Source organism: Mus caroli, unplaced genomic scaffold (assembly GCF_978045245.1).
Source record: "Mus caroli unplaced genomic scaffold, Mus_caroli_1 scaffold_5, whole genome shotgun sequence".
In the NCBI taxonomy this organism is placed as follows: Eukaryota; Metazoa; Chordata; class Mammalia; order Rodentia; family Muridae; genus Mus; species Mus caroli.
Genome location: NW_028227260.1, coordinates 66,061,137 through 66,130,551, shown reverse-complemented (window position 1 = coordinate 66,130,551; position 69,415 = coordinate 66,061,137). Strand labels below are relative to the sequence as shown.

The 69,415-nt window shown below is 44.8% G+C and overlaps 4 protein-coding genes across 4 annotated transcripts; all 4 read left to right on the top strand.

Moving 5' to 3' along the window:
• Positions 1-9,254: 9,254 nt before the first annotated feature.
• Positions 9,255-13,398, top strand: LOC110287463 (doublesex- and mab-3-related transcription factor C1-like). The gene is made up of 6 exons (XM_085837642.1): positions 9,255-9,401; positions 9,705-9,763; positions 10,153-10,289; positions 11,487-11,553; positions 11,721-11,955; positions 12,948-13,398. The coding sequence occupies exons 1-6, from the start codon at positions 9,338-9,340 to the stop codon at positions 12,962-12,964; spliced, it is 579 nt and encodes a 192-aa protein (XP_085693768.1). The 5' UTR covers positions 9,255-9,337; the 3' UTR covers positions 12,965-13,398.
• A 6,934-nt stretch (positions 13,399-20,332) lies between these two features.
• On the top strand, positions 20,333-22,979 carry LOC147004627 (uncharacterized). Its single transcript, XM_085837641.1, has 6 exons — positions 20,333-20,502; positions 20,646-20,797; positions 21,119-21,177; positions 21,499-21,635; positions 22,604-22,667; positions 22,854-22,979. The coding sequence occupies exons 1-6, from the start codon at positions 20,333-20,335 to the stop codon at positions 22,977-22,979; spliced, it is 708 nt and encodes a 235-aa protein (XP_085693767.1).
• A 20,338-nt stretch (positions 22,980-43,317) lies between these two features.
• Positions 43,318-48,593, top strand: LOC147004626 (doublesex- and mab-3-related transcription factor C1-like). Its single transcript, XM_085837640.1, has 7 exons — positions 43,318-43,381; positions 44,435-44,588; positions 44,892-44,950; positions 45,336-45,472; positions 46,590-46,656; positions 46,819-47,053; positions 48,045-48,593. The coding sequence occupies exons 2-7, from the start codon at positions 44,525-44,527 to the stop codon at positions 48,059-48,061; spliced, it is 579 nt and encodes a 192-aa protein (XP_085693766.1). The 5' UTR covers positions 43,318-43,381; positions 44,435-44,524; the 3' UTR covers positions 48,062-48,593.
• Positions 48,594-62,282: 13,689 nt separating this feature from the next.
• LOC147004625 (doublesex- and mab-3-related transcription factor C1-like) lies at positions 62,283-67,695 on the top strand. Its single transcript, XM_085837639.1, has 7 exons — positions 62,283-62,346; positions 63,406-63,559; positions 63,863-63,921; positions 64,308-64,444; positions 65,692-65,758; positions 65,921-66,155; positions 67,147-67,695. Exons 2-7 carry the CDS (start codon positions 63,496-63,498, stop codon positions 67,161-67,163), a joined length of 579 nt encoding a protein of 192 aa, XP_085693765.1. The 5' UTR covers positions 62,283-62,346; positions 63,406-63,495; the 3' UTR covers positions 67,164-67,695.
• The last annotated feature ends 1,720 nt before the right edge of the window (positions 67,696-69,415 follow it).

Below are 69,415 nucleotides of genomic sequence, written 5' to 3'. Positions count from 1 at the left end.
CAAGTGTTCTTAAATGCTGAATGATCTCTCTAGTCCCTGTCTTCTTTTAGTCTTCTGTCTTCTAGTCTTCTCTGTTGTTTATGGAATGTCGTGTGGACACCTCTTCCTGTGCCATTGACCATAGGGCAAAGAGTATAGGCAGCAAAGGTGGATGGAGGAGACTGGATATTCCTTTTTTTCTCAGCCTCGCTACACTTGTTTGAGATCTTGATGGCTGAGGAAGGCTATGGTAGCTGGAGCTTCTTACATTTAAGTAAGGTAAACAGTGTTTGTAGATATGCCCAGGGGGACATCCTTTCATAGCCTATTTCCCTCAAGTCATCCTTAACCCTTTCTACTATGTTCCTATAGACCATTGAAATATTGCCTTGGTTTCTTTTTCCTGTTGCTGTGCTGCAATATCCTGATCAAAGAAACTCAGGGGAGGAAGGATTTATTTCACCTCCAAGCTCAAGGATACAGGAGTTAAACAGCAGCAGGAGCCTGGAACAGTTGACCACAGCACATCCATTTTTAGGGAGCATAGATGGGTGGCTCTTGCTTATTTACTTTTCTCTCTTTATATAGCCCAGGGTGTTAGCCAGGGAAAGGTGCTGCCCACAGTTGGCAGAACATTTCATCTCTATTAACACAATCAAGATAATTCCTCAGAGGCATGCTCAGAAGCCATTTCTCAGGGAATTCTAGATTCTGTCCAGTTGATAACATTAGCCACCACCGCAGGAATCTATAATAATTCACTCACAATATCAGAGACCTCCCAAGTCATTCACCTGCCAATGGCTCCACCGCTGATGGCAGCTGCCCTGAAGACCAAGCCTTTCAAGTCATGAGATTTTGGCAGACATTTAAAAGGTCCAATCTATAACATTTCTTTATTACATGTTTGAATTGGTATGTTAATGCTTGTGTCACAGGGGCAAGTAATAGTTTTACTAAACAGAATTTAGCTCATGTTGATAGAGGTTCTCTTTCAGCATCAGACATAAATTAAACTTTGTAAAGTCCCGGGCCAGTCAGTGGTTCCCAACTTTCCTAATACTGTGGCCCCTTAATGCAGTTCCTCAAGTTGTGGTGTCCCCAGCCACTGGTACATGATACCGAAGGCCCGGAGGACTCCTAAAGGTGGAAGGAACTATGTTCTAATGTCAGTTAATGATGATAACATAAGTGGTCGCACCAGCAGTGCCAGCACTAGAAACGTGCCAGGAACACAAAGGCAAGCCAACTGAAAGCCAAACCTTTCCCTTCTTTCTATCAGGGCAGCTTGCAGATGGAGCTGCCCACATTCAAGGTGGGCCTTCCTATAAAAATAATGCTATTCAAGAAACTCCCTCACAGGCTTATATCATGGGTGATTATATATCTTGTCGGGTTGATAATACACACATATAAAAGCACAATATGCTACACACACACACACACACACACACACACACACACACACACCACACACTTACACAATATAAAACTATATATAGCACCACTCCCTATTCCCATAGTCGTTTGTTAATATTAACAATTAGTTTAACCACCACTCTCTATTCCCATAGTCTTTTGTTAATATCAACAATTAGTTTTAGTGGTGCTCCAATTAATTGTTTCATGGAGACTTGAAATACCATGGCCTGTTTTATTTCATGTGTATTCATGTATTTCTTTCATGTAGGTCCACAAGAGGCAGACGAAGCTATCAGATCTAATGGAACTGGAGTTTGAGACATTGGCTAGATGCACGTGAGTGCTAATAATTGAACCTGAGTTCTCTAGGAAAGCAGTTAATGCCTCCTTAATGGTTAGGGATCTTCTCTTTCTCCCTCCTCTCTCCCTCTCACTCCCCTCCCCCCTCTCTATACATATATACATCTCTATCTCTATCTCTATCTCTATCTCTATCTCTATCTCTATCTCTATCTCTATCTCTCTCCCCCCCAACCCTCTTACTCTCTCCTATTGTCTCTTGAGAGTTCCTTTTCATATTTTTGTAGGAAAGTTTTGCCCATGATACTTTTCCTCATTTTTCCTTTATTTAGCAACCACTTTAACCCCAAATCATTTTTAAACTCAAAATCGAATGTGATATATGCTACTTCATTACTTTGCTGACACCTAGAGTAACCTTTGCACATATTATTAGGAATGGCACCTTGGGGGTGCTGGAGGTGTGTGGCACATCATATTCTATGCTCCTGCATGAATGAGGGTGCATTTGAGTTGCTCCTCCAAGCAGAGCTCTATGTATTAGGTTCACAGATAGCTACACACTGGTACACAGTTCGGTGTTAGGTCCCAGAACAGTTGACCTCCAAGGACTAGGAGGAAGGTACACAACCACCTGTGGAGGTGAGAGAATGCTAGCCCTTAGCTAGAAGAAAACCAATGTCTAGTGACAGAATCCACCCATGCCAGCTCCTGCCCCCCCTATGGATCCTGGCACACGTCTCTTAACTGAAGACCTAAGTTCACTGGACTCTCTGTGTGTCTTCCCTGGACACCCAGCTAGTCCCTCCCTCAGTGTGGGTGTGTGCTGGAGCTGGACTTCAGACATTCTGAGGAGAAAAGTTCCAGGCAACCCAGGGCCTGTGAAAGGGACCTGGGTAGTCGCTGTCTCTCAGTGTACAGTCTCAAACGAGGATAGCTTGCATTCTAATAGGAAAAAGGGCGTTTTCCTGCTGTATACTTTATTGGTAAGTTTTTTGAAATAACTGACAAAAACGACTTGAGGGTGTAACAATTTATTTTGGGGTGAGGGTTTGAAGGAATATATTCCATCATGCCTGGCACTAGGACTGGCACTGAAGTGGGTCCGTAGCTCTGGCCAGGGTATAGAGAAAAGAGAGTACCTTTCTGCTGACTTTGTCCCTACTCCCGTTGTTTTAAATGTCTGTCACCACAGACCTTGTGGTGGGACCACCCAGGTTCTGGACAGATAATGTAACCTAAGTAATGCCTCTCTGGAAGCATCCTCACAGACACATTCATGCATGAGCTGTTAACATCCTAGGACTTCTTAATGTAATCAAGTTGGTGGGAAATATTAACTATTGTATCAGGTGAAGGACAGCTGCCACAACTTGTGCTTTGGTATAAATGCCTTTGTGTAGAAAAGAGAACGTCAAGCTAACCGTGTTGAATCTGAGAACATTAAGGGCAAAACTGCAGGAATGACAGGCACTCAGACCTCGAGGACTTTCACAACTGAAAAGCGAGATCTGAGATGTTCAAGCCTTTTGGGGCATAATCACATGAAAAATATGAATAGCTCTTGGGGAAAGAGTTATTCTTCACAATGAGAGCACAATAAATGATAACTACTTATAAAATACTAGAAAACACTACAGGAAAATGTACTGCCTACTGTATACACACAAACAGTTGCTGTCACCTCTTTCTGGAAAGGACACATTTTTAAAGGACCAGAGAGATTGTGTATTTCAACCCCGGAGTTGTAGCTCATACAAGATAAGCACTGTAACGCAGAACCCAATCCACATCACTGTTGATTTCATTGAAGCACAAAGTATTTCTCCATGAAGCTTGCAAGCCAGGAACTCACTAAGTATCTTAAGTAGGCCTGGAATTTGCCGTCTCTTGAGCAGATGACCAAAAATTGATCGTTTACCATTAAGCCAGCTTATGTGTTGTCTTGTTTGTTGTTGTCAAAATCAACTTTTTTGTTGTTGTTATAGACCATTATGGACTTTTACTCAGAATTTGTTTGTTTGTTTGTTTGTTTGTTTGTTTGTTCGTTTGTTTTTCGAGATAGGGTTATTCTATATAGCCCTGACTGTCCTGGAATGCACTTTTTAGACAGGCTGGCCTGGAACTCAGAAATTGGCCTGCCTCTGTCTCTGTCTTCCAAGTGCTGGCATTAAAAGCACGTGCCACACCCAGCAACACAGTATTTGTAGTGTACCAAAAATGTTTTTGTGTGGATACCAGAGCAGAATCTTCAGAGCCTAAATTTTGATAAAATCCAAGAAGAGATTGTTCATATGTAGCCGTGGCTTTTCTACTTGGCTCACTTTCCATTCTTGGTCTGAATTTCTTCTCGAACAGACTTACTTAACTGGAGACATGAAGAAAAAAAAGTTAGCTGATTATCTTGAACTAAACTGATGCTTAATTGTAGCATTATGGAAGAAATATAGGATTAAGAAATAATCAAAGACCTGCTGCTACTGTCCACATGGAGCAAAATTCTTTTCAACATTATGGAGGATCCCATGAAAAACAACAAATAGGGAGTAGGGTAAAATTGGCCTCTGAAAATATAACAGGGCAGGTAAGAGAATTTAAATATGGACTGTCTGGCAACCTAGATTCTACTTGAGTTTAACAGACTTTCTTGGTGAGATCACAATATTGTGTTTGCCTAGGAATGGGATACAGGCCATAGAAGATACATGCCAAGACATTTGAAGGCAAGTCCTTGAAAGTCTGAAAAGGCAAGGTGAGGCTTCAACTCCTGTAAGAACCCAGACAGACAAAGCAATGCATGTACATGATTTAGATAAAGGAGTGGTCACTGTATTTGCCATCAGCTGTGTCTTCTCAGGCTAAAGAAGATGAAGGGGACAGACTGTTGTTCTTATTGTAAAGCAGTACATGACCATTCTTAATGAAGTGTGCTTGGAAATCACCTGGGAAATAAGGTGAGAACAGGCATACATGAAAGCAGATTTGCCCGAGGTATTAAGGCAGCAGAAGGTGGGTAACTCCTGTCCTTTCCCTTCCACTGGATCACTAAGGACGTCCCCAACCAACAAACACCACCACCATCAGTAGAGAGAACAGAGCCTCCCAATGTCAAATTCTGCATCTCAGGCCTGGTCTTCTCATCTGAGAGTACAAATATGGAGCTCAACACTGTGTAGTAAAGAACACTGGGAGCTTGCCATGGGGCTCCTGTCTATAATCCCAGCACACAGAAGGCTGAGGCATGAAGACAGCTGAGATTAAACTACAGCCTGGGCATCACAGTGCATTGAAGACCATCCAGAGTTACATAGTAAGACCATTTTTCAATTCAATGCTTATGGGCTAGAGAGATGGCTAGGCAGCTAAGAGCACAGGCTGCTGTTCTGGACGATCTGGGCTTGGTTCCCAACACAGGCAAGGCTACTACTAACCATCTACAACAAATTGAATCCCAGAGGGTCCAACAAGCTCTATGGGCTTCTGAGGGAACTGCACACATGTAGTGCACAGACACATATGCATTTAAACCACCTAGACACATCAAACAAATCAGTCAATCTTGAAATAAATTTGAAAACATGGCAAAAGAAAAGGAAAAATCAGAAACCTAAGAACCTACAAGCGTCAGTCTGAAGTTAGGCACTAATCCAGGATCATTGCTCTACAGAAATGAAACATCAGGTTCTGTATAGGGCCTGTGTAACAACTATTCATACGTGCATGATATCAAACCAAACAGAGGAAAGTGGTGTGTGTGTGTGTGTGTGTGTGTTTATGTGTATGCACACTCCCCTGTGTGCACATTTCTGATGGAGCCAGAGTTGGACTTTCAGTCCATCACTCTATCCCTCTACACCCACCCCCCCACCTTTTTTGTTTTGTTTCGTTTTGTTTTCTCTGTGTAGCGCAGGCTGTCCTGTAACTCACTATGTAGGCAAGACTGGCCTAGAATTCAGAAATCTGCATGCCTCTGCCTTCCCAATGCTGGGATTAAAGGGATGAGCCAGCACTGCCTGGCCATCTCCAAGTTTCTTGAGGCACCCTATTTCCCAAATCTTGGATCTCAATGATTTTCTTAAAGGGCAAAAAGCCCCAGGGACCCTCATTTTTCGCTTCCACATTGTTGAGATTACACGACTCTGCTTACACAACAGGCAGTTTTATACGTGCTCTGGGATTCTGACTCTGGTCCTCGGGGTTATTATGTACAGCCTGAGATATTGCTGACTTTCTCTTGCAGACAGGGTTTCTCTGTGCAGCCCTGGCTGTCCTGGAACTCTCTCTGTAGAGCATGCAGGCAGCTTCAAACTCGGGGCTCCAACTGCCTCTGTCTACCCAGTACTGGGATGAGAGACAAGTGATAGCAAGGCGCTGGCCTTAGCCCTGACCTGCTGCACTTTGGAGAGGTCAAACAGGGCTTGGCAAGTAGGTGCCCTGAAACTGCTGGCACCACAAAAATGGCGGAAACCCACGTAAAGGCCACTAGAGAGCGCAATCTTGGTTTTCCTCTAGTGGGAATCACTGGGTGCTTACAGGGAAGAACAGGGGTCACTGGGGGGTCAGTATGGGTCACAGAGGTGCCACAGGTGGCGACTGAGGTTGTATGAGGGGAGCAAGCTCATTGGTCTAGAAACAGGTGCAGGGGAGAGAAAAGGCAGCCCTGGCAGCTCCTTGGCGGGAAACTGAGGTGGCAGCGGGAGGAAGTGCATCTTCCCTCACCACTCAACTTCTTGATTCTCAGCCGCTGGACACTGAGGTAACTATATTAGAATAATATTGGCATCAAAAATAAGATCTGCACGTTCCCTGTCCTGATTCCCGCCTCACCCTACCCCACTCCACCCCTTTCTCTGAGCACCCAATTCCTTCATCCTTCATCCTCCTCAAGCAGGTCTACAGGCGCAAGGCCAGGGATGCAGCTTAGCGTGCAAACACCTAGCTTACCTTACCCCTTCACTGGGGCTCAGGCTCCAAGGCTTGGCAAGTAGATAGCCTGAAAATGCTGGCACCACAAAAACTGTGGCAACCCACGTAAAGACCACTAGAGAGCGCAATCTTGGATTTGCTCTCGCAGGTGTCACCGGGTGATTACAGGGAAGAACAGGGGTCACTGGGGGTTAGGATGGGTCACACATGAGCCACAAGGTTGCCATGGAAGTTGTATGAGTGGAGCAAGCTCATTGGTCTAGAAACAGGTGCAGGGTAGAGAAAAGGCAGCCCTGGCAGCTCCTTGGCTGCAAACTGAGGTGGCAGCGGGAGGAAGTGCATCTTCCCTCACCACTCAACTTCTTCATTCTCAGCCGCTGGACACTGAGGTAACTATATTAGAATAATATTGGCATCAAAAATAAGATCTGCACGTTCCCTGTCCTGATTCCCGCCTCACCCTATCCCACCCTACCCCCTATCTCTGGGCACCCAATTCCTTCACCCTTCAGCCTCCTCAAGCAGGTCTACAGTGGTGAGGCCAGAGATGCAGCTTAGCCCCGGACTGCCTAGCCTACCCTGCCCCCTCACTGGGGCTTGTGCTCCAAGGGTTGCCAGCTGAGTGACCATGAGGGAGGCTATTCCTATTTTTGGCTCAGATGGGGCAGAAAGGGATGTCTGGCTTTCCTGAGGAGAACCTGTGCTCTTTGAACTGTCATAGGACTACAGACACAAGGAGGGACTACCAAGAAAGAGGAGAAGTCATGTGCTCAGGTGCCATTAGTGAAGTGTGGGGAACCATCTAAAAGATTGACCAGAGGCTGTGGAACTTGTTTTCATAACACCAAAGAGAATACATTTTAAAGTTTATTTTTATTGTTATTTTACATGCATTGTAGTTTTGCCTGCCTGTATGAGTGATGGCTTCAGAAACTTTGGAAGTTCAGATAAATACAGTTGTGAGCCAACATATAGTTGCTGGGGACTGAACCCAGGTGTTCTGGAAGAGCAGACAGAGCTCTTAACAGTTGAGCCACCTCTCCAGACAAGAGAGAGAGACAGAGAGAGAGAGAGAGAGAGAGAGAGAGAGAGAGAGAGAGAGAGAGAGAGAGAGAGACAGAGACAGAGACAGAGACAGAGACAGAGACAGACAGACAGAGACAGAGAGACAGAGAGACAGAGATACAGAGAGACAGAGACAGAAACAGAGGGGAGTCTTTAGACCTGAAAAAAAGTGCTTATAGGGCTTGTTGACGAGGAGCTATCTCCTAGCAATCTCCTGGCTAGAACAAGGAGGGCATAGCACTTGCACTGAGAAAAACAGCCTGCTGAGGAGGAGCTATCTCCTAGATATCTCCTCGTGACTTGAACAGGGCATAGCATTTATCCTGAGACAAACAGCCCCCAGAGGAGGCTCTATCTCCTAGATATCGCCCCCTGGCTCAAACAGGGCATAGCTTTTCACCGGAGGCCAAAAATCCTTTTTCAGTTGGAGAAGTTGCTGAAATGAGGACAATGTAGGATGCAGGAAATACCTAAATGTAAGTGGTCCAAGATTCTAGAGTAGTGTAGTCTTTATTATTATTATTATTATTATTATTATTATTATTATTATTAATATTGTTAGTATTGTCTTTGATGTGGTTATTATGGGTTACTGGCTGTGCCAGAGCTATGAGCTGGTGTGCACCTCACCACTCTCCTGCCTCAGCTTCCCAGGCACTGGTATTTCTGGCATGGATTGGCCAAGCTTCTTCGGAGAAGGCAGCATGGTGTGTGGAGGAGCAAGTGGTTAGCAGTTCCCCAGGGGATCAACGGAATTATTAAGATTAAGCCTGGGCTTGAGTATAAAAGTTAATGCAGCTAGAATGGGGATTTATGGTTTCTCCTGAAGCTAGCGACTAAGTTCATTCACTTCCACTGGGGCAGTCTGTGAATACAGGACATTAGGGCGCCAGGTAGAAATTCACACAGAAAGCAGGACTAGCCTTGGGCATTGCCAGAGCACAGGATGATGCAAGAGAGCTGAGTGTGGCGATTGCTGAGGGAGATACAGGGACACCTGTCTGCTCCCCACCGGAGGCTTGATGTGAGCAAGTGAGTGAGTGAGTGAGTGAAAGAGCAGGTGATGGTGAGTAGGGACAGTCAGGATCAGGCTGTACTGTTGTGGGGCTTTGGAGAGCAGCTCCTTAGGAGAAGGCAGTGTTCCAGAGAAGTGATTCTGTCAGTGCACCGGAAGGACAACAGGAGGCTTGTAGGCACTAGAGATAGAGGTGTCTGGCGGTAGGGTAAGTACACTGGGGGAAGGAATTCCAGTGGCCATTTTGGTCACCGCCCCTAACTCTACAACCATGGCATTTGAAACCTGAAGACAGATATGATCTGTTTCTCCTGGCATTCTCACTCCCCTTGAATAGAGGGTATGGAACCAGATGAGCAAAGACAAGTATGGGGTTGGGGGCAAACTTGGTCACAGGGTACCTGTACTTTGCTCTGAAAGTGCCACACCCATGGGAGAATCATAAACAATTGGGGTGAAGCACATTCCTGCCAAGATCTTCCTACCAGAGCCACCTTCTCATATGTGTGACTAACATGAGTCCTTCAATCTCCTCTGTTAGGGAATCTGGTAGAGCCTTGTGCACTGTAAGTTTTGGGAGAAGAGCAGGGAAAACCAAGAAAGAGGTGTCAGGCTTGAGGTCTAAGAAGAATGACTGATGCCTCCAGCACTCCTCTGAGTGCCCAGCAGTGTCCCCCCAGTTCAGCTGTCATGGGTGAGTGTGTCTGGACAGGTAGGTGTGGTCTCAATTCTAGTGTGGTAAGCCCAAGGGTTTCTGTCACCATTAGGACCACAGAATCTCCACTTGAACTTTGGCAAACCTTCCTCCCCATTAACCTGTCCATGGTATAAGAGGTCCCATCATCGAGAAGTATCTCCTGTTTACAGAAAACAGAATGTTTTGTGTGAGGTATTGAAAAGAGATTGACAGGGACATGAGGCCTCAAATGGGAGCTGTGCTTTCAGCAGAGTCTGGTGGGAAGGGAGTTTCAGCCAAGCTCTGCATGGTCTCTTACAGATCAGCACCTGTATCCTCTTTACCAGCCTGAAGTCCTGCTTCACACAGGTCAACAACAGGTAAGGAAAATTAGTTGCTACACGGAGAGGTGCCAAGCCATCAGTCATTTTCTGGAGAGTTTTAACTGTGTCCCCAACTCTGAGATTCTACCAACAATCATGTCTGGTACTTGCATTGAAGGCATGGGAAAGGCTTCACTTCTATTTGGGCCTCAGTAACACCAAATGCAGAAAAGAACAACAAGAAAAATAACCCCCAAATAGAAAAACAAACAGCAGCAACAACCAACCAACCAAACAAACAAACAAAAAAACAAAGCAGTGAGATTGTGGTCACCAAGTTTTAGAGAGGTCTGTGGAGGTTCATGGCTTTCATGACCTTAATACATTTCCAAATTTCTGTCTGGGTTGTCAGATCTGATGTTTTACAGGGATGTCTGTCCTTTCAGGGAATCTTCCAAGTGCCTCTGATGCTGAGCTTGCCAATAACAGTCATCAATATGTCCTGTATTCCGGTGACTCTGAACCTTCAAATGACCCCTTCTTTCCCATGGAATCCCAGCCAGCCCATGACTATTCCCTGCCTGTGAGTATAAATAAAGAAAGAAGGAAAGAAAGAAGGAAAGAAAGAAAGAAAGAAAGAAAGAAAAGAAAGAAAGAAAGAAAGAAAGAAAGAAAGAAAGAAAGAAAGAAAGAAAGAAAGAAAGAAAGACAATGGAGCCTGCTGTGGCTTATGGCCTATGTGTCAACACATGTTCCTGGTGCTATAGAAGTCTGGGCAGCAGCAAGAAAAAGGAAGAATACTGGAAGGGGACAGGGAGTTAAAGCAGGGGGAGGGAAAGAAAGAATGATGGAAAAAATGAGTGATGGAAGGAAAAAATGAAGGAAGAAAGGAAAAGACAGGAGAGGAGAGGAGAGGAGAGGAGAGGAGAGGAGAGGAGAGGAGAGGAGAGGAGAGGAGAGGAGAGGAGAGGAGAGGAGAGGAGAGGAGAGGAGAGGAGAGGAGAGGAGAGGAGAGGAGAGGAGAGGAGAGGAGAGGAGAGGAGAGGAGAGGAACGGTAAATCATGGTGGAACAACAGAGTAGCATTGCCGCCTAACTTGCAAGGACATAGTCCTCCGACATTTACTATTTCCTGTGTGACACACTTGGTGATATCTTTCTGCGGTATTCACTCACTGTGTGAATGTGTGGAAAATAGTCTGCCCAGGAGCTTTAAAGAGGACAAGCACAGTGCATAGACCACACAGTTGGCTTTCAAACACATTGAGACTATTGATCCAGGCTGAGGGGAATGGGCATGGGGAAAGGTTCTGCTGAGATCTGGAGGCACAACCGGAAGGGTCACAGAGGCCCAGGGAACTGTTCCAGGCCAGCTGAGAATGTGTCTACTGCCACATGAGCTTCGCATATCCTTCATGACTGGTGGGCAGTGGCAATGTGGAGGCAAGAGTCAGACTCTGAAGAGGACTGCTTCACTTCTCTATTGGTGCATTGCACATTCCAGCAGCCCTTGTCCATCTTCCTTGTACCCAGGGAAAAGAGGTCACTCTCGAAAGTAGTGTCTCAAGAAGGGATATGGAAGGAGGTTGGAAGGAAGACAGGGGTGGAAACAGGGGAAGATCCATTCCAAACACAAAAGGCCAGTGCCATCTGTCCTACTGTCTGCAGATATTCACATGCCCTGAGCATGGTCTTGCAGGGACCCCGGCTCTCCATGAGTACTTGCAGTTGTGGCCACCCAGAATGTTTAACACCCTGGCTTCTCCTCTCCTCTTTTCCAGGTTCCCTAATGTGATGATGCAGCCCAATACCAGCACTGCCACCCCTGTTGTGCTGGCACAGGTCCTGGTAAATGAGCAGGGACGAGGTCTCTGGAAGGGAAGGGATGGAAAGAGAAGAACCTTTAGAGATGGGTGTTTGTTGGGAAGGAATGGGGGCGTCATGAAGGGTCTGTTATCTTGGGGGAGGGGAGTGTGATTTGGTAGAATTCATTGTCCTACTCTATCACTTTTCAGGACTCCAACATCTCTTCCCAGCACCCTGGCACTGCTAACCAGGTTCCTGTCATCTGCTCCCAGAGCAACAACATGTCCAACCAGGTCCCTGAAGTCTACACCCAGGGCCCAGTCGCCTCCAACCAGGCCAGTTCGTCTGCTGAGGAACACTGGCAGAAGGTCATGGATGCTGCTGAGGCTCTCCTGATTCTGCATAACTCCCCTGAGTCACTGCAAGAGATTCGCAGCACCCCAGGTACATACCTGGATCCTTGAACTAGGAACAGGGGGCAAGGGTGGGGTGCTGGAGAGGGTGGGGAAACAGGAAGGCTTGTGCTGACAGAGGAGTGAGTGCAGTTAGTGGTTTTCTCTTCTCTGAGTGTAGAGCCTTCAGCTCTTCAGTATGATTGGGAAGCAGCAACCAGAGACTGCTCAGTCTATATTCAGCTTTCAAGGCTTTTGCTCAACAGCAGTGGGCCATTAAGTACCCTAAATTCAGGAGACTGTGAGGCCCTAGAGTTGGCAAAGTATCATGGGAGGGTAGACAGCACATGAAGTGAAAGATAAGTGGATAGATCAAGGTACAATGACTCCCAATCCATAGGTGTGCAGTAGCCCTCAGCATCCTGAGAAGGCCTCAGAGGAGAAGCATGGGGCAAAAGGGTCAGGGATGGAGGGAGATCTCCATACCAGCTCAAGGCATTCTCCATGTGGGCATAGAATGGTGAAGCCTTCCAGGCTTAATCATACATGAGATCTCAGGTGTTCATCAAGGAAGGGCTTTGTGAGTTGATGGGGAGACTCTCATAGCTAGGGAAGCTGGAAAGAAGGCTGCTGAGTCAAAATAGCCAAGGAATAACACTGGGTGAGTGACAAGCCACTCTGGCTGGATATCCTGGTTCAAAGGATGCTGAGTGGAGCTGGGAAACTTGCTTCTCACAGGGGTCTATCTGGGTCGGTGGGGAATATAAGCTATGCCAGAATGTCTGGTGCCTGCCAGGGTGAAAGAATAACTTACTCCAGGCAGAGAGTCCTTCATAGTACTCAGGGACCCTGGGCTTGACCAAATGGGACTTATGGCTGGGACTGTTGGTGAAGCCAGTATTAGAGAGAAGGAATCCAGGTATGATCAGGTGTGGTCGTTGGTCATAATGAAGGTCTTAGATGGCTTGTTAAACAATGTTACCCCCGCCAGCCATGTAAGGACACATCTGTGATCTAATGTGGCCTTTGCATTTCTATCTGCAGGTCCTGATGGAGAGTGAAGACTGAGGCTATTCTGCCTGTCCTTGTCACCTCAGGCCACAAGCTCAGCTTCACTGACCAACAACTGGTCAGCAGGTTCCCACCCAAGTCTGTCACTAAGAGAGCCAAAACGGTGGCCTCACTGAGGACTGCCTGCTGTTTTTTCTGATTCTTAACTTGTAATGTACTTCCTGGCCAAAATCAGAAACTCCTCCTCAATGCTTTTGCATTGTAGGGTCTTAGCAGGAGGTAGGAAAATGTTCTAACTATGGCTGTAGGCTCTCGACCTTGCATTAATTTTTTTCCTTTGGAAGACTTTGATCTTTCTGGGTGTCATTAAGGCTGCACCTCGTAGCATATTTTGAGCCGTCTGTTCACATGTATCTGAGCTTATTCCTAAGGCAACATTTCTTTTCTTCTCTATTTTTTTTATTTTCTTTTTTGTCATCATGGTTTGCATATGTGGGTATTCTTGTGTTTAATGATACCTTTAGATACATCAGGATGCTCATCCGTGCCTCGGATACTGTACATGAGAGCCTGAATAAAGTATCCCTGTGGTAAAGCACTGAGAAGTATGGGCTGCTTCTTTGAAAATGTAGGCCAGGTATTGGGGAGAGAGCTTTTCTTTCTCAGGCGCTAAGCTTGCTAATAATTTATTCAGTGTGTTACTTATTAAGGCACCAAGAGCAGAAGATTTTTGGCAGAAGGCTTGGTTGGACATGCATGGCCCCCTTCCTTGCTTACTCATTTGAGCCTGTGAGACCCCCAAACAGGACTTTTGCATGTGCCAAGCCATTTCTGTGTTGACTACGTGAGTAGAGTCAATTGAGACTTGGGCAGAAAGCCTATCATTCTGGCCTGGGTATCTAGGAATCCATCCTCAGTGTTGTTAGTACCAGGTCTGAGGGTACGTTGCAAACTTGCAACACACCTTGCTTTTGTTCTTAGGATGTAGCCTTCAGCAACTCTAATCATATGGTGGCACGAATCACATTTCACTAATGCACAGGTATGTATGTCATTGTGTTTTCAATGTGCACACTGATTATCATTCTAGTCTTCCCTGCTATACACCACCAAACTCAAAACTTCTTCAACTTTAGGGTCACAGCAGCGTACATTTGGACCACAGCTTAGAAGTTGTTTGGCACTGTGTTTTTGCAGCCATTTGTTTACAGCCAACACAGCCCTGTGTTAACCTCATTTTAGAAGGAACCGCGTGTCTTATGTAGAAATACAGTCCTATCAAAGAAATCAAACCTTCTACAAAGTTCCTGTGAAACTGCTAGCCCTTACACATACATATCTTCCAATAAAATTTTACGTCTAACTTGGCTTAAAGGAGGAGGGTATGTAAAAGAAGCTTGCTTCCTACCGACACCCAGACCTGCTTCATCCTCTATGAAATGAGTAAAGAAAGGACAGCAACAATAAGAAAACCACAAACAAAGAAGAAAAAGCCACAGAAACCCAAGAAACAGAAATTCTTAAGTCATGATTCGGCAATGAGCATCAGAAATGACTGCAAGAACTGTTTGACCATGAGCAGAAATGATTTGGTTTGCAGAATGGTGTATTAACCAGTAAAATTGCCAGTCTATGCATAAATAGGGAGGGAAATTATCTCAGGCAACAGCATTTTAAACTTCTAAGACGGCAGATGTTTCAGGGTGCTGCATCTCCAGTTGATTCCTGCATATGTGACCTGGCTTCCTGAAAAAAATTAATGTAGAGGAGCCTTTTACTTGAAACATCTTGCATAAAGAAAGATGACTCTCTTCCAAGTGAGATGTGAGAAAGAATATGGCCTCCTCTGAAGCTTTAAGAAAGAGGAGAAACCTAAAATACAGAAACCCCAGGAGCCAGGCCTGACCAGGAAAGTATCCGGTGGACAGGTGGGAAACCTGTCCTGCAGGATTCACCTGATCAGAGGAAGACCAGAACCTGAGGTGACCCAAAACCTTCCTGAACCTAAGGTGATCAGAGAAAAAACCCCCAAAACAAAAGCAAACCAAACTAACCAAAAAAGCAAACCCGCAAATCTAGCTAAAGAGGAAGTCAGCAACAGAACTCACCTGGAAATGCCCATCAGAAGATACTGTCTGCGGGTACCACAGCATCCAACACATGGCAAACCTCATGATTCTCATCTTATACAGAAACCAAGGAATCCTGTCTTCAGTTGTGGTCACACGGCCTACCACAACATATAGTAGTAATACCTTGTTTGAGGAACTGTGCTGGACTGGTGTGGCCCAAATAAGCTTGTGGCATTAGACATCAGAGGTACCAATGCAAAATCCCTGGGGCATGGGTGCTGTGGGCAGTGCCTCACAGTCCATATGTGTGGTGGTAGGCACACCAGCCCTTGAGATGCCTCTCTAAGATGACCTGCCCTGGCCCTGCCAAGACTGCCCCAGTGAGCCTGGGGAGGAGAAGGTGCCCCACTTCCCCACCCCCAACCCATCAGATGGTTTTGCCCTAAATCTTCAGTCCTCTACTGAAGCTCTGAAACAATGCAGAGGTAGTGCTGCCCACAGTAAGGAAAGCAAGGTCACCTAGAGTCTCCAGCCTGAGGTTCTTTCTCATGCTATTGTCTCCCCCTTGTGGCCTGCCTCTTGTTCGGGGCATGGGGGTGGCTTCCAGTCCTGGTTGGTTGTTTGGTATTTTTTGGTTCTGAAGCTCTGGGCCTCTTGTATTATTACTCTTTGAGAGGAGAAAGAAATAGGCAATCTTATCATGGGTGGGTTGCTGGGAAAGGAGCCCTTGTGCCTTCTATCTGTGTCCCTTTGTGATTGCATTCTTTTTTTTTTTTTTTTTTTTTTTGGGTTTTTTGAGACAGGGTTTCTCTGTGTAGCCCTGGCTGTCCTGGACTCACTTTGTAGACCAGGCTGGCCTCGAAATCAGAAATCCGCCTGCCTCTGCCTCCCGAGTGTTGGGATTAAAGACGTGTGCCACCACGCCTGGCCTGTGATTACATTCTTAACTGTTTCAAATGTGGCAGCAGCCCCCAACTAGAGGTTGCCGCCCAAGCTCTGTCTTTCAGACTCCTGGACATAAGACCAAATAAATGTCTTTAATTCACAAATTACCCAGTGTCAGGTATCATAAAAACGTACAAGGATAGAAATGGACAGGTGAAATAGCTGCTGCATCAGTATTTGCATATACAGTGGTGGGTTTGGATGCCAGCAACAGTTAGAGGCCTACATAGTTGAATCTGAGAGTCCTGTACTATTGTGAGTAAGAGAATAATCAACCAGGAGCCATGACATCGTCTACACTAGAGGGAGCTATTTCCAGACCATGTATCCGGTAATGGATCATATTATATATGTACGTGAAACTGAGCCCACATCCTAACACTGCCACCACCACCACCACCACCACCACCACCACCACCACCACCACCTACACCACCACCACCTACACCACCACCACCTACACCACCACCACCTACACCACCACCACCTACACCACCACCACCACCACCACCTACACCACCACCACCTACACCACCACCTACACCACCACCACCTACACCACCACCACCTACACCACCACCACCTACACCACCACCACCTACACCACCACCACCTACACCACCACCTACACCACCACCACCTACACCACCACCACCTACACCACCACCACCTACACCACCACCACCTACACCACAACCACCTACACCACCACCACAAAACACCTCCACCACGACCAGCAGCAGCAGCAGCAGCAAGAACCAGAACAACAACAAACTACTTAACTTGAAAATAGACCAAAGCCCTGAATACATGGTTTGAAAACAAATGAATGAGTTCTGTTTACAAATGTGCTTACAGTCCTAGGCTAAAGGTGCTCAATCTATCTGATCAGAGGAGGGTCTGGTCATTACTTGAATGGGAGACTGCCTGGGAATACTCAATGCTGTTGACTTTAGAAATAAAAACAGAGTGAAAAAGAAAAAAAGAAAGAAGTTCTGTTTTTCAGAGAAGGATTTAGGAAGGTGTGAAGGACATGGGTCCCAAAAGTCTGTATGCATTCAGTGCTGATGCCATGTCCCACTAAATGTCCTGAATGCGTGCATATTTGAAGTTACAGACGTACCACTGCACATTCTGAGGGACTCTTTGTACTTTCACTCACTGGAAGGAGCTATATATTCACTGTATATCCTATAGAAAAGTTCACTAAACATAAATTAATAGCACAAACGTAGAGTGCCCCCCCAAAACCAAAACAAAATCAGGCAAAGGGGAATAGAGATTAGCTGTTCTGCAGTTAGAAGCCTGTGCCACCAGGCCCTGTTTGTCCTGTGGCATATAGGTGGTTAAACTTACATCCTCCTACTTGCTTTTCAAGTGCTTTAGCTACAGAACCCCACCCCCAGACCAGTTGGGACTCAATGAATTTAAAGAGACATCTGCAAGTAAATGTAGGTATACTTAAGGGGAAAAATGCATTTTAGGTACTTGACATGGTTCTGCTTCCAACCCCAGGAAATGAGGAAAGGTTGTTCCAGACATAAATGCCTGCACTTATTAGAGGACATGCCAGGTGTATAAGTGTCAAGGATCCAGTACTGTTGTAGACAAAGTATCCCGTGGGTATGCTTTTAAGGAAACATGTTTTCCTGTGACTCTAACTTAGATGACACGGATTTTACTAAAAAGGAACTTGGGCACTTTAGAAGGAGATGGGGAGCACTGCCATCTTCCTCACCTCTACACCTGAAAGTTGATTTGCAGAACATGAAACAAGCATCACTCTGTAATAAGTGCCAGTGCTGACACACTTCCTAGAATGCCTGCCTGACCCTTCTGAACGGTAGAGAATGGCTAGACTGAGCATCTAAGCGTAAGTCCTATTTGATACCCAGGCTTTGATTTTCTTACCAGTAAAGTGAGACATAATGATAGTAATAGCTTACTCCGTAATTGAATAAATATAGTAGTATCTAGCATCTGCAGGATGTCAGGCACAAGGAGAGAGTATATGGAGGCTCACCCCCAACAGTAACTTGTCTCTATACTGTGGGGTCTATGAGGGTATCTGGCCAATTTTGCTGCCCCCACTTATTTCCTAGCAGACATCATGTCCATCTTGCTTTGGAGTGACAAAAATAAAGATTAAAAATAGAAAATAATAAATCAATAAATAAGGAAAGAAAAATAAAATAACGGAACATAGAGTTGTGAGAGAAAGTGAGGGACATTTTATTCCTGAGATAGAAAAGAAAGGTCAGAGCCAACAAGATGGCACACACGGTTCCCAGACATTGGCAAGTGTTCTTTGGGTTTTAAGATGGCTCCTGAATGAGACAACACTATGTGAGGATGGAGGGTGGTTCGTGCCGAACTGGTTTCCATATAGCTTGATTCTGAAAGGACACATAAGCGCCTAGCAATTAGATGTAGGTGAGAGTGTGTGCACCCTGCATCCCGAACCCCACACCATGTCGCCTCCAAATGGAGGCCAGTTGCGGAACCACCACGGGAGGGTCCAAAGCTCAGTCTGTCCCTCAGTGCGGGTAGGACCATTTGAGTGAGCACCAGTAGACAGGAAAGGCCTCCCTCCAGGAGCCAGGACACAGCACAGGCGGAAGTGGTCTCAGAGCAGGCACCAGGGACGCCCTTCTGAGGGCCGAGCTAAGGAAGCTCACAGCCTCTGAGGAAAGCAGGAAGTGGAGTCCAAGGCCCAGGCCCGAGGAGCCCAGAGCAGCAGAACCGCCCTCCCGCCCTCCTGCCTGCCTGCCCCCCTGCCGCCTGCCCGCCTGCCCACTGCTTCTTTTGAGGCTCAGCTCCGGGGCTGACTCTGAAGGGCTGGAGTCCTGGGTAACTGACCCCTGGTGGCGCGAGGAAGGTGACCTCCATCTTCTCCTGAGCCTTTCTCCTTCCCTCTGTCCTGCTCCAGTGTCTGATTCCTTCATTTCCAGGCCTCTTCAAGCAAAGCCCACTGGTGATAGGAAACGGGACAGAGGAGGCCATGTCGAGCCTGCCCCGGACTTCGGCCTCCTCCACAGGCTCTGTCCAGCCCCCGCGGGCCCTGCCCCGGCCCCTTCAGGGAGCAACCATCTCACTGCTGCCTGCGGGTCTGGGTCTGGGCCTTGCCAGAGAGCAGATGAGGCAGGTAGAGGGTGAGAAGGACCAGGGAGCCATCCCTGTCCCAGGGCCAACAGTCACAGGGTTGCGATGACTCTGGAAGATGGGTGGACAAGTCGGGAGTAGATGTGGGGGTTGGATGAAAGAAAAGGGCCATGTGAGGCGACAGAAAGCTGAGTCCACAGGATAGTCTGTCTTTGGGCTAGGTCAGGGGCCACCATTCCACATGGGTGTCAACAAACATCTGTCAGGTGTAGAAAGCTGGGAAGGGAGGAAACGGTAGAAGAAGAAGAAGAGTGAAAGTCTGAAATATTAAAAAAAGATGACTGAGAGAAATCTGGATGGATCTCATGAGCAAACTGCTTGTCGGAAGCCCATCTTGTCACTAGTTAGCCCCTGTTGGCCTCAGTTGTGGTCTCCCTACCCCAGGTTCCCGGGTAGAAGGTTTTTAGGTATGATTCCAGTATCCACTGCCTTCAGAAGAACAATATGGTTTCCTGGGTGGGGAGGGGAGGCTAGCGGGTAGGGAACACAAAGGAAATCGGTGGAAAGGCAGAGCAAGGGAATAATTAAGTCTGTGGTGTGAGGAAAACTTGAATGAAGGGTGAAAGGACAAACTGAGCACCGGGTGTCCCTGAGACTACTGAGTGCTTGGTGCATATGATTTTTTCCCATGTGGGGAGTGAAAGAATGCGAGGCACGAGGAAGTAGGTTGTCTTCCAGTGTCCAGGCTTTCTCGTGATTGTCCAGGCAGGCTTGAGGATGCTGGTGTATTCCTCCTGGAAATGGGATGTGTGGAGTGAGTGTGAGCAGATCGATTGGGTAATGGAGCTGGTGCCAAGACCTGGTTGGTGGGAGGTGCTGGGTGATTGAGACAACAGGAGGAAGCCTGAGACTATGTGAGTACAAATGGGAGATGCAGGCAGAAGAAAACCAGGAGAGGATAAACTGATGCTGGTGGTGATCATGTTGGAGAAAATTCTCATTCCCAGAGATGGTTTTCTTTGCTTGTTTGCTTGCTTGTTTTATTTGGTGTCCGGCAAGGGGTTGTTTTTGCTTTGTTTGTTTCCTTGGGTTTTGGTTTTTTTTTTTAATTTTGTTTTTGTTTTATTATTTTGTTATTGTTTGTTTGGTATCTGTTTTATTGTTTTGTTTCTGTTTGTTTAGGTTTTTGTTTGTTTGTTCTTTGTTTTGGTTCATTCCTTTGGTCATGCTCAGGAAAGAAGACTTAGTTATTTAGGGCCATGGGGATACAGTGTTGTTTCTGCTCTCAGCCTAAGAACCATGGGACCAAAAGACAAAGTAGCTGTTTCCTGCGGGGCCTCCACCTCCACCTCAGAATGTAATATGGGGAACAAGACTGGAGCAGCAGCACCTGCAATGGAACCTATCCTCAGAGGACGTGCAAATCACCCTGGCAGAGGCCACAGTTGTGGCACCAGGACCCAAGTCAGGTTGGAAACCCATTCTTCCTGCTCTCTGGGTCTGTTGGTGTCCCAGTTGGGCTGCATCCTTTTGAGTATGGTGTCCTGGAGGGTGAGGGGGTCAGGTCCCCTTTGCACATGATTAGCAGGAGTCCTTCAAACCCCTATTGAAGGGACCATGGCGAGGCCCTGCTGGCTGTGGGTTCTGAGAAAAAGGGGTATAGTGCACGCGGAAAGAGACGCCATATTCAACTACCAAGAACAACTCTCCCCCGCAAACCCTGCAATCAGGCCAAGAAGACCCCTACCAAAGGAAGAGGTCGCCGTGAGTGTCACTGGCTGGGGAGGGAGCCTGAGTTTGGTTGGAGAGAAGCAGGGCATGAGTAACCCTGTGACCAGCTCTGCCACAGAATTGCAGTGGGACCATGGGCCAGGGTAGCCTGGACCTCTGTGGGCCCAGGTAGGGGGTAAAATAAAACTCAAAGCATCCTATCAATGGTAGACAGCACTTGTTTGCAGGAGGCAGAGATCTGGGAAGGGGTGCATTCAGAAAGGTTTAAGGTGGGAAGTCCTCAGAATGGTGTTGAGTGTCTTCAGATGAGGTTGTTGAGCGGCCGAGTGGGAAAGGATTCTTGGTCTTTTACAGCTGCAAAGGAGAAGCCTGTGTCCAAGCCTGAAGACCTGCCTCCAGCAAGCCCCCAGGAGGTGAGGAGAATCTGTTGCTAGAGTGGGAGGCTCCCACCAGTTACAGTCAAGACCCCTTTTAACTGTGTCTGCAAATCAGGGCTCTCGCCTCTGACAGGTCAGTGCATTGCCTTGTGCTGACATTGGCAAATGGCACTTCCTCTTGAGCCTAAGTCTTCTCAGCAGCAGTTGAGCCCAAGACTGGAGGGGAGGGAGTCTGGAGAGGTCTTCAGAGCCCTGACATTCTAGATTCCTGCCATCAGACTAGCATTTGCTCATCCCTCCTCTCATCCTGGGCCGGCCTGGAAGCCAATCCCCTACCTTTGCTCTCCGTCTCCTCAGGAGAGCACCCACGGGTCTCAAGTGTATTGCTGGCCCCCAGCACGTTCACCTCTGCCTTACATGTCAGTGCCCCCAGAGCAGCAGTTGGTGGCTCTTCCTTCCACGGATCTTCATGGGGCTTTTGCTGTGTCCAACCCGTGAGTAGAAAGGGACCTTGCAGTTGACTGTGTCTTGTGGCTCTGTGAGTCTGGACATGGACTTACTGGCATAGGAGAAGGAGGAGGGGGATGTTGGGAGGGAGGAGGACAAGGGGAGGTGGAAGGAGAAGGCAGCAGGTCAGACTGAGGGGCAAGGACAGAGGGCCTCTCCAGCTTTGGCCACTCCCACTCCAGAGACTTGGTACACGTGACTTTATTTTTGTCAAGTATCCATTTTTTAGAGGTCATTTTGGCAAGAGCACTCTATACCTCGAACGTTGTTAAAGGCACTAGCACAAAGGCCTGCTGCCACATAGTGGGCCTTCAACACGTGGGCACTGTTTCTCTACACACAGCAGATGAGTGTAATGGGAGGGTGCTGATGAATCCTAGGGTCATGGTGGACAGGGCCAGGGAGGCCCAGAGCAAAGTCCAGAGGCCAACAAAGAAAGTCTCCTAAAAGTGCTCCGGCCTTGTCCCTTATGATCCGTGGTGGCCTGGCAAAGTGCTGGCAAGAAGCAGTCCCTCGAAATGGAAGGCCACTGTATCTCTTTAGGGACTTTGCAGTATATTAAAATGCAGACACCCATGGTTCCCCAATACATTCTTCACTGCATATCTGGGAGAGAATTAAAAAGAAAAACAAAAGCTTGTATGGATTAATTTCTTAGGAAGAAAGTTGTGTTGGGGGGAGGGGGTTGTTCAAAGGTAAACAGAATTAAAAAGAAAAACAAAAGCTTGTATGGATTAATTTCTTAGGATGAAAGTTGTGTTGGGGGGAGGGGGTTGTTCAAAGGTAAACAGAATCTGCGGGACAAGGGGCATGTTCAAGCCACAGGGTCTAAGGTCTCCACAGTCCTTTGAATGCCCACCTTCTGGTATTGCAAAACCCTGTCAGTCTCCCTCTGTAGATCAGATGCTACCTACCCACCCAAGTGTTTAATTCCCTTACTACCTCTTATTTCCAGATGCTCAAGTACGGTCCTCCTGCCTTGTACCTCCACTGATCACCACCATCTACTGGAGTCACAGGTCCCTGCAGAGAAGCAGGAGGGTTCTGGAAACGTGGGTGGGAGGAGCTAAGTTGATGTGTAGGGCAGACCGTCGGGTCACTGAGAGTGGGACCTGGAGGCCACTGGGTCCTGAGCGGCTTTTGTGTTTCAGAGAAGAGGTGTTGGATGCACAGCTCCTGGTCTCCTCACACCTGTTTCTTTTCAGGGCTCCAGTACCTCTGACCAGGCCTCAGTTCCAGCCACTTTAGAGTATCAGGAAATACTGGAGGCTGCTGAGGCCCTGATGACTCTAAAGAACTCTTCTTGGACCTGGCACCAGACCCACAGCTAAACAGGTAGCTGGCTTCTTGGAAAGGAGCAAGGGATGGAGATAGTTGGGAGATGGGAAGCTCTGTGGTAAGTTGGTCATGGCCTGGTACATGGGGCTACTTTGTGCTTGGAATGACTTCCGGACTGGGTACACCAGTCTTCTGAGGCTGACTTCAGAGAGGGCCCTTGGAGGTTTATTCAGAGAATGCTAAGCATCTCAACTTTTGTGCCTAGCAGTAATTGGCTAGTCGCTGTGGCATCAAAAGAGAAGGAGTCTGAGGTCCCTGGGGAGTTACAGGGATGTGCTCTAGGGCAGGCTGCATATCAAGTGCAAGAAATAGAACCGGGCACCCTGATTCCCCACCCAGCCCCGTGTTCCCAGTCTATTGCACACTATTGTTGTGGAGTTCAAACTCTGCCTTTGACCATTTAGTTCCCAGACAGAAGACACACACAACCTTTATATTTAAGAAAGAAGCCTTAAACAGCATAAGAGTTGGACAGATATCTACCCCCTACCCTATTAGAGTCTAATTTCCTGTCCTGTCGATAACCCCGAGTTATTACTGTTTTATCTGGGCTGCTCTAGCTCCAATTGACCAGCCCTCATGGTCACAATTTCATGACACTCACTCGTAACGCATAACAGCTTCTCCTTCCTCCTTCACCTTCTTCTCCCCCTCATGGTTCTCCTCCAGCTCCCAAGTCCAGGAATCCTAAACCCCACCTATGTCTCTTCTGCCCAGCTATTATCTGTCGGCATGGCATCTTCATTTGCCAATCAGAAATAACTTGGGGACAAGGTCACACAGTGTCATTTGGTTCTACATGCAGATTCTCTCCTCTCTGGGACAACCAGGTCTTGGAGGCCCAATACAAGCATTAGAATACAAGTAGGATCTGGCCAACCCACCACACACTGTGATGGTCTGGGGAAGACACAGAGATTTAGAATGGGGTTTAGAGCCCGACCTTAGGGGAATTTCAATTCAGATGTGCAGCCTGGATTCTCTCATGAGGTGTATTTTGCGACAAGATCTCAAATGACCCAGGGCAAGTGTTTATGACCTGAGGAGGGAATTAAACTTCTAGTGTGTCTGGGCAGCAATGCTGGACCTGGTTGTGCACAGAGACAGGGCTTAGGGTATAAAAGAGGAAGCCACCCTAGAAAGAACTGCTGGAACACAATAGGCAGAATGAAGCTGGGGAGGTGGCTGATCACAGGGGTCTGGCAAGGGCGGGAGACGAATCCTAGGCCAGGGCTTCTTAATGTTTCCTGTCTCAGAACCCCTTTCCATCTGAGAGACGTTTACAGGACTCCAGTACGTAGGCACATAGGCAATAGTTAGGTATACAAGCAAAACATGTTCAGATAATAAAGTATAAAGAAACTTACTTTAATACAAGTCTTTCGTATACATGTAACTCTACCATTTATTAAAGATGAAAAATGTGCATGACAACGAACAGGGTGTGTTTGTTTGTTTGTTTTTACTGCAAGAGTTAGAACTTGACTAAAGGTTTGACACTGAGGACCATACAGCATCTTTCTTGTTTCTCAGGGTTGAGCTGTCCTTTTGTTTATACTTCCAGTTCTGATGGTGCTGCTCCAAATAAATACACAGTACCAGATGGCAGAAGTATGCTCAGGGTCATTTCCGAAATTGTTAGAACAACTGTCCAAATCCCAAACCAAAATTCATCTGGCAATTTTTTCACAAGCCTCATGTCCACAGCTCAAACAGTAGTTTTTATGTCAAACAAACATTTTACAACATGGTTAGGAGCGACAGACAGAAAATATTTAAAGGTTTTGATATCCACAGGCAAACCATCATGTTTCTTTTAGAGCTCTCAAACAGGGCTCAAACAGCACTCAAACAAGAAGGGAAAGACTGACACCTGAGGTTGTCTTCTGACTTTCACATTCCTGCAAATACTCACAAACACTGGTGTCTGCGCACACAGAAGACAGCACAGGGGCACGCCCCCAACCCCACCCCACAGTGTGGGACTAGGCTGGGAGGAGCAGGTAGTGAAAGTTCAAGGAACTTTCTTGAAATCAGGAAGGATATATTGAGAGATCCTGAGCTTCACCACAGTAGGTTTGTGTGCATGATAGAGGAATGAGTGTAAGTGAGGCTGGTGGCAAGGAATTCAGACAGGAATAGGTCTGTCCATTGGTCTCAGTGACACATGTTCACTTGTGGGAGACAAAGACATGGGGGAGAGTTGGGAAAGGGACTCGTGGTCATTAGGTGGTCCTCATACCATCCTTTCTGCCTTCAGGTCTTGCTTGAATTTGGAGCAGTGAAGCCTCCCAGCCCATCCGTTTGATTCAGATCCACTGGCCAGCTCCACTTCACTTCCTGTTGAGCATCAGGAGTGCACCTTCTTCTTGGACTTAAGGGCCCAGAGGTTGGGGTGCAGACTTCTTCAAGCACTGAGTAGTTGATGTTCTGTGTGGTTCCTGTCTGAAATGCTTAAATGTGCTTTGTAAGCCTTCGGGCGTTTAATAAGCTTTCAGACTCTTCTCATAATGTAGATCTGATCCTTAGCTTGCATAGGATGTTCTTGTACCCCCATCCCTTATTCCTTTGGAAGCTGATGTATTTAATGTATCTTCTGTGGATAGCACTGTGCAATTTAATGTGACCAGTCCATTTGGTGGGACTCTGAGTGGGTTAGTATCCCATTGTTTGCATTTGTTTTGTGATTGCATATGTGCCCAGGCACCCCTCTACTTGTATGTGGAGAGGTTTAACTCGTGTCTAGGCTTGTCTATTTGAACAAATAATAAAGCATTGGTAGGAGGCACTGCCCAGGTCTTCATTGTAACTGGCTACACCTTCCCCGGTGGTCTCTCTTCTGGGGCTCTGACCCTGCCACATGTTCCAAGCCTTAACCACGTTACCTCACTTCTTCATGACTTCAAAACATGTACCACAATGGAGACTCTTACACCTTACCAAGCTGGACTGTCAGCATGAAATTTAGCCTTGGCATCCTCTGGATCACAGCTCGGTGAGCTGGCCCTGAGGAAATAATCCCAGAAGATTTCACCTCTGTGAGGCTGGTCCCCTTGGTCACAGGTGCTTTTTCAACCCCATCTGACCAGCATCAATTATTTTGTAAAGCAAAAGTTTCACTTTAGTGGTACTTTTATCTTGTTAAGTACAGTTCATTAATCAATTCCAAACGACTATATAAAGCACATATTTCCAACTCAACATTTTGCCTATGCAGCCCCAATTGAGGGTTTTTGAAGAATCATGTTGGTTCAGAGGACCTTGTTTTCTTGGTGTCTACAGTACCTCTGGCTCTTACACTCTTTTTGCCTCCTTTTAAACACAGTGCCCTGAGCTCTAAAAGGAGGAAATAGATAAAGACAGCCCATTTAGATCTGAGTGTCCAGGGTCTCTCATGCTGTGGATAATGTCTAGATGTGGGTCTCTGTACTTGTTCCCATTTGCTGCAGGAGGAAGCTTCTCTGAGGATAGACAAGGAACTCACTCACCTATGAGTATAGCTAAATGTCACTAGGAGTCCGTACACACACACACACACACACACACACACACACACACACACACACACACAAACACGGCAATAGTATTTGGTTTTCCCCTAGGTCCCTAGGCTATCTAATCTCAGGCTCTTTTCATCCAAGCAGTGTCCTTATGGGTTCCATCTCAAGGAGTCAGTCTTAAGTCAAATCAGATATTGGTTGGTTACTTCCACAAGCTCTGTGCCACCATTGCCCTAGTGTATCTTGCAGGCAGGTTACTCTTACAGATCAAAGGGTCTGTGGCGGGTTAGTGTTTACGTTTCTCCTTTGGTGTCATGGAGAGTACCTTCCTGTACCAAAGGCACTAGAAATTATGGGTAAAGGTTCTATGTGTGTGGATTCTCTGATTTCTTTCTCAATCTATTTTCAGGTGTAAGATCTCACCCATGTTCCTACACCTGTTTTGCTTTTTAATGTAGGTACTTAAAGCCATGAACTTGCCTCTTAGAACCACTCTCAATGTGTCCCATTAGGTTGGGTATGCTGGTTATTCATTCTCATTCAGTTCTAGAAAGTCTTTGTTTTCTTTCTTCCTTTCTGCCTTGACCCATTTTTCACCCAGTAGAGAGTTGTTCCATTTCCACAAGTTTGTAAGCTTTATGTTGTTTCTGTTGATACCGGTGGTGATCAGATAGGATGCAGGGTGTTATTTCCATTTTCTTGTATCTGTTGAGTCTTGCTTGGTGTTCCAGTATAGTGTCAGTTTTGGAGAAAGTTCCGTGATCTGCTGAGGAGAAGGCGTATTATTTTGTGTTTGGATATAATGATCTGAGGATATCCTTTTTATATCATAGGTCCTTTTGATTTATAACATCAGATAGATCCAACATTTCTCTCTTTAGTTTCTGTCTGTATGATCTGTCTGTTGTTGAGAATGGGGTATTCAGCTGGGCGTGGTGGCGCACACCTTTAATCCCACCACTCGGGAGGCAGAGGCAGTCGGATTTCTGAGTTCGAGGCCAGCCTGGTCTACAAAGTGAGTTCCAGGACAGCCAGGGCTATACAGAGAAACCCTGTCTCAAAAAACCAAAAAAAAAAAAAAAAAAAGAGAATGGGGTATTCAAGTCTCCCAAACTCAGGGTGTGAGGGCCAACATGTGATTTAACCCATTGAAGCATTTCTTTTACAGATTGACTGCCCTTCTGTTTGGTGTAAAAATGATAAGAATTACAATGTCCTCTTGGTGATTGTCTTTTTTTTATGATGATGGTGATGATAATTATGTTATATATCATATATCGTATGTATCATTTATTACATAATAATATATATTATTGCATATCATAGTTTAAAGTAATTATAATTATACCACACAATCCTAAAAGTATAAGCAATTGAAGCAATATGTAATCATACTTGTAAAAATGCTTGGCTTGCTGGAGACTGTGGGTGAGAATGCCGAGAGTCCTCCCGAGGAGAGTAGACACAGCTCTTCATAGGAAAAGCTGCTCCATTGCTCCAGCAAGGTGGATTCCGATGTGAAGAGGCAGTCCATGGTTTTAAAGCATTTACTGTTATGGCGAAGAGGTGTGATGAGTGAAACAGTACCCCCTTTTTTCAGGGGGGCATGATGTTAGGGAATGAGAGCTAAGAGAGTCCTATAGGCAGAGAAAGTCATTGAGTTGGAGAGAGTAGAGAAGAAGAGGCAGGCCATGGACACGTGGAGAGAGGGGGGAAGGGAATTCAGACAGAGGGGAAGCAAGAGGACAAGAGAGAGAAGCAAGAGTAAGAGAGGGAGGAGGGGGTCAAGCAGCCCCTTTTATAATTGGTCAGGCCTACGTGGGTGTTGCCAGGTAACCGTGGGGGTGGAATCCAGACAGGATACCAGGAGCTTGGGGCCTTGCCCTGTGGGACTGATGGTCACAGAATTATGGAGCTGAGGTCTTGTGTCAGGAGCCTGATGACTGGGGACATGGCAAACTCCTTCCATCCCTTGCAGGAACACCTGCTGGGTCTCTGGAGTTTAAACATAGCTCAACCAGAAAACAGGCTGCCTTTCATGGTCCCACAGTTTAGGTATCAAAGATATATGTATTTTATCCCATCCGTGTCTCTTTCTCCAAACTCTACCAGCACTTACTTTAGCCATGTAAGAGAACTATGATTTTGTGGCACGTGGACAGGAAAAAGCAAAAGAGATACTAAGATAAACATGAAATTAGCCAGTTACCAGAAAAAGCCTAGAACTACCTCCCAACCAGGGCTATAAGTAAGGAAACAGAGCATATACCTGGATAGAAGGATGCAGGTTATACAAATGTGGGGAATGGCTGGTGATTTGTAAATCACATATAAGAAGCCTAATACCTGGGACCTGACGCTGTTGAGTATTAGAACATCTTTATAGACCACTTCCTTTCTCAGGAATGCATGTCTCTTTATTAATAAACATTATTTATTTCACTATCCATGTGTCTCTGGTCCAGTTCTTTGTTTCAGCACACAAGAGCCTGAAAGTCTCTCTTATCCATTACTGTAACAGGAAGTGAGCCCTCAGCCAGGAGGTAGTGAAGACTGGATACAGAAACTGACCATGTAGTTCAGAAACAGGGATACTGAAAGTTCAAAGTCTCAGCTTTGTCCTTAGGCAGAAGCATGAATAATTCTTGGTTCTCCTGCCAGGAATGCCAGAAAAAAGGTCTGGTTGGTTTGTTTGTTTGGTTGCTTGGATTCCATCTCTTTTCCTATATATCCAACCACTCTCTGGACATGGAGAGATGGCAGAAACTCTAGTCAATCTAGGCATCAGTCCTGATTTTAAATTGGCTTTCTAACCAAGCATGGTGCAAATGGCTTGTATCTAGTCTCTAAGTTAAGTTAATCTTTTAGATGATTTTAGGGACTTTTGAAGGGATAATATTACAGTGGTCTTGGAGAACATTGGGGATAGACATCAGGGCTTTGTTGAAGCCTATTGGAGAACAGCTATTTACTCCTGGTCAAAGGAATTGAAACTACCTCTGATCCCTTGTAGAAACATGACATTCTGAATTGCCCCAAAGATTATAACACTGCATAACACTGTGTCCTCCATTAAAAGTTACTTTAACAATGGTCTCTCTCTCTCATGAAAAAGAAGGTTCTTTGTTCATAGGAGAGAAGTTCCACTTATCTGTGCATAGGTTTAAGGATGCATATTTAGAATGTGTTTGTAAACACTACTAGTTTAAAAATGTGACAATTATATAGGTTCTCCTCGAAGATCTATGAACTTCACCATTCAAGGCTAAGTTGTCTAAATTTACATGATCAGGCATGAATCCCCTTCTATTGTGCAGGCCTTACATGCTAAACTAGATAAAAATGCAGACAACAAGTGACTCTGGGATTCCAGTCCTCAATTTATACATCTATGACACAACATAACAGAGCATATGATGTAAAGATTGTAATAACCAGAGGACCACACATCTGTGCTGAAAGATAGGGTTTCTTTTTCTAGAAATGTAGGAAGTAAAATAGAGAGGTATGTTGTAGCTAGACTTGGCTACTTTGTGTGTTCTGTCTTCTACCCTTCTCTCTGCACTTTTTCTTCCACAATTGCAACCCCTAATAGTAGATAACAGAGAAGAAAAGGTAGAGAGAATAGGAAAGAGATCCCTGAAAAATGTCAGAAATTAGACAGAGGGCAACGTTATTCTTAGACTACTCCCTATTGATTGAGAGGGTCAAGTTTCTTGGGGCAAGTTTGATCTTCACCTCCAGGAAATCTACTTTCTTCTTGTTGTTGGATTTTTCTTTGTGTATGACTACTTAACAAACCATGACCAACAACAACCAACAACCAACAACCAAATATCCACGAACAAGCCACCACCTTTCTCAGGGCCGTAGCATTTATATTCTCTCTCACAATTCCCAGAATTCCAAGCATCAGACAGTCACAGAAACTATCTGAAGCTGGCAAAATCACACCCCTAGGCAGGATGCATATCATAGTCAGTTGCTGTGGACAATCTAAACCAGCCGCATATCCCATACATGGGATTAAAACAAAAAACATATTCTTGTAATATTTCTGTAATTTTAAAGAACCCATAATCCCATAATTCTCACCACATTTTTGTTTTAAGCAATTAATTGTGCTGTGTATAACAGGTAATTGTAAGTGGGACATCTTCAATGAAATAAGAATTTTGGGGGTTAGTAGCAAGGGTTTACTCGTAATTGCTCTATACTATAATATGCAATAATATCTTATATATTATAGTATACAAAGAACTGTTCAGGTATGATTAGATATTGCTTCAATTGCTAGTACTTGTAGGATTGTGTGGTATACTTGTAATTACTATATACTATAACATGCAATAATATATTATATATTAATAGATGTAAAGAACGGTTTAATTTTGTTGGAGAATTGTATGAGGGCAGTAAAAGTCTTGATATGAACAAGTATACCTATAATAGCCTTCCAGGAAATGTGTAATTACAAAAGCAGCCATTTCAAAAATCAAAGCAGTTGCCCAATGAAGCCCTGAACAAGAATCAATGATAATATGTGCAAATTTAGTTTTCCAAATCCTACAAAAGAAACATGTGCACATACCAATTTCATTTCTTTTGGTACCCCCAGGTTTACTGCCAGTGGGTAGGGGAAATGGTGAAGCCCTGTTAGTATCTGACAAAACACACTGCAAACGCAAAATAAAGTCATACATATAGGCAGGGAAACGGCATAATCGTCAAAGAAAAGAAAATCCACCAAGAAGACATTGTAATTCTTAACATCTTAACTCTCTCCTGAATCTCAGTGGTCAGAGGACTCTTTGCAGGCCACCTCTCCTCTGTTGGGGAAGGAGGGCAGATGTCTGGAGCTCAGATCTGCTTCCTGGATGAAGATGAAGGCCCAAAATGGGGCCTGTCCCAGAAGCTATGTTACTTTTGCAGTCCACAGGCTCTCCTGTGCAGACTGTTCTCTGAGGGACACAGGATACAAGATAGCTCTCTCACCTGCTCCAGTGGTCAGAGCCCTCCCTGGTGGCCACTTCTCCTTGGGCGGGGAAGGAGCTCAGATGTCTGGAGCTCAGATCTGCTTCCTGGATGAAGATGAAGGCCTGAAACGGGGCCTGTCCCAGAAGCTATGTTGCTTCTGCAGTCTGCAGGCTTTCCTGCACAGACTGGTCTCTGAGGGACCCGGGATACAAGATGGCTCTCTCTCCTCCCCCCCAAAAAATATTTTATAGCCATAAACTTACATTGGTTGAAATCTTTGTATTTTGAAGTGTAATTGAGGTTCTATTTTGTTATATTGGGACAGAATTTTGTATATTGATACAGAAATAAGGTTATTTTTATATATTTGTGTGAGTTATTGTATATAGACACAAATTTAAGTTGATTTTTAATACATGTAATGTCCATATATATTTAACATTTGTTTGAGGTATTGTACTCATGTAATTCTTAAAGATGCAACATAAAGTTATAGAAAAAATCCTTTTGAAAGATGCTATTGTAAGTTCTTAGGAGTGCTAAAAATTCAAGTTATGAATTATTTTGGATGATTAGTAAATAAAAATTAACTGTGAGATAGCCAAACTCATAGTCATATTTAAATACTAGTTTAATTAATTTCAATAAAACATTTTAAAGGTTATTCAGATGGTAAGTAGATAAGAATAAAGAATGTTTGACAATTTAGATATTAGATAGGTAACAATTCAGATATTAGATAGATAGCCTTCAAGAACCTCAGAGATCAACAGAATAAGGCATTTAAAATTGTTTCCTTATTAAAACATCTTTTGACTATGAGACACATTTGCTCCTGACAGTACCCACATTGTACTTCAAAGAAGATAGTGAACATCAACAGCCTCCATGTGAAGTTGCTTCAACCGTGGCAAACTAACAACCTAAATTCATCTGTAGACCAAATGGTATTCATAAAAGACAAACAGAGAGAGTGAAGTTGACTGCCAATCTGTGCCAAGACAGTGTAAGGAAATCCTTTATTATTCCTGCTTCACTTAAGATCGGTCAGACAGTCTGGGCTAAGAAGTTGTTTTTAGGATGGTAGTACAAGTTCCTATAGAAAATGATTTAGATACCGAACTCTAAACTCGCCAAGATGGGATCAATGTTAGACTACATTCAGTTGACAAATATAAATGGACTGGACATTATAAATGTAAATCTGCCCCAATACTTTTCATAGTTATCTCCATTGTTTTTTTATTGTATTCAGTTAATATTTGAGAAAAGAACCCTTTATTGGACTCAAAAAGTGAATTGTAGAGAGAATATCTTAGTCTGTATGGATATGGCACCCATCAATAATAAATTTGATAGCCTATGGCTTAGGCAGAAAGTAGAAGACAGAACACCCAGAAGGCAGAAAGAATTCTGGCTTAGAGCCAGGGAGGAGATCCACCCAGCGAAATGTAAGAAGACAGATGCATGCTACCTTACCGTAGGTAACCAGACACATGACAGAATGTAGATCAAAATAAATGGATTATTTTATGTTATGATTCTAGTCAGAGAAGAGCTTAGCTATATGGGCAAGGCATTTGTAAATATATTTTGAGTCTGAGTCGTATTTCTGGGAACATTGGACTGGGAGGAAGAATCAGATGTAATTTGAACAACTAAGAAGTATTATAATTGTTGCTTTATACCACATGGTGATATTAAAAAGAGGAAGTCACATGGCAGGTGGCAAGACATGTATCTATCTATCTATCTATCTATCTATCTATCTATCTATCTATCTATCTATCTATCTATATTCCTCCACTGGCTTAACATTTTATACACACACATACACACACACACAAAATAAGAGTTGCATCCAAATTATATGCAAATATACACATATGGAGTTAAACCCAACTCACACACAGAGTTGAATTTACTAACATATGTATGTACTTAAGAAGAGCTGAAAAAAGACAAATACTGTTGCAGATTACACAGGTGTTAAAGAATATCTGACAAGCAACTTATAAATTCTTAGATAAGAGTTAACAGCATTCTCATGATATTATTTTTTTCATTTCAGAGCAGAATGCAAAGATATCGAGGATAAAAGACTTTTAAGAACGGGGTAGTAAACCCTTAAGTGTAGAGCAGAGTGCATTTGCATAAAAAGAAATCTTGGAATCATTTATGTGTGGCAGTGAGAATCTGGAAGTCAGGTGTGTCAATTTGTAATACATGAAGGGAGAGATAGCATTGTTTTTTATTAGATATTTTCTTTATTTACATTTCAAATGCTATCCTCATAAAACCTTTAAAGGACCAGGGGCCTCTCCTCCCTTTGATGTCTGACTAGGCCATCCTCTGCTACATATGTAGCTGGAGTCATGAGTCCCTCCATGTGTACTCTATGGTTGGTGGGTTAGTTCCCGGGAGCTCTGGGGGTACTGGTTAGTTCATATTGTTATTCCTCCTATGGGGCTACAAACCCCTTATGCTCCTTGGGTCCTTTCTCTAGCTCCTTCATTGGACCCTGTGCTCTGTCCTATTTGTATTTGTCAGACACTGGCAGAACTAAGAGAGAGCATTCTTAGTGCAGGGCTGCTGAAGGAGGAAGTGGGGCCTACAGCCCATGTAGGGAGGCTAAGAGCCAGAGCCACGTGGAGGAATAGGACTTCAGGTAGAGTATGGAATCAAATCCCTGAACAGATGGTCTGTGCATACGTCAGGAGTGATTTTGGTTTGCAGCAGCTGTTGGAGGGATGATGGGGTTCCCCCTGGCCCTGACATGTTGAAACTTACAGACGAGACGTTTACGTGGTGTGGGAAGGGAGACCAGGCAGAAAGGAATAAAGAATGCAGAATTTATGCATGTTGGGTGGTATACTGAGGCCAGATTTGATAAATTAAGAGGCTAGGAGTAGCTGGACACAGTTCTAATGGATGAGGTATAAATGAGTCCCAAGCATGGTACCCTGTATTCCAGGAAACCTAGGGGAACCGAATTGAGAAGGCAAAAATGGGGGTGAGGGGTACCTGACAGGCCCATGCCAAGGTGTGGCCCTAAATAATTCCACCATGCAATAGATCTGGTATCAAAGAGGTTTGTTGGGAGAAGGGAAGAAGGGTAAGGACTTAGAGAAGGGGTAGAGGCAGACAAGTGAACATGTAGACAAACAGACAGACTGATGGGAGCAGAGCCCTGTAGTCCACACATGAAGAACCAGCTTGTGTCAGTCAGATTATGATGGAAGCCATTTTGAGGTCCCGTGGGAGGAGTCTAGTAGAATCGCCTGTAAGTTAACAATGTCCATTGGCCTTGGCTACCTCCCCAAAGTTAAAAGGAAGACCCTACTAGACAATATACTTTGGGCAGAGCACTTGGAGGAATTGAGGTAGAATTGACATAAGGTCTCTGTCCTGAAGACTAACCCATGCAGTACTGGCAAGAGCTATGCAAGTTGCCAAAGGAGATAAGCAATCAAAATTATCTCCCAGCTATAATGTCGATGAACCACAACAATGACCAGAATGACAAGGTCTCTAAATGGACGTAAGAACCACTCAGTAGGTGGGAATACAGGCTCTGTACTATAAACCTTGACCACTCCTCCTAACTGGTGAAGCCATGAACTCTAGAGGAGCACCTATTACTGTCCCTTTCTTAAACCTGTATACTTTCTAACTTCATTCTAAATACGGATCCTCTTATCCATAAATAAGTACCTCTGACTCCTCACCAAAGAATTTTCTTTTGCAGCAGATGAAGACTATTACAGAAAGCCATAACTGGTCAAAATATAAAGAACAATGGAGTGTGGGGTAGCCAGCCCTAATTGATACATGTATAACACAACCCCAACATCTAAGGCCTAGGGAACATTGTGGAGGAGGGAGAGACTGGAAGAGTCAGGGGACTAGGGAGGGATGTATATTGTGAGACAATGTATTCTATGAGTGACAGAAAATCTCAATTGTATGGTTGGTAAACAAGACATAAAAAATGGCAACACTGGTTGACATGTGAATGTGAATGGTGGGGCAGGGGGATTTTTACAAGGCTCTGCCCCTAGAAGAAGAGATACAGATAACTAATGGTTGTGGAGAGAGGGAAAATTGGTTTTCTCCAGGGCCTAAACACAAACACATATGAGCCAAACTAAATGAACTCAGCAGGTTGTGTGCATAGACTTACATGAGCACACACATACATATGAAACAACTGTATTTAAAGAAGATAAATTAATGAATTTGATGAGGAATGAAAGCAACACAGGAGGACTGTAAAGGAAGAAGGCAATGTAGGGTTATGGGGTCTCACATTTGCTCTGCCTCAGAGCTCGGCTGCTCCAGGGGAAGTTGACTGTGCTTACCCAACTCTGGCGCCAGCCTGGCAGGTGTTGGGTCACAGGGCAGCCCTGAGGACATCACTCAGGGGATGGGGAAGCACAGGCTGAGGCAGAGGACAGCTTGAGCTGGCTCAGGTGTCCCCAGGCCTGCAAGGAGACCAGGCTATCTAGTTCTCAGGATCTCAGAAACCCAGGAGCCTCTGGGAGCAGCAGAAGAGCTGAGAGCAGAGGGCCCCTGCCCTCAGGGGGGATCTGGCCTGACACAGAGGGGGAAAAGGAGGGGGTTTATCCTGTTTGTGATTTCTTGGCTTGGCAGTGTCTTGGGCTTGGGCTTTGCTTAGTCATGGTAGTGGCTGGGAGTGCAGAGGCTTCTACATGAATCCCCACTGTGGATCCTGATGAAAGAAGGCAGTCCATGGTTTTAAGAGATTATTGTCATGGGAAACGTTGGATGAGTAAAACTGAACCCTATTTCTCAGGGCGGTCCTGAGGTTAAATACCTTTACAGGGAGGAGTATCAGGGAAGGAAAGCTTATTGGCTAAGTCTCCAGGCCTCATCAATATAGAGGCCATTCTTGAGCCATTGTGACCTCAGGCAGAGGGGTTTGGGGCATTCTCCTTGCATGAGTGAAGGCCATAAATCTATGGGGAAATGCAGGGACCTGGTACCTAGGAACCAGGCCTACCATCCCTTCATGATCACTGATGTTTAGAGCCTTAGCTGAACTGGCAACAAAGCTACTTTTCATGGTCCCCCAAGTCAACAGTGTTAACACAGTACTCACATGAAATTGTCACAAAATAAAATATTAAGAAGTGTTTTTCACTAGCACTTTACCTCTTTTCTATATATGTATTGTTGGACACTACACACACACACAAACACACACTCATAGTTACAGAGTTCCATAAAGAGATTTGACTTTTCTTCATTCATTTCACAGTTTAGATCTCTTAACAAATATGTTTATTTTACTAAGGATGTTGATTTCTTTGGGAAAATGAAAAGAGAAAGGCCATGAATTTGAAAAGGACCAAGGAGAGGATGGATAGTAAGGAGAGAAATAAGGTGATGATATTATAATCTATGGTGGTTTTAATGAATATGAACCTTAGAGGTATAATATATTTTTAAGTGTCTGGTTCTCAGTTGATGGACTGAGGAAGAATTAGTAGGTAAGGCCTTTTTAGAGAAGATGTGTTACCGGGCCATGGAGGTGGGGAACTGGCTTTGATGTTTCAAAATCCCATGCCAGACCCAGGCTCCCTTTCTCTGCTTAATATTCGTAGTCTGGATATGAGATCTCAGCTACTGCTCTAGCACCATGCTTGCTATCTCCTGACACATTCTCCATGTTAATGTTAACACACCAACCGAACCTCTAAAACTGTAAGCAACTCTCCAATTAGATTCTATAAGTTGCCTTGGTCGTGGGTTTGACATGATGATAGAACAATAACTAAGATATAATATCATAACATAAAAGACATAATTTTTAACTGTGAAAAATTTATCAACTAGTACCTTCTTCGTGCACGTTTAATGTGACAATAGGGCTTCTTTTATTGCCTAGGTTGGTCTTAACTCTGGATTCAATCTATCATCTCTTTGCCTTCATAACTGCAAGGACTACAGATGTCAGGATTGCACCTTGTTTAATCTATTTCCTAATGTCTGTAGAATCAATCTTTTCATTAACAGCTTTATTAGTAAAAAAATAGAAGCATATTATTTTTATATTAGCACATAGAGTTCAAACATTTGATTTTACAAAAATATTTATATTTTGGAAATATTTTAATGAGAATTTTATACATAAATATATTTCCTACATTATTGTTACAAACTTTCCTGTACCACTTGAATTCTTCCTATAACTCTTAAATTTAATACATATTCATATATATATGCATATATATGTGTTTATACATATACATATATACTCACGTAAATATATGCACATATACGTGTGTATACACACACACATATATATATACTACTGAGATCATTTTCTGTTGCTCATAAATAAATGTGTTTCGAGCTTAAACAATTTGTATATTATTCAATTATTTTATATTTAGTATTGTGTTTTGGCTTCCTAAGATAGTTTTAATATTTCTTAGTGTACATTGTCACACATATGCATCATATTTGGAAAGATGGGGGACAGTGAGGCTCATCTAAGCTGTACCTGGTGTTTTACAGATTGGAAAGAGTTCACTGTGAACAAGCATGACAGCTCTGTGGATGAGGTTTACATGTAGTTAGGCACTTGTACACAGTTCAGTGTTAGGTCCCAGAACAATTGACCTCCAAGGATTAGGAGGAAGGTACACAACCACCTGTGGAGGTGAGAGAATGCTAGCCCCTAGCTAGAAGAAAACCAATGTCTAGTGACAGAATCCACCCATGCCAGCTCCTGCCCCCCCTTATGGATCCTGGCACACGTCTCTTAACTGAAGACCTAAGTTCACTGGACTCTCTGTGTGTCTTCCCTGGACACCCAGCTAGTCCCTCCCTCAGTGTGGGTGTGAGCTGGAGCTGGACTTCAGACATTCTGAGGAGAAAAGTTCCAGGCAACCCAGGGTCTGTGCTAGGGAGCTGGGTAGTCACTGTCTCTCAGTGTACAGTCTCAAACGAGGATAGCTTGCATTCTAATAGGAAAAAGGGCGTTTTCCTGCTGTATACTTTATTGGTAAGTTTTTTGAAATAACTGACAAAAACGACTTGAGGGTGTAACAATTTATTTTGGGGTGAGGGTTTGAAAGGGCATAATCACATGAAAAATATGAATAGCTCTTGGGGAAAGAGTTATTCTTCACAATGAGAGCACAATAAATGATAACTACTTATAAAATACTAGAAAACACTACAGGAAAATGTACTGCCTACTGTATACACACAAACAGTTGCTGTCACCTCTTTCTGGAAAAAACACATTTTTAAAGGACCAGAGAGATTGTGTATTTCAACTCCAGAGCTGTAGCTCATACAAGATAAGCAGTGTAACTCAGAACCCAATCCACATCACTGTTGATTTCATTGAGGCACAAAGTATTTCTCCATGAAGCTTGCAAGCCAGGAACTCACTAAGTATGTTAAATAGGCCTAGAATTTGCCATCTCTTGAGCAGATGACCAAAAATGGATCATTTACCATTAGGCCAGCTTATGTGTTGTCTTGTTTGTTTTTGTCAAACTCAACTTTTTTGTTGTTGTTATAGACCATTATGTACTTTTACTCAGGATTTGTTTGTTTGTTTGTTCGTTTGTTTTTCGAGATAGGGTTTCTCTATATATCCCTGATTGTCCTGGAATGCACTTTTTAGACCAGGCTGGCTTGGAACTCAGAAATTGGCCTGCCTCTGCCTCTGTCTTCCAAGTGCTGGCATTAAAGGCACCTGCCGTACCCAGCAACACAGTATTTGTAGTGTACCAAAAATGTTTTTGTGTGGATACCAGAGCAGAATCTTCAGAGCCTAAATTTTGATAAAATCCAAGAAGAGATTGTTCATATGTAGCCATGGCTTTTCTACTTGGCTCACTTTCCATTCTTGGTCTGAATTTCTTCTCAAACAGACTTACTTAACTGGAGACATGAAGAAAAAAAAAGTTAGCTGATTATCTTGAACTAAACTGATGCTTAATTGTAGCATTATGGAAGGATAATAGGATTAAGAAATAATCAAAAACTTGATGCTACTGTGCACAAGGAGCAAAATTCTTTGTAACATTAAGGAAGATCCCATTAAAAACAACAAAGAGGGAGTAGGGTAAAATTTGGCCTCTGAAAATATAACAGGACAGGTAAGAGAATTTAAATATGGACTGTCTGGCAACCTAGATTCTACTTGAGTTTAACAGACTTTCTTGGTGAGATCACAATATTGTGTTTGCCTAGGAATGGGATACAGGCCATAGAAGATACATGCCAAGACATTTGAAGGCAAGTCCTTGAAAGTCTGAAAAGGCAAGGTGAGGCTTCAACTCCTGTAAGAACCCAGACAGACAAAGCAATGCATGTACATGATTTAGATAAAGGAGTGGTCACTGTATTTGTCATCAGCTGTGTCTTCTCAGGCTAAAGAAGATGAAGGGGACAGACTGTTGTTCTTATTGTAAAGCAGTACATGACCATTCTTAATGAAGTGTGCTTGGAAATCACCTGGGAAATAAGGTGAGAACAGGCATACATGAAAGCAGATTTGCCCGAGGTATTAAGGCAGCAGAAGGTGGGTAACTCCTGTCCTTTCCCTTCCACTGGATCACTAAGGACGTCCCCAACCAACAAACACCACCACCATCAGTAGAGAGAACAGAGCCTCCCAATGTCAAATTCTGCATCTCAGGCCTGGTCTTCTCATCTGAGAGTACAAATATGGAGCTCAACACTGTGTAGTAAAGAACACTGGGAGCTTGCCATGGGGCTCCTGTCTATAATCCCAGCACACAGAAGGCTGAGGCATGAAGACAGCTGAGATTAAACTACAGCCTGGGCATCACAGTGCATTGAAGACCATCCAGAGTTACATAGTAAGACCATTTTTCAATTCAATGCTTATGGGCTAGAGAGAAGGCTAGGCAGCTAAGAGCACAGGCTGCTGTTCTGGACGATCTGGGCTTGGTTCCCAACACAGGCATGGCTACTACTAACCATCTACAACAAATTGAATCCCAGAGGGTCCAACAAGCTCTATGGGCTTCTGAGGGAACTGCACACATGTAGTGCACAGACACATATGCATTTAAACCACCTAGTCACATCAAACAAATCAGTCAATCTTGAAATAAATTTGAAAACATGACAAAAGAAAAGGAAACATCAGAAACCTAAGAACCTACAAGTGTCAGTCTGAAGTTAGGCAATAATCCAGGATCACTGCTCTACAGAAATGAAACATCAGGTTCTGTATAGGGCCTGTGTAACAACTATTCATACGTGCATGATATCAAGCCAAACAGAGGAAAGTGGAGTGTGTGTCGGTGTGTGTGTGTGTGTGTGTGTGTGTGTGTGTGTGTGTGTGTCTGTATGCAGACTTCCCTGTGTGAACATTTCTGATGGAGCCAGAGGTTGACTTTCAGTCCATCACTCTATCCCTCTACACCCACTCACCCACCTTTTTTATTTTTTATTTTTTTATTTTTTTGGTTTCTCTGTGTAGCGGTGCCTGTCCTGGAACTAACTATATATGCTAGAATGGCCTCGAATTCAGAAATCTGCATGCCTCTGCCTTCCCAAGTGCTGGAAATAAAGGGTTGAGCCAGCACTTCCCGGCCCTCTCCAAGTTTCTTGAGGCACCCCATTTCCCTGAACCTGGATCTCATTGATTTTCTTAAGTGGGCAAGCAAGCCCCATGCACCCTCATGTCTCTGCCTCCCCATTTTTATTATTACACGACTCTGTCTATACAACAGCCAGACAGTTTCTCTGTGCAGCCCTGGCTGTTCTGGAACTCTCTCTGTAGAGCATGCAAGCACCTTCAAACTCGGGGCTCCAAATTCATCTGTCTACCCAGTACTGGGATGAGAGACAAGTGATAGCAAGTCGCTGGCCTTAGCCCTGACCTGCTGCACTTTGGAGAGGTCAAACAGGGCTTGGCAAGTAGGTGGCCTGAAAATGCTGGCACCAGAAAAATGGCGGAAACCCACGTAAAGGTCACTAGAGAGCGCAATCTTGGTTTTCCTCTAGTGGGAATCACTGGGTGCTTACAGGGAAGAACAGGGGTCACTGGGGGGTCAGTATGGGTCACAGAGGAGCCACAGGTGGCAACTGAGGTTGTATGAGGGGAACAAGCTCATTGGTCTAGAAACAGGTGCAGGGGAGAGAAAAGGCAGCCCTGGCAGCTCCTTGGCAGCAAACTGAGGTGGCAGCGGGAGGAAGTGCATCTTCCCTCACCACTCAACTTCTTCATTCTCAGCCGCTAGACACTGAGGAATCTATATTAGAATAATATTGGCATCAAAAATAAGATCTGCACGTTCCCTGTCCTGATTCCCGCCTCACCCTACCCCACTCCACCCCTTTCTCTGGGCACCCAATTCCTTCATCCTTCATCCTCCTCAAGCATGTCTACAGGGGTGAGGCCAGAGATGGAGCTTAGCGTGCAAACACCTAGCCTACCTTACCCCTTCACTGGGGCTCAGGCTCCAAGGCTTGGCAAGTAGATAGCCTGAAAATTCTGGCACCACAAAAACGGTGGCAACACACGTAAAGACCACTAGAGAGCGCAATCTTGGATTTGCTCTCACAGGTGTCACTGGGTGATTACAGAGAAGAACAGGGGTCACTGGGGGTTAGTATGGGTCACAGATGAGCCACAAGGTTGCCATGGAAGTTGTATGAGTGGAGCAAGCTCATTGGTCTAGAAACAGGTGCAGGATAGAGAAAAGGCAGCCCTGGCAGCTCCTTGGCTGCAAACTGAGGTGGCAGCGGGAGGAAGTGCATCTTCCCTCACCACTCAACTTCTTGAATCTCAGCTGCTGGGCACTGAAGTAACTATATTAGAATAATATTGGCATCAAGAGTAAGATTGACACATTCCCTGTCCTGATTCCCGCCTCACTCTACCCCACCCTACCCCCTATCTCTGGGCACCCAATTCCTTCAACCTTCAGCCTCCTCAAGCAGGTCTACAGTGGTGAGGCCAGAGATGCAGTTTAGCCAAGAACTGCCTAGCCTACCCTGCCCCCTCACTGGGGCTCGTGCTCCATGGGTTGCCAGCTGAGTGACCATGAGGGAGCCTACTGCTATTTTTGGCTCAGATGGGGCAGGAAGCGATGACTGGCTTTCCCGAGGAGAACCTGTGCTCTTTGAACTGCCATAGGACTACAGACACAAGGAGGGACTACCAAGAAAGAGGAGAAGTCATGTGCTCAGGTGCCATTAGTGAAGTGTGGGGAACCATCTAAAAGACTGACCAGAGGCTGTGGAACTTGTTTTCATAACACCAAACAGAATACATTTTAATGTTTATTTTTATTGTTATTTTACATGCATTGTAGTTTTGCCTGCCTGTATGAGTGATGGCTTCAGAAACTTTGGAAGTTCAGATAAATACAGTTGTGAGCCAACATATAGTTGCTGGGGACTGAACCCAGGTGTTCTGGAAGAGCAGACAGAGCTCTTAACTGTTGAGCCACCTCTCCAGACCAGAGAGAGAGAGAGAGAGAGAGAGAGAGAGAGAGAGACAGAGACAGAGACAGAGACAGAGAGACAGAGAGAGAGAGACAGAGACAGAAACAGGGGGAGTCTTTAGACCTGAGAAAAAGTGCTTACAGGGCTTGTTGACAAGTAGCTATCTCCTAGCTATCTCCTGGCTAGAACAAGGAGGGCATAGCACTTGTACTGAAAAAAAAAAAACAGCCTGCTGAGGAGGAGCTATCTCCTAGATATCTCCTCGTGACTTGAACAGGGCATAGCATTTATCCTGAGACAAACAGCCCCCAGAGGAGGCTCTATCTCCTAGATATAGCCCCCTGGCTCAAACAGGGCATAAAGTTTCACATGGGGCCAAAAATCCTTTTTCAGTTGGAGAAGTTGGTGAAATGGCGAAAATGTAGGATGCAGGAAGATACCAAAATGTAAGTGGTCCAAGATTCTAGAGTAGTGTAGTCTTTTATTATTATTATTATTATTGTTGTTGTTGTTATTGTCTTTGATGTGGTTATTATGGGTTACTGGCTGTGCCAGAGTTATGAGCTGGTGTGCACCTCACCACTCTCCTGCCTCAGCTTCCCAGGCACTGATATTTCTGGCATGGATTGGCCAAGCTTCTTCGGAGATGGCAGCATGGTGTGTGGAGGAGCAAGTGGTTAGCAGTTCTTCAGGGGATCAACGGAATTATTAAGATTAAGCCTGGACTTGAGTATAAAAGATAATGCAGCTAGAATGGGGATATATGGTTTCTCTTAAAGCTAGCGATTAAGTTCATTCACTTCCACTGGGGCAGTCAGTGAATACAGTACTTTAGGGAGCCAGGTAGAAGTTCACATAGAAAGCTGGACTAGCCTTGGGCATTGCCAGAGCACAGGATGATGCAAGAGAGCTGAGTGTGGCGATTGCTGAGGGAGATACAGGGACACCTGTCTGCTCCTCACCGGGGGCTTGATGTGAGCAAGTGAGTGAGTGAGTGAAAGAGCAGGCGATGGTGAGCAGGGACAGTCAGGATCAGGCTGTACTGTTGTGGGGCTTTGAAGACCAGCTCCTTATGAGAAGGCAGTGTTCCAGAGAAGTGATTCTGTCAGTGCACCGGAAGGACAACAGGAGGCTTGTAGGCACTAGAGATAGAGGTGTCTAGCGGTAGGGTAAGTACACTGGGGGAAGGAATTCCAGTGGCCATTTTGGTCACCGCCCCAACTCTACAACCATGGAATTTCAAACCTAAAAACAGATATGATCTGTTTCTCCTGGCATTCTGACTCCCCTTGAATAGAGGGTATGGAACCAGATGAGCAAAGACAAGTGTGGGTTTGGGGGCAAACTTGGTCTCAGGGCCTGTACTTTGCTCTGAAAGTGCCACACCCATGGGAGAATCATAAACAATTGGGTTGAAGCACAATCCTGCCAGGATCTTCCTACAAGAGCCACCTTCTCATATGTGTGACTAACATGAGTCCTTCAATCTCCTCTGTTAGGGAATCTGGTAGAGCCTTGTGCACTGTAAGTTTTGGGAAGAAGAGCAGGGAAAACTGAGAAAGAGGTGTCAGGCTTGAGGCCCCAGAAGAATGACTGACGCCACCAGCACTCCTATGATTGCCCAGCAGTTTCCCCCCAGTTCTGCTGTCATGGGTGAGTGTGTCTGGCCAGGTAGGGGTGGTCTCAATTCTAGTGTGGTAAGCCCAAGGGTTTCTGTCACCATTAGGACCACAGAATCTCCACTTGAACTTTGGCAAACCTTCCTCCCCATTAACCTGTCCAAGGTATAAGAGGTCCCATCATCGAGAAGTATCTCCTTTTTACAGAAAACAGAATGTTGTGTGTGAGGTATTGAAAAGAGATTGGCAGGGACATGAGTTCTCAAATGGGAGTTGTGCTTTCAGCAGAGTCTGGTGGGAAGGGAGTTTCAGCCAAGCTCTGCATGGTCTCTTACAGATCAGCACCTGTATCCTCTTTACCAGCCTGAAGTCCTGCTTCACACAGGTCAACAACAGGTAAGGAAAATTAGTTGCTACACGGAGAGGTGCCAAGCCAGCAGTCATTTTCTGGTTAGTTTTAACTGTGTCCTCAACTCTGAGATTCTACCAACAATGCTGTCTGGTACTTGCATCGAAGGCATGAGAAAGGCTTCACTTCTATTTGGGCCTCAGTAACACCAAATACAGAAAAGAACAACAAGAAAAATAACCCCCCAAAGAAAAACAAACAGCAGCAACAACCAACCAACCAACCAAAAAAAACAAACAAAGCAGTGAGATTGTGGTTACCAAGTTTTAGAAAGCTCTGTGGAGGTTCATGGCTTTCATGACCTTAAAACATTCCCATATTTCTGTCTCAGTAGTCAGATCTGATGTTTAAATGGGATGTTTGTCCTTTCAGGGAATCTTCCAAGTGCCTCTGATGCTGAGCTTGCCGATAACAGTCATCAATATGCCCTGTATTCCGGTGACTCTTAATCTTCAAATGACCCCTTCTTTCCCATGGAATCCCAGCCAGCCCGTGACTATTCCCTGCCTGTGAGTATAAATAAAGAAAGAAGGAAAGAAAGAAGGAAAGAAAGAAAGAAAGAAAGAAAGAAAGAAAGAAAGAAAGAAAGAAAGAAAGAAAGAAAGAAAGACAATGGAGCCTGCTGTGGCTTATGGCCTATGTGTCAACATATGTTCCTGGTGCTATAGAAGTCTGGGCAGCAGCAAGAAAAAGGAAGAATACTGGAAGGGGACAGGGAGTTAAAGCAGGGGGAGGGAAAGAAAGAATGATGGAAAAAATGAGTGATGGAAGGAAAAAATGAAGGAAGAAAGGAAAAGACAGGAGAGGAGAGGAGAGGAGAGGAGAGGAGAGGAGAGGAGAGGAGAGGAGAGGAGAGGAGAGGAGAGGAGAGGAGAGGAGAGGAGAGGAGAGGAGAGGAACGGTAAATCATGGTGGAACAACAAAGTAGCATTGCAGCCTAACTTGCAAGGACATAGTCCTCCGACATTTACAATTTCCTGTGTGACATACTTGGTGATATCTTTCTGAGGTGTTCACTCACTGTGTGAATGTGTGGAAAATAGTCTGCCCAGGAGCTTTAAAGAGGACAAGCACAGTGCATAGACCACACAGTTGGCTTTCAAACACATTGAGACTATTGATCCAGGCTGAGGGGAATGGGCATGGGGAAAGGTTCTGCTGAGATCTGGAGGCACAACCGGAAGGGTCACAGAGGCCCAGGGAACTGTTCCAGGCCAGCTGAGAATGTGTCTACTGCCACATGAGCTTCGCATATCCTTCATGACTGGTGGGCAGTGGCAATGTGGAGGCAAGAGTCAGACTCTGAAGAGGACTGCTTCACTTCTCTATTGGTGCATTGCACATTCCAGCAGCCCTTGTCCATCTTCCTTGTACCCAGGGAAAAGAGGTCACTCTCAAAAGTAGTGTCTCAAGAAGGGATATGGAAGGAGGTTGGAAGGAAGACAGGGGTGGAAACAGGGGAAGATCCATTCCAAACACAAAAGGCCAGTGCCATCTGTCCTACTGTCTGCAGATATTCAAATGCCCTGAGCATGGTCTTGCAGGGACCCCGGCTCTCCATGAGTACTTGCAGTTGTGGCCACCCAGAATGTTTAACACCCTGGCTTCTCCTCTCCTCTTTTCCAGGTTCCCTAATGTGATGATGCAGCCCAATACCAGCACTGCCACCCCTGTTGTGCTGGCACAGGTCCTGGTAAATGAGCAGGGACGAGGTCTCTGGAAGGGAAGGGATGGAAAGAGAAGAACCTTTAGAGATGGGTGTTTGTTGGAAAGGAATGGGGGCGTCATGAAGGGTCTGTTATCTTGGGGGAGGGGAGTGTGATTTGGTAGAATTCATTGTCCTATCACTTTTCAGGACTCCAACATCTCTTCCCAGCACCCTGGCACTGCTAACCAGGTTCCTGTCATCTGCTCCCAGAGCAACAACATTTCCAACCAGGTCCCTGAAGTCTACACCCAGGGCCCAGTCGCCTCCAACCAGGCCAGCTCGTCTGCTGAGGAACATTGGCAGAAGGTCATGGATGCTGCTGAGGCTCTCCTGATTCTGCATAACTCCCCTGAGTCACTGCAAGAGATTCGCAGCACCCCAGGTACATACCTGGATCCTTGAATGAGGAACAGGGGGCAAGGGTGGGGTGCTGGAGAGGGTGGGGAAACAGGAAGGCTTGTGCTGACAGAGGAGTGAGTGCAGTTAGTGGTTTTCTCTTCCCTGAGGCTAGAGCCGCCAGCTCTTCAGTATGATTGGGAAGCAGGAACCAGAGACTGCTCAGTCTATATTCAGCTTTCAAGGCTTTTGCTCAACAGCAGTGGGCAATTAAGTACCCTAAATTCAGGAGACTGTGAGGCCCTCCAGTTGGCAAAGTATCATGGGAGGGTAGACAGCACATGAAGTGGAAGAAAAGTGGATAGATCCAGGTAAAATGACTCCCAATCCATGGGTGTGCAGCAGCCCTCAGCATCCTGAGTTGGCCTCAAAGAGAAGCGCAGGGCAAAAGGGTCAGGGATGGAGGGAGATCTCCATACCAGCTCAAGGTATTCTCCATGTGGGCATGTAATGGTGAAGCCTTCAAGGCTTAATCATACATGAGATCTCAGGTGTTCATCAAGGAAGGGCTTTGTGAGTTGATGGGGAGACTCTCATAGCTAGGGAGGCTGGAAAGAAGGCTCAAGAGTAAAAAGAGCCAAGGAATAACACTGTGTGAGTGACAAGCCAGTCTGGCTGGATATTCTGGTTCAAAGGATGCTGAGTGGAGCTGGGAAACTTGCTTTTCACAGGGGTCTATCTGGGTGGGTAGGGAATATAAGCTATGCCAGAATGTCTGGTGCCTGCCAGGGTGAAAGAATAACTTACTCCAGGCAGAGAGTCCTTCATAGTACTCAGGGACCCTGGGCTTGACCAAATGGGACTTATGGCTGGGACTGTTGGTGAAGCCAGTATTAGAGAGAAGGAATCCAGGTATGATCAGATGTGGTCGTTGGTCATAATGAAGGTCTTAGATGGCTTGTTACACAATGTTACCCCCGCCAGCCATGTAAGGACACATCTGTGATCTAATGTGGCCTTTGCATTTCTGTCTGCAGGTCCTGATGGAGAGTGAAGACTGAGGCTATTCTGCCTGTCCTTGTCACCTCAGGACACAAGCTCAGCTTCACTGACCAAAAACTGGTCAGCAGGTTCGCACCCAAGTCTGTCACTAAGAGAGCCAAAATGGTGGCCTCACTGAGGACTGCCTGCTGTGTTTTTGTTTCTTAACTTGTAATGTACTTCCTGGCCAAAATCAGAAACTCCTCCTCAATGCTTTTGCATTGTAGGGTCTTAGCAGGAGGTAGGAAAATGTTCTAACTATGGCTGTAGGCTCTCGACCTTGCATTAATTTTTTTCCTTTGGAAGACTTTGATCTTTCTGGGTGTCATTAAGGCTGCATCTCGTAGCATATTTTGAGCCGTCTCTTCACAAGTTTCTGAGCTTATTCCTAAGGCAACATTTCTTTTCTTCTCTATTTTTTTATTTTCTTTTGTGTCATCATGGTTGGCATATGTGGCTATTCTTGTGTTTAACAATACCTTTAGATACATCAGGATGCTCATCCGTGCCTCGGATACTGTACATGAGAGCCTGAATAAAGTATCCCTGTGGTAAAGCACTGAGAAGTATGGGCTGCTTCTTTGAAAATGTAGGCCAGGTATTGGGGAGAGAGCTTTTCTTTCTCTGGCGCTAAGCTTGCTAATAATTTATTCAGTGTGTTACTTATTAAGGCACCAAGAGCAGAAGATTTTTGGCAGAAGGCTTTGTTGGACGTGGATGGCCCCCTTCCTTGCTTACTCATTTAAGCCTGTGAGACCCCCAAACAGGACTTTTCCCTGTGCCATTCCATTTCTGTGTTGACTACGTGAGCAGAGTCAATTGAGACTTGGGCAGAAAGCCTATCATTCTGGACTGGGTATCTAGGAACCCATCCTCAGTGTTGTTAGTACCAGGTCTGAGGGTATGTTGCAAACTGGCAACACACCTTGCTTTTGTTCTTAAGATGTAGCCTTCTGCAACTCTAATCATATGGTGGCACGAATCACATTTCACTAATGCACAGCTATGTATGTCATTGTGTTTTCAATGTGCACACTGATTATCATTCTAGACTTCCCTGCTATACACCACCAAACTCAAAACTTCTTCAACTTTAGGGTGACAACAGCAAACATTTTGACCACAGCTTAGAAGTTGTTTGGCACTGTGTTTTTGCAGCCATTTGTTTACACCCAACACAGCTCTGTGTCTTTCAACCTCAATTTTAGAAGTAACCGTGTGTCTTATGCACAAATACAGTCCTATCAAAGAAATCGAACCTTCTACAAAGTTCCTGTGAAACTGCTAGCCCTTATACATACATATCTTCCAATAAAATTTTGTGTCTAAATTGGCTTAAAGGAGGAGGGTATATAAAAGAAGTTTGCTTCCTACCGACACCCAGAACTTGCTTCATCCTCTATGAAATGAGTAAGGAAAGGACAGCAACAATAAGAAAACAACAAACAAAGAAGTAAATACCCACAGAAACCAAAGAAACAGAAATTCTTAAGTCATGATATGATAATGAGCATCAGAAATGACTGCAAGAACGGTTTGACCATGAGCAGAAATGACTCCATTTGCTGAATAGTGTATTAACCAGTAAAATTGCTAGTCTATGCATAAATAGGGAGGGAAATTATCTCTGGCAACAGCATTTTAACCTTATAAGAAGGCAGATGTTTCAGGATGTTGCATCTCCAGTTTATTCCTACATATGTGACCTGGCTTCTTGAGAAAAATTAATTAATGTATGGGAGCCTTTTACCAGAAACATCTTGCATAAAGCAAGATGACTCTCATCCAAGTGAGATGTGATAAAGAATATGGCCTCCTCTGAAGCTTTAAGAAAGAGGAAAAACATAAAATACAGAAACCCCAAGGAGCCAGGTCTGACCAGGAAAGTATCCAGAGGACAGGTGGGAAACCTGTCCTGCAGGATTCACCTGATCAGAGGAAGACCAGACCCTGAGGTGACCCAAAACCTTCCTGAACCTAAGGTGATCAGAGAAAAAAAAAACCCAAAACCAAAGCAAACCAAACTTACCAAAAAAGCAAACCCCCAAATCTAGCTAAAGAGGAAGTCAGCAACAGAAGTCACCACGAAAAGCCTATCACAAGGTACTGTCTGCGGGTACCACAGCATCCAACACATGGCAAACCTCATGATTCTCATCTTATACAGAAACCAAGGAATCTTGTCTTCAGTTGTGGTCACACGGCCTACCACAACATGTAGTAGTAATACCTTGTTTGAGGAACTGTGCTGGACTGGTGTGGCCCAAATCAGCTTGTGGCATTAGACATCAGAGGTACCAATGCAAAAATCCCTGGGGCATGGGTGCTGTGGGTAGTGCCTCACAGTCCATCTGTGTGGTGGTAGGCGCACCAGCCCTTGAGATGCCTCTCTAAGATGACCTGCCCTGGCCCTGCCAAGACTGCCCCAGTGAGCCTGGGGAGGAGATGGTGCCCCATCCACTCCCACCTCCACCCCATCAGATGGTTTTGCCCTAAATCTTCAGTCCTCTACTGATGCTCTGAAGCAATGCAGATCCAGTGCTGCCCACAGTAAAGAAAGCAAGGTCACCTAGAGTCTCCAGCCTGAGGTTCTTTCCCATGCTATTGCCTCCCTGTTCTGGACTGCCTCTTGTTTGGTGCATGGGGGTGGCTTCCAGTCCTGGTTGGTTGCTTGTTTGGTCTTTGTTTCTGAAGCTCTGGGCCTCTTGTATTATTGCTCTTTGAGAGGAGAAAGAAATAGACAAACTTATCCTGAGTGGGTTGCTGGGAAGAGAGCCTTTGTGCCTTCTGTGTCCCTTTGTGTTTTCATTTTAAACTGTGCCAAAAGTGGCAGCAGCCCCCAACTAGAGGTCGCTGCCCAAGCTCTGTCTTACAGACTCCTAGACATAAGCCCAAATAAATGTCTTTAATTCACAAATCACTCAGTTTCAGGTATCAGAAACATAGAAGAATAGAAATGGACAGGTGAAATAGTTGCTGCAACAGTTTTGAAAAAACAGTTGTGGGTTTGGATGCCAGCGATGGTTAGAGCCCTGCATAGTTTTCTTTTGAACCTGAGAACCATTATTAAATATCTTTTGACTAATAGACATATTTGCTCTTGACCGTACCCACATGGTACTTCAAAGACGACAGTGAGCATCAAAAGCCTCCATATGAAGTTGCTTCAACTTTTTCAAGTTAACCACCTAAATTCATCTGTAGACAAAATGGTATTCATAAAAGACACACAGAGAGAGTGAAGTTGATTGCCAAGCTGTGCCAAGACAGCATAAGCAAATCTTTCATTATTCCTGCTTCACTTAAGATCGGTCAGACGGTCTGGGCTAAGAAGTTGTTTTTAGGATGGTAGTACAAGTTCCTATAGAAAATGATTTAGATACCGAATTCTAAACTCTCCAAGATGGGATTAATGTTAGACTACATTAAGTTGCCAAATATAAATGGACTGGACGTTATAAATGTAAATCTGCCCCAATACTTTTCATAATTATCTCCATTGTTTTTTATTGTATTCAGTTACTATTTGAGAAAAGAGCCCTTTATTGGACTCAAAAAGTGAATTGTAGAGAGAATATCTTAGTCTGTATGGATATGGCACCCATCAATAATAAATCTGATAGCCCATGGCTTAGGCAGATAGTAGAAGACAGAACACCCAGAAGGCAGAAAGAATTCTGGCTTAGAGCCAGGGAGGAGATCCACCCAGCGAAATGTAAGAAGACAGATGCATGCTACCTGACCATAGGTAACCAGACACATGACAGAATGTAGATCAAAATAAATGGATTAATTTATGTTATGATTCTAGTCGGAGAAGAGCTTAGCTATATGGGCAAGGCATTTGTAAATATATTTTGAGTCTGAGTCTTATTTCTGGGAACACTGGACTGGGAGGAAGAATCAGATGCAATTTCAACAACTAGAAGTATTATAATTGTTGCTTTATACCACATGGTCATATTAAGATGAGGAAGTCACATGGCATGTGGCAAGCCATGTACCTGACTATATATATTTTTTTCATATTCCTCCACTTTCGTAACATTTTATACACACACACACACACACACACACACAATGAGAGTTGCATCCAAATTATATGCAAATATACACATATGGAGTTAAACCCAACTCACACACAGACTTGAATTTGCTTACATATATATGTTCTTAACAAGAGCTGAAACAAGACAAATATTGTTGCAGATTATACAGGTTTTAAAGAATATACATCAAGCAAGTTATATATTCTTAGATAAGAGTTAACAGCATTCTCATGATATGATTTTTTTCATTTCAGAGCAGAATGCAAAGATATCGAAGATAAAAGACTTTTAAGAACGGGGTAGTAGACCCTTAAGTGTAAAGCACAGTGCGTTTGCATAAAAAGAAATATGGGAATCATTTCTGTGTGGCATTGAGAATCTGGAAGTCAGGTGTGCCAATTTGTAATCCATGAAGGGAGAGAAAGCATTGTTTTTTTTATTAGATATTTTCTTTATTTACATTTCAAATGCTATCCTCTTTCCTGGTTTCCCCTCCAAAAGCCCCCTCCCTGTATCCTGTCCCCCCTCCCCATGATTACCAGCCCACACACTCCATCTTCCTGGACCTGGCATTCCACCACACTAGGGCATAAAGCCTTTACAGGACCAGGGGCCTCTCCTCCCATTGATGTCTGACTAGGCCATCCTCTCCTACATATGTAGCTGGATACATGAGTCCCACCATGTGTACTCTATGGTTGTGGGTTTAGTCCCCGGGAGCTCTGGGGGTACTGTTAGTTCATATTGTTGTTCCTCCTATGGGGCTACAAACCCCTTCTGCTCCTTGGGTCCTTTCTCTAGCTCCTTCATTGGACCCTGTGCTCTGTCCTATGAATGGCTGGAGCATCCACTTTTTTATTTGTCAGACACTGGTAGAGCTAAGAGAGAGCATTCTTAGTGCAGGGCTGCTGAAGGAGGAAGTGGGGCCTACAGCCCATGTAGGGAGGCTAAGAGCCAGAGCCACGTGGAGGAACAGGACTTCAGGTAGAGTATGGAATCAAATCCCTGAACAGATGGTCTGTGCATACGTCAGGAGTGATTTTGGTTTGCAGCAGCTGTTGGAGGGATGATGCGGTTCCACCTGGCCCTGACATGTTGAAACTTACAGACGAGACGTTTAAGTGGTGTGGGAAGGGAGACCAGGCAGAAAGGAATAAAGAATGCAGAATTTATCCATGTTGGGTGGTATACTGAGGCCAGATTTGATAAATTAAGAGGCTAGGAGTAGCTGGACACAGTTCTAATGGATGAGGTATAAATGAGTCCCAAGCATGGTACCCTGTATTCCAGGAAACCCAGGGGAACCGAATTGAGAAGGCAAAATGGGGGTGAGGGGTACCTGACAGGCCCATGCCAAGGTGTGGCCCTAAATAATTCCACCATGCAATAGATCTGGTATCAAAGAGTTTTGTTGGAAGAAGGGAAGAATGGTAAGGACTTAGAGAAGGGGTAGAGGCAGACAAGTGAACATGTAGACAAACAGACAGACAGATGGGAGCAGAGCCATGTAGCCCACACATGAAGAACCTGCGTGTGTCAGTCAGATTATGATGGAAGCCATTTTGAAGTCCGTGGGAGGAGTCTAGTAGAATTGCCTGTTAGTTAACAATGTCCATTGGCCTTGGCTACCTCCCCAAAGTTAAAAAGGAGACCCTACTAGACAATATACTTTGGGCAGAGCACTTGGAGGAATTGAGGTAGAATTGACATAAGGTCTCTGTCCTGAAGACTAACCCATGCAGTACTGGCAAGAGCTATGCAAGTTGCCAAAGGAGATAAGCAATCAAAATTATCTCCCAGCTATAATGTCGATGAACCACAACAATGACCAGAATGACAAGGTCTCTAAATGGACGTAAGTACCACTCAATAGGTGGGAATACAGGCTCTGTACTATAAACCTTGACCACTCCTCCTAACTGGTGAAGCCATGAACTCTAGAGGAGCACCTATTACTGCCCCTTTTTTAAACCAGTATACTTTCTAACTTCATTCTAAATACGGATCCTCTTATCCATAAATAAGTACCTCTGACTCCTCACCAAAGAATTTTCTTTTGCAGCAGATGAAGACTATTACAGAAAGCCATAACTGGTCAAAATATAAAGAACAATGGAGTGTGGGGTAGCCAGCCCTAATTGATACATGTATAACACAACCCCAACATCTAAGGCCTAGGGAACATTGTGGAGGAGGGAGAGACTGGAAGAGTCAGGGGACTAGGGAGGGATGTCTATTGTGGGACAATGTATTCTATGAGTGACAGAACATCTCAATTGTATGGTTGGTAAACAAGACATAAAAAATGGCAACACTGGTTGACATGTGAATGTGAATTGGGGGGCGGGGGGATTTTCACAAGGCTCTGCCCCTAGAAGAAGAGATACAGATAACTAATGGTTGTGGAGAGAGGGAAAAGTGATTTTCTCCAGGGCCTAAACACAAACACATATGAGCCAAACTAAATGAACTCAGCAGGTTGTGTGCATAGACTTACATGAGCACACACATACATATGAAACAACTGTATTTAAAGAAGATAAATTAATGAATTTGATGAGGAATGAAAGCAACACAGGAGGAGTGAAAAGGAAGAAGGCAATGTAGGGTTATGGGGTCTCACATTTGCTCTGCCTCAGAGCTCGGCTGCTCCAGGGGAAGTTGACTGTGCTTACCCAACTCTGGCGCCAGCCTGGCAGGTGTTGGGTCACAGGGCAGCCCTGAGGACATCACTCAGGGGATGGGGAAGCACAGGCTGAGGCAGAGGACAGCTTGAGCTGGCTCAGGTGTCCCCAGGCCTGCAAGGAGACCAGGCTATCTAGTTCTCAGGATCTCAGAAACCCAGGAGCCTCTGGGAGCAGCAGAAGAGCTGAGAGCAGAGGGCCCCTGCCCTCAGGGGGGATCTGGCCTGACACAGAGGGGGAAAAGGAGGGGGTTTATCCTGCTTGTGATTTCTTGGCTTGGCAGTGTCTTGGGCTTGGGCTTTGCTTAGTCATGGTAGTGGCTGGGAGTGCAGAGGCTTCTACATGAATCCCCACTGTGGATCCTGATGAAAGAAGGCAGTCCATGGTTTTAAGAGATTATTGTCATGGGAAACGTTGGATGAGTAAAACTGAACCCTATTTCTCAGGGCGGTCCTGAGGTTAAATACCTTTACAGGGAGGAGTATCAGGGAAGGAAAGATTATTGGCTAAGTCTCCAGGCCTCATCAATATAGAGGCCATTCTTGAGCCATTGTGACCTCAGGCAGAGGGGTTTGGGGCATTCTCCTTGCATGAGTGAAGGCCATAAATCTATGGGGAAATGCAGGGACCTGGTACCTAGGAACCAGGCCTACCATCCCTTCATGATCACTGATGTTTAGAGCCTTAGCTGAACTGGCAACAAAGCTACTTTTCATGGTCCCCCAAGTCAACAGTGTTAACACAGTACTCACATGAAATTGTCACAAAATAAAATATTAAGAAGTGTTTTTCACTAGCACTTTACCTCTTTTCTATATATGTATTGTTGGACACTACACACACACACAAACACACACTCATAGTTACAGAGTTCCATAAAGAGATTTGACTTTTCTTCATTCATTTCACAGTTTAGATCTCTTAACAAATATGTTTATTTTACTAAGGATGTTGATTTCTTTGGGAAAATGAAAAGAGAAAGGCCATGAATTTGAAAAGGACCAAGGAGAGGATGGATAGTAAGGAGAGAAATAAGGTGATGATATTATAATCTATGGTGGTTTTAATGAATATGAACCTTAGAGGTATAATATATTTTTAAGTGTCTGGTTCTCAGTTGATGGACTGAGGAAGAATTAGTAGGTAAGGCCTTTTTAGAGAAGATGTGTTACCGGGCCATGGAGGTGGGGAACTGGCTTTGATGTTTCACAATCCCATGCCAGACCCAGGCTCCCTTTCTCTGCTTAATATTCGTAGTCTGGATATGAGATCTCAGCTACTGCTCTAGCACCATGCTTGCTATCTCCTGACACATTCTCCATGTTAATGTTAACACACCAACCGAACCTCTAAAACTGTAAGCAACTCTCCAATTAGATTCTATAAGTTGCCTTGGTCGTGGGTTTGACATGATGATAGAACAATAACTAAGATATAATATCATAACATAAAAGACATAATTTTTAACTGTGAAAAATTTATCAACTAGTACCTTCTTCGTGCACGTTTAATGTGACAATAGGGCTTCTTTTATTGCCTAGGTTGGTCTTAACTCTGGATTCAATCTATCATCTCTTTGCCTTCATAACTGCAAGGACTACAGATGTCAGGATTGCACCTTGTTTAATCTATTTCCTAATGTCTGTAGAATCAATCTTTTCATTAACAGCTTTATTAGTAAAAAAATAGAAGCATATTATTTTTATATTAGCACATAGAGTTCAAACATTTGATTTTACAAAAATATTTATATTTTGGAAATATTTTAATGAGAATTTTATACATAAATATATTTCCTACATTATTGTTACAAACTTTCCTGTACCACTTGAATTCTTCCTATAACTCTTAAATTTAATACATATTCATATATATATGCATATATATGTGTTTATACATATACATATATACTCACGTAAATATATGCACATATACGTGTGTATACACACACACATATATATATACTACTGAGATCATTTTCTGTTGCTCATAAATAAATGTGTTTCGAGCTTAAACAATTTGTATATTATTCAATTATTTTATATTTAGTATTGTGTTTTGGCTTCCTAAGATAGTTTTAATATTTCTTAGTGTACATTGTCACACATATGCATCATATTTGGAAAGATGGGTGACAGTGAGGCTCATCTAAGCTGTACCTGGTGTTTTACAGATTGGAAAGAGTTCACTGTGAACAAGCATGACAGCTCTGTGGATGAGGTTTACATGTAGTTAGGCACTTGTACACAGTTCAGTGTTAGGTCCCAGAACAATTGACCTCCAAGGATTAGGAGGAAGGTACACAACCACCTGTGGAGGTGAGAGAATGCTAGCCCTTAGCTAGAAGAAAACCAATGTCTAGTGACAGAATCCACCCATGCCAGCTCCTGCCCCCCCTATGGATCCTGGCACACGTCTCTTAACTGAAGACCTAAGTTCACTGGACTCTCTGTGTGTCTTCCCTGGACACCCAGCTAGTCCCTCCCTCAGTGTGGGTGTGAGCTGGAGCTGGACTTCAGACATTCTGAGGAGAAAAGTTCCAGGCAACCCAGGGTCTGTGCTAGGGAGCTGAGTAGTCACTGTCTCTCAGTGTACAGTCTCAAACGAGGATAGCTTGCATTCTAATAGGAAAAAGGGGGTTTTCCTGCTGTATACTTTATTGGTAAGTTTTTTGAAATAACTGACAAAAACGACTTGAGGGTGTAACAATTTATTTTGGGGTGAGGGTTTGAAAGGGCATAATCACATGAAAAATATGAATAGCTCTTGGGGAAAGAGTTATTCTTCACAATGAGAGCACAATAAATGATAACTACTTATAAAATACTAGAAAACACTACAGGAAAATGTACTGCCTACTGTATACACACAAACAGTTGCTGTCACCTCTTTCTGGAAAAAACACATTTTTAAAGGACCAGAGAGATTGTGTATTTCAACTCCAGAGCTGTAGCTCATACAAGATAAGCAGTGTAATGCAGAAACCAATCCACATCACTGTTGATTTCATTGAGGCACAAAGTATTTCTCCATGAAGCTTGCAAGCCAGGAACTCACTAAGTATGTTAAATAGGCCTAGAATTTGCCATCTCTTGAGCAGATGACCAAAAATGGATCATTTACCATTAGGCCAGCTTATGTGTTGTCTTGTTTGTTTTTGTCAAACTCAACTTTTTTGTTGTTGTTATAGACCATTATGTACTTTTACTCAGGATTTGTTTGTTTGTTTGTTCGTTTGTTTTTCGAGATAGGGTTTCTCTATATATCCCTGACTGTCCTGGAATGCACTTTTTAGACCAGGCTGGCCTGGAACTCAGAAATTGGCCTGCCTCTGCCTCTGTCTTCCAAGTGCTGGCATTAAAGGCACCTGCCGTACCCAGCAACACAGTATTTGTAGTGTACCAAAAATGTTTTTGTGTGGATACCAAAGCAGAATCTTCAGAGCCTAAATTTTGATAAAATCCAAGAAGAGATTGTTCATATGTAGCCATGGCTTTTCTACTTGGCTCACTTTCCATTCTTGGTCTGAATTTCTTCTCAAACAGACTTACTTAACTGGAGACATGAAGAAAAAAAAAAAGTTAGCTGATTATCTTGAACTAAACTGATGCTTAATTGTAGCATTATGGAAGGATAATAGGATTAAGAAATAATCAAAAACTTGATGCTACTGTGCACAAGGAGCAAAATTCTTTGTAACATTAAGGAAGATCCCATTAAAAACAACAAAGAGGGAGTAAGGTAAAATTTGGCCTCTGAAAATATAACAGGACAGGTAAGAGAATTTAAATATGGACTGTCTGGCAACCTAGATGCTACTTGAGTTTAACAGACTTTCTTGGTGAGATCACAATATTGTGTTTGCCTAGGAATGGGATACAGGCCATAGAAGATACATGCCAAGACATTTGAAGGCAAGTCCTTGAAAGTCTGAAAAGGCAAGGTGAGGCTTCAACTCCTGTAAGAACCCAGACAGACAAAGCAATGCATGTACATGATTTAGATAAAGGAGTGGTCACTGTATTTGTCATCAGCTGTGTCTTCTCAGGCTAAAGAAGATGAAGGGGACAGACTGTTGTTCTTATTGTAAAGCAGTACATGACCATTCTTAATGAAGTGTGCTTGGAAATCACCTGGGAAATAAGGTGAGAACAGGCATACATGAAAGCAGATTTGCCCGAGGTATTAAGGCAGCAGAAGGTGGGTAACTCCTGTCCTTTCCCTTCCACTGGATCACTAAGGACGTCCCCAACCAACAAACACCACCACCATCAGTAGAGAGAACAGAGCCTCCCAATGTCAAATTCTGCATCTCAGGCCTGGTCTTCTCATCTGAGAGTGCAAATATGGAGCTCAACACTGTGTAGTAAAGAACACTGGGAGCTTGCCATGGGGCTCCTGTCTATAATCCCAGCACACAGAAGGCTGAGGCATGAAGACAGCTGAGATTAAACTACAGCCTGGGCATCACAGTGCATTGAAGACCATCCAGAGTTACATAGTAAGACCATTTTTCAATTCAATGCTTATGGGCTAGAGAGAAGGCTAGTCAGCTAAGAGCACAGGCTGCTGTTCTGGACGATCTGGGCTTGGTTCCCAACACAGGCATGGCTACTACTAACCATCTACAACAAATTGAATCCCAGAGGGTCCAACAAGCTCTATGGGCTTCTGAGGGAACTGCACACATGTAGTGCACAGACACATATGCATTTAAACCACCTAGTCACATCAAACAAATCAGTCAATCTTGAAATAAATTTGAAAACATGACAAAAGAAAAGGAAACATCAGAAACCTAAGAACCTACAAGTGTCAGTCTGAAGTTAGGCAATAATCCAGGATCATTGCTCTACAGAAATGAAACATCAGGTTCTGTATAGGGCCTGTGTAACAACTATTCATACGTGCATGATATCAAGCCAAACAGAGGAAAGTGGAGTGTGTGTCGGTGTGTGTGTGTGTGTGTGTGTGTGTGTGTGTGTGTGTGTGTCTGTATGCAGACTTCCCTGTGTGAACATTTCTGATGGAGCCAGAGGTTGACTTTCAGTCCATCACTCTATCCCTCTACACCCACTCACCCACCTTTTTTATTTTTTATTTTTTTATTTTTTTGGTTTCTCTGTGTAGCGGTGCCTGTCCTGGAACTAACTATATATGCTAGAATGGCCTCGAATTCAGAAATCTGCATGCCTCTGCCTTCCCAAGTGCTGGAAATAAAGGGTTGAGCCAGCACTTCCCGGCCCTCTCCAAGTTTCTTGAGGCACCCCATTTCCCTGAACCTGGATCTCATTGATTTTCTTAAGTGGGCAAGCAAGCCCCATGCACCCTCATGTCTCTGCCTCCCCATTTTTATTATTACACGACTCTGTCTATACAACAGCCAGACAGTTTCTCTGTGCAGCCCTGGCTGTTCTGGAACTCTCTCTGTAGAGCATGCAAGCACCTTCAAACTCGGGGCTCCAAATTCATCTGTCTACCCAGTACTGGGATGAGAGACAAGTGATAGCAAGTCGCTGGCCTTAGCCCTGACCTGCTGCACTTTGGAGAGGTCAAACAGGGCTTGGCAAGTAGGTGGCCTGAAAATGCTGGCACCAGAAAAATGGCGGAAACCCACGTAAAGGCCACTAGAGAGCGCAATCTTGGTTTTCCTCTAGTGGGAATCACTGGGTGCTTACAGGGAAGAACAGGGGTCACTGGGGGGTCAGTATGGGTCACAGAGGAGCCACAGGTGGCAACTGAGGTTGTATGAGGGGAACAAGCTCATTGGTCTAGAAACAGGTGCAGGGGAGAGAAAAGGCAGCCCTGGCAGCTCCTTGGCTGCAAACTGAGGTGGCAGCGGGAGGAAGTGCATCTTCCCTCACCACTCAACTTCTTGATTCTCAGCCGCTAGACACTGAGGAATCTATATTAGAATAATATTGGCATCAAAAATAAGATCTGCACGTTCCCTGTCCTGATTCCCGCCTCACCCTACCCCACTCCACCCCTTTCTCTGGGCACCCAATTCCTTCATCCTTCATCCTCCTCAAGCATGTCTACAGGGGTGAGGCCAGAGATGGAGCTTAGCGTGCAAACACCTAGCCTACCTTACCCCTTCACTGGGGCTCAGGCTCCAAGGCTTGGCAAGTAGATAGCCTGAAAATTCTGGCACCACAAAAACGGTGGCAACACACGTAAAGACCACTAGAGAGCGCAATCTTGGATTTGCTCTCACAGGTGTCACTGGGTGATTACAGAGAAGAACAGGGGTCACTGGGGGTTAGTATGGGTCACAGATGAGCCACAAGGTTGCCATGGAAGTTGTATGAGTGGAGCAAGCTCATTGGTCTAGAAACAGGTGCAGGATAGAGAAAAGGCAGCCCTGGCAGCTCCTTGGCTGCAAACTGAGGTGGCAGCGGGAGGAAGTGCATCTTCCCTCACCACTCAACTTCTTGATTCTCAGCCGCTGGGCACTGAGGTAACTATATTAGAATAATATTGGCATCAAGAGTAAGATTGACACATTCCCTGTCCTGCTTCCCGCCTCACTCTACCCCACCCTACCCCCTATCTCTGGGCACCCAATTCCTTCAACCTTCAGCCTCCTCAAGCAGGTCTACAGTGGTGAGGCCAGAGATGCAGTTTAGCCAAGAACTGCCTAGCCTACCCTGCCCCCTCACTGGGGCTCGTGCTCCAAGGGTTGCCAGCTGAGTGACCATGAGGGAGCCTACTGCTATTTTTGGCTCAGATGGGGCAGGAAGGGATGACTGGCTTTCCCGAGGAGAACCTGTGCTCTTTGAACTGCCATAGGACTACAGACACAAGGAGGGACTACCAAGAAAGAGTAGAAGTCATGTGCTCAGGTGCCATTAGTGAAGTGTGGGGAACCATCTAAAAGACTGACCAGAGGCTGTGGAACTTGTTTTCATAACACCAAACAGAATACATTTTAATGTTTATTTTTATTGTTATTTTACATGCATTGTAGTTTTGCCTGCCTGTATGAGTGATGGCTTCAGAAACTTTGGAAGTTCAGATAAATACAGTTGTGAGCCAACATATAGTTGCTGGGGACTGAACCCAGGTGTTCTGGAAGAGCAGACAGAGCTCTTAACTGTTGAGCCACCTCTCCAGACCAGAGAGAGAGAGAGAGAGAGAGAGAGAGAGAGAGAGAGAGACAGAGACAGAGAGACAGAGACAGAGAGACAGAGAGAGAGAGACAGAGACAGAGACAGAAACAGGGGGAGTCTTTAGACCTGAGAAAAAGTGCTTACAGGGCTTGTTGACAAGGAGCTATCTCCTAGCTATCTCCTGGCTAGAACAAGGAGGGCATAGCACTTGTACTGAAAAAAAAAAAAAAACCAGCCTGCTGAGGAGGAGCTATCTCCTAGATATCTCCTCGTGACTTGAACAGGGCATAGCATTTATCCTGAGACAAACAGCCCCCAGAGGAGGCTCTATCTCCTAGATATAGCCCCCTGGCTCAAACAGGGCATAAAGTTTCACATGGGGCCAAAAATCCTTTTTCAGTTGGAGAAGTTGGTGAAATGGCGAAAATGTAGGATGCAGGAAGATACCAAAATGTAAGTGGTCCAAGATTCTAGAGTAGTGTAGTCTTTTATTATTATTATTATTATTATTATTGTTGTTGTTGTTATTGTCTTTGATGTGGTCATTATGGGTTACTGGCTGAGCCAGAGTTATGAGCTGGTGTGCACCTCACCACTCTCCTGCCTCAGCTTCCCAGGCACTGATATTTCTGGCATGGATTGGCCAAGCTTCTTCGGAGATGGCAGCATGGTGTGTGGAGGAGCAAGTGGTTAGCAGTTCCCCAGGGGATCAACGGAATTATTAAGATTAAGCCTGGACTTGAGTATAAAAGATAATGCAGCTAGAATGGGGATATATGGTTTCTCTTAAAGCTAGCGATTAAGTTCATTCACTTCCACTGGGGCAGTCAGTGAATACAGTACTTTAGGGAGCCAGGTAGAAGTTCACATAGAAAGCTGGACTAGCCTTGGGCATTGCCAGAGCACAGGATGATGCAAGAGAGCTGAGTGTGGCGATTGCTGAGGGAGATACAGGGACACCTGTCTGCTCCTCACCGGGGGCTTGATGTGAGCAAGTGAGTGAGTGAGTGAAAGAGCAGGCAATGGTGAGCAGGGACAGTCAGGTTCAGGCTGTACTGTTGTGGGGCTTTGAAGAGCAGCTCCTTAGGAGAAGGCAGTGTTCCAGAGAAGTGATTCTGTCAGTGCACCGGAAGGACAACAGGAGGCTTGTAGGCACTAGAGATAGAGGTGTCTAGCGGTAGGGTAAGTACACTGGGGGAAGGAATTCCAGTGGCCATTTTGGTCACCGCCCCAACTCTACAACCATGGAATTTCAAACCTAAAAACAGATATGATCTGTTTCTCCTGGCATTCTGACTCCCCTTGAATAGAGGGTATGGAACCAGATGAGCAAAGACAAGTGTGGGTTTGGGGGCAAACTTGGTCTCAGGGCCTGTACTTTGCTCTGAAAGTGCCACACCCATGGGAGAATCATAAACAATTGGGGTGAAGCACAATCCTGCCAGGATCTTCCTACAAGAGCCACCTTCTCATATGTGTGACTAACATGAGTCCTTCAATCTCCTCTGTTAGGGAATCTGGTAGAGCCTTGTGCACTGTAAGTTTTGGGAAGAAGAGCAGGGAAAACTGAGAAAGAGGTGTCAGGCTTGAGGCCCCAGAAGAATGACTGACACCACCAGCACTCCTATGATTGCCCAGCAGTTTCCCCCCAGTTCTGCTGTCATGGGTGAGTGTGTCTGGCCAGGTAGGGGTGGTCTCAATTCTAGTGTGGTAAGCCCAAGGGTTTCTGTCACCATTAGGACCACAGAATCTCCACTTGAACTTTGGCAAACCTTCCTCCCCATTAACCTGTCCAAGGTATAAGAGGTCCCATCATCGAGAAGTATCTCCTTTTTACAGAAAACAGAATGTTGTGTGTGAGGTATTGAAAAGAGATTGGCAGGGACATGAGTTCTCAAATGGGAGTTGTGCTTTCAGCAGAGTCTGGTGGGAAGGGAGTTTCAGCCAAGCTCTGCATGGTCTCTTACAGATCAGCACCTGTATCCTCTTTACCAGCCTGAAGTCCTGCTTCACACAGGTCAACAACAGGTAAGGAAAATTAGTTGCTACACGGAGAGGTGCCAAGCCAGCAGTCATTTTCTGGTTAGTTTTAACTGTGTCCTCAACTCTGAGATTCTACCAACAATGCTGTCTGGTACTTGCATCGAAGGCATGCGAAAGGCTTCACTTCTATTTGGGCCTCAGTAACACCAAATACAGAAAAGAACAACAAGAAAAATAACCCCCCAAAGAAAAACAAACAGCAGCAACAACCAACCAACCAACCAAAAAAAAACAAACAAAGCAGTGAGATTGTGGTTACCAAGTTTTAGAAAGCTCTGTGGAGGTTCATGGCTTTCATGACCTTAAAACATTCCCATATTTCTGTCTCAGTAGTCAGATCTGATGTTTAAATGGGATGTTTGTCCTTTCAGGGAATCTTCCAAGTGCCTCTGATGCTGAGCTTGCCGATAACAGTCATCAATATGCCCTGTATTCCGGTGACTCTTAATCTTCAAATGACCCCTTCTTTCCCATGGAATCCCAGCCAGCCCGTGACTATTCCCTGCCTGTGAGTATAAATAAAGAAAGAAGGAAAGAAAGAAGGAAAGAAAGAAAGAAAGAAAGAAAGAAAGAAAGAAAGAAAGAAAGCAAGCAAGCAAGCAAGCAAGCAAGCAAGAAAGAAAGAAAGAAAGAAAGAAAGAAAGAAAGAAAGAAAGCAAGAAAGAAAGACAATGGAGCCTGCTGTGGCTTATGGCCTATGTGTCAACACATGTTCCTGGTGCTATAGAAGTCTGGGCAGCAGCAAGAAAAAGGAAGAATACTGGAAGGGGACAGGGAGTTAAAGCAGGGGGAGGGAAAGAAAGAATGATGGAAAAAATGAGTGATGGAAGGAAAAAATGAAGGAAGAAAGGAAAAGACAGGAGAGGAGAGGAGAGGAGAGGAGAGGAGAGGAGAGGAGAGGAGAGGAGAGGAGAGGAGAGGAGAGGAGAGGAGAGGAGAGGAGAGGAGAGGAGAGGAGAGGAGAGGAGAGGAGAGGAGAGGAGAGGAGAGGAGAGGAGAGGAGAGGAGAGGAGAGGAGAGGAGAGGAACGGTAAATCATGGTGGAACAACAAAGTAGCATTGCCGCCTAACTTGCAAGGACATAGTCCTCCAACATTTACTATTTCCTGTGTGACACACTTGGTGATATCTTTCTGCGGTATTCACTCACTGTGTGAATGTGTGGAAAATAGTCTGCCCAGGAGCTTTAAAGAGGACAAGCACAGTGCATAGACCACACAGTTGGCTTTCAGACACGTTGAGACTATTGATCCAGGCTGAGGGGAATGGGCATGGGGAAAGGTTCTGCTGAGATCTGGAGGCACAACCGGAAGGGTCACAGAGGCCCAGGGAACTGTTCCAGGCCAGCTGAGAATGTGTCTACTGCCACATGAGCTTCGCATATCCTTCATGACTGGTGGGCAGGGGCAATGTGGAGGCAAGAGTCAGACTCTGAAGAGGACTGCTTCACTTCTCTATTGGTGCATTGCACATTCCAGCAGCCCTTGTCCATCTTCCTTGTACCCAGGGAAAAGAGGTCACTCTCAAAAGTAGTGTCTCAAGAAGGGATATGGAAGGAGGTTGGAAGGAAGACAGGGGTGGAAACAGGGGAAGGTCCATTCCAAACACAAAAGGCCAGTGCCATCTGTCCTACTGTCTGCAGATATTCACATGCCCTGAGCCTGGTCTTGCAGGGACCCCAGCTCTCCATGAGTACTTGCAGTTGTGGCCACCCAGAATGTTTAACACCCTGGCTTCTCCTCTCCTCTTTTCCAGGTTACCTAATGTGATGATGCAGCCCAATACCAGCACTGCCGCCCCTGTTGTGCTGGCACAGGTCCTGGTAAATGAGCAGGGACGAGGTCTCTGGAAGGGAAGGGATGGAAAGAGAAGAACCTTTAGAGATGGGTGTTTGTTGGGAAGGAATGGGGGCGTCATGAAGGGTCTGTTATCTTGGGGGAGGGGAGTGTGATTTGGTAGAATTCATTGTCCTATCACTTTTCAGGACTCCAACATCTCTTCCCAGCACCCTGGCACTGCTAACCAGGTTCCTGTCATCTGCTCCCAGAGCAACAACATTTCCAACCAGGTCCCTGAAGTCTACGCCCAGGGCACAGTCGCCTCCAACCAGGCCAGTTCGTCTGCTGAGGAACACTGGCAGAAGGTCATGGATGCTGCTGAGGCTCTCCTGATTCTGCATAACTCCCCTGAGTCACTGCAAGAGATTCGCAGCACCCCAGGTACATACCTGGATCCTTGAATGAGGAACAGGGGGCAAGGGTGGGGTGCTGGAGAGGGTGGGGAAACAGGAAGGCTTGTGCTGACAGAGGAGTGAGTGCAGTTAGTGGTTTTCTCTTCCCTGAGGCTAGAGCCGCCAGCTCTTCAGTATGATTGGGAAGCAGGAACCAGAGACTGCTCAGTCTATATTCAGCTTTCAAGGCTTTTGCTCAACAGCAGTGGGCAATTAAGTACCCTAAATTCAGGAGACTGTGAGGCCCTCCAGTTGGCAAAGTATCATGGGAGGGTAGACAGCACATGAAGTGGAAGAAAAGTGGATAGATCCAGGTAAAATGACTCCCAATCCATGGGTGTGCAGCAGCCCTCAGCATCCTGAGTTGGCCTCAAAGAGAAGCGCAGGGCAAAAGGGTCAGGGATGGAGGGAGATCTCCATACCAGCTCAAGGTATTCTCCATGTGGGCATGTAATGGTGAAGCCTTCAAGGCTTAATCATACATGAGATCTCAGGTGTTCATCAAGGAAGGGCTTTGTGAGTTGATGGGGAGACTCTCATAGCTAGGGAGGCTGGAAAGAAGGCTCAAGAGTAAAAAGAGCCAAGGAATAACACTGTGTGAGTGACAAGCCAGTCTGGCTGGATATTCTGGTTCAAAGGATGCTGAGTGGAGCTGGGAAACTTGCTTTTCACAGGGGTCTATCTGGGTGGGTAGGGAATATAAGCTATGCCAGAATGTCTGGTGCCTGCCAGGGTGAAAGAATAACTTACTCCAGGCAGAGAGTCCTTCATAGTACTCAGGGACCCTGGGCTTGACCAAATGGGACTCATGGCTGGGACTGTTGGTGAAGCCAGTATTAGAGAGAAGGAATCCAGGTATGATCAGATGTGGTCGTTGGTCATAATGAAGGTCTTAGATGGCTTGTTACACAATGTTACCCCCGCCAGTCATGTAAGGACACATCTGTGATCTAATGTGGCCTTTGCATTTCTGTCTGCAGGTCCTGATGGAGAGTGAAGACTGAGGCTATTCTGCCTGTCCTTGTCACCTCAGGACACAAGCTCAGCTTCACTGACCAAAAACTGGTCAGCAGGTTCGCACCCAAGTCTGTCACTAAGAGAGCCAAAATGGTGGCCTCACTGAGGACTGCCTGCTGTGTTTTTGTTTCTTAACTTGTAATGTACTTCCTGGCCAAAATCAGAAACTCCTCCTCAATGCTTTTGCATTGTAGGGTCTTAGCAGGAGGTAGGAAAATGTTCTAACTATGGCTGTAGGCTCTCGACCTTGCATTAATTTTTTTCCTTTGGAAGACTTTGATATTTCTGGGTGTCATTAAGGCTGCATCTCGTAGCATATTTTGAGCCGTCTCTTCACAAGTTTCTGAGCTTATTCCTAAGGCAACATTTCTTTTCTTCTCTATTTTTTTATTTTCTTTTGTGTCATCATGGTTTGCATATGTGGCTATTCTTGTGTTTAACAATACCTTTAGATACATCAGGATGCTCATCCGTGCCTCGGATACTGTACATGAGAGCCTGAATAAAGTATCCCTGTGGTAAAGCACTGAGAAGTATGGGCTGCTTCTTTGAAAATGTAGGCCAGGTATTGGGGAGAGAGCTTTTCTTTCTCCGGCACTAAGCTTGCTAATAATTTATTCAGTGTGTTACTTATTAAGGCACCAAGAGCAGAAGATTTTCGGCAGAAGGCTTTGTTGGACGTGCATGGCCCCCTTCCTTGCTTACTCATTTAAGCCTGTGAGACCCCCAAACAGGACTTTTCCCTGTGCCATTCCATTTCTGTGTTGACTACGTGAGCAGAGTCAATTGAGACTTGGGCAGAAAGCCTATCATTCTGGACTGGGTATCTAGGAACCCATCCTCAGTGTTGTTAGTACCAGGTCTGAGGGTATGTTGCAAACTGGCAACACACCTTGCTTTTGTTCTTAAGATGTAGCCTTCTGCAACTCTAATCATATGGTGGCACGAATCACATTTCACTAATGCACAGCTATGTATGTCATTGTGTTTTCAATGTGCACACTGATTATCATTCTAGACTTCCCTGCTATACACCACCAAACTCAAAACTTCTTCAACTTTAGGGTGACAACAGCAAACATTTTGACCACAGCTTAGAAGTTGTTTGGCACTGTGTTTTTGCAGCCATTTGTTTACACCCAACACAGCTCTGTGTCTTTCAACCTCAATTTTAGAAGTAACCGTGTGTCTTATGCACAAATACAGTCATATCAAAGAAATCAAACCTTCTACAAAGTTCCTGTGAAACTGCTAGCCCTTATACATACATATCTTCCAATAAATTTTTGTGTCTAAATTGGCTTAAAGGAGGAGGGTATATAAAAGAAGTTTGCTTCCTACAGACACCCAGAACTTGCTTCATCCTCTATGAAATGAGTAAGGAAAGGACAGCAACAATAAGAAAACAACAAACAAAGAAGTAAATACCCAAAGAAACCAAAGAAACAGAAATTCTTAAGTCATGATATGATAATGAGCATCAGAAATGACTGCAAGAACTGTTTGACCATGAGCAGAAATGACTCCATTTGCTGAATAGTGTATTAACCAGTAAAATTGCTAGTCTATGCATAAATAGGGAGGGAAATTATCTCTGGCAACAGCATTTTAACCTTATAAGAAGGCAGATGTTTCAGGATGTTGCATCTCCAGTTTATTCCTACATATGTGACCTGGCTTCTTGAGAAAAATTAATTAATGTATGGGAGCCTTTTACCAGAAACATCTTGCATAAAGCAAGATGACTCTCATCCAGTGAGATGTGAGAAAGAATATGGCCTCCTCTGAAGCTTTAAGAAAGAGGAGAAACATAAAATACAGAAACCCCAAGGAGCCAGGTCTGACCAGGAAAGTATCCAGAGGACAGGTGGGAAACCTGTCCTGCAGGATTCACCTGATCAGAGGAAGACCAGACCCTGAGGTGACCCAAAACCTTCCTGAACCTAAGGTGATCAGAGAAAAAAAAACCCAAAACCAAAGCAAACCAAACTTACCAAAAAAGCAAACCCCCAAATCTAGCTAAAGAGGAAGTCAGCAACAGAAGTCACCACGAAAAGCCTATCACAAGGTACTGTCTGCGGGTACCACAGCATCCAACACATGGCAAACCTCATGATTCTCATCTTATACAGAAACCAAGGAATCCTGTCTTCAGTTGTGGTCACACGGCCTACCACAACATGTAGTAGTAATACCTTGTTTGAGGAACTGTACTGGACTGGTGTGGCCCAA

Excerpts from the sequence above, each read along its gene's own strand:
- LOC110287463 (XM_085837642.1), top strand. The coding sequence starts at position 9,338 with ATGACTGATGCCTCCAGCACTCCTCTGAGTGCCCAGCAGTGTCCCCCC. Across the intron at positions 9,764-10,152 it reads TTCACACAGGTCAACAACAG|GGAATCTTCCAAGTGCCTCT; the intron begins GTAAGGAAAATT and ends CTGTCCTTTCAG. Across the intron at positions 11,554-11,720 it reads TTGTGCTGGCACAGGTCCTG|GACTCCAACATCTCTTCCCA; the intron begins GTAAATGAGCAG and ends ATCACTTTTCAG.
- LOC147004627 (XM_085837641.1), top strand. The coding sequence starts at position 20,333 with ATGGGACCAAAAGACAAAGTAGCTGTTTCCTGCGGGGCCTCCACCTCC. Across the intron at positions 20,503-20,645 it reads GGCACCAGGACCCAAGTCAG|GGACCATGGCGAGGCCCTGC; the intron begins GTTGGAAACCCA and ends CCCCTATTGAAG. Across the intron at positions 21,178-21,498 it reads CTCCAGCAAGCCCCCAGGAG|GAGAGCACCCACGGGTCTCA; the intron begins GTGAGGAGAATC and ends CCGTCTCCTCAG.
- LOC147004626 (XM_085837640.1), top strand. The coding sequence starts at position 44,525 with ATGACTGACGCCACCAGCACTCCTATGATTGCCCAGCAGTTTCCCCCC. Across the intron at positions 45,473-46,589 it reads CCCGTGACTATTCCCTGCCT|GTTCCCTAATGTGATGATGC; the intron begins GTGAGTATAAAT and ends CCTCTTTTCCAG. Across the intron at positions 46,657-46,818 it reads TTGTGCTGGCACAGGTCCTG|GACTCCAACATCTCTTCCCA; the intron begins GTAAATGAGCAG and ends ATCACTTTTCAG.
- LOC147004625 (XM_085837639.1), top strand. The coding sequence starts at position 63,496 with ATGACTGACACCACCAGCACTCCTATGATTGCCCAGCAGTTTCCCCCC. Across the intron at positions 64,445-65,691 it reads CCCGTGACTATTCCCTGCCT|GTTACCTAATGTGATGATGC; the intron begins GTGAGTATAAAT and ends CCTCTTTTCCAG. Across the intron at positions 65,759-65,920 it reads TTGTGCTGGCACAGGTCCTG|GACTCCAACATCTCTTCCCA; the intron begins GTAAATGAGCAG and ends ATCACTTTTCAG.